This window comes from Macrotis lagotis, chromosome 5 (assembly GCF_037893015.1).
Source record: "Macrotis lagotis isolate mMagLag1 chromosome 5, bilby.v1.9.chrom.fasta, whole genome shotgun sequence".
In the NCBI taxonomy this organism is placed as follows: domain Eukaryota; kingdom Metazoa; phylum Chordata; class Mammalia; order Peramelemorphia; family Peramelidae; genus Macrotis; species Macrotis lagotis.
Window position 1 is genome coordinate 80,811,217 of NC_133662.1, and position 72,089 is coordinate 80,883,305.

The 72,089-nt window shown below is 35.7% G+C and overlaps 1 protein-coding gene across 1 annotated transcript; it reads right to left on the bottom strand.

Moving 5' to 3' along the window:
• Positions 1–26,198: 26,198 nt before the first annotated feature.
• On the bottom strand, positions 26,199–51,923 carry CNR1 (cannabinoid receptor 1). Its single transcript, XM_074187131.1, has 2 exons — positions 51,387–51,923; positions 26,199–32,666 (listed from the first exon to the last, which is right to left on the bottom strand). The coding sequence occupies exon 2, from the start codon at positions 32,602–32,604 to the stop codon at positions 31,186–31,188; it is 1,419 nt and encodes a 472-aa protein (XP_074043232.1). The 5' UTR covers positions 32,605–32,666; positions 51,387–51,923; the 3' UTR covers positions 26,199–31,185.
• Between the last annotated feature and the right edge of the window lie 20,166 nt (positions 51,924–72,089).

Genomic DNA, 72,089 nt, shown 5'->3' on the forward strand with positions numbered 1-72,089 from the left:
ATTGTTTATTTTGTTTTTTCTCTTAGTAGTTCCTTTTTTAAAAATTTCATTTCCTGAGATTTTAAAAATATTTATATCTCTTATTTAATTAATTTGGGCAAATTTCCATTAAATTTTCACTTTTACTTTAGGCTTATCCCAGAAATTTTATATTTTCTCACTTTTAGTGTCCTTTTATATAATTTTAATTGTCTTCATAATTTCTTATTTGATTCTTTAGGATGCAATGATCAATGATCCATTCTGGGTTGCATCTTTTGTTCTTGTTCCTTGTACTGATTAATATTTTAATTGCATTATATCCTATAAAGATTATGTTTGCTATATCTGACCTTATAAATTTATTTCTAATTTTTTTGTTCCCTTGAATAGTCTACATTTTTGTAAAAGAAAAGTGATGTTGAACAACCTGTATACTTTTTAATGCTTTTCTACTAATGATGCCATGGATCATTCATATATAACTTCCCTAGGACTTTGTCCAGATTTTTCTTTTATTTTTGTTCTTTTCATTTGATTTATTCAGTTCTAAAAGAGAAACATTAAATTTTCCTAAAAATATTGGGATGCAATCTTTGTTTTATTGAAAATTAGACAACTTTTCCTTCACAATTAATGCTATGTCACTTATTTATACATGCTTAGTAATGATTATTTCATTGTTTTTTGGCTCCTTTAAATCAGGAGTCATTAACCTCAGATCCTCTAGGAGTCTGTGGATAGATTTCAGTATTTGGAAAGGAAATTTGGATAGAAAAAATTAACAACTTTATTTTCATTACCTTTTTATTTTCTCTGTAATCCCATGAAATTTATTTAAATGGGGTTTTACATACCATAAGAACTTAATAAATGCTTCACTCATACAAAATTGTTTGTTTTGCATTTAATTAATTCATTGATTCTATTTGTATCTCACTTTTCTTATCTATAAAATGTATGCATTAGATTACATGGTCTTTAAAGATTTTTGCCTCACTAGATCTATGATAATCTAATGATTTTCTTCCTCCTTTCATTATACTGTAAATTGTTTGAGGACAGGGATTATTTTATTGGCTTTTATATGCATACCCAATGCTTAGCACAGTTCCTAATACATACTAAATGATTAAATGTTCTCTCTATCAAGGAATTCCATTACAGGTTTACTTACCAGAGGGTCAATAATTGAAAAATGTAGCATGCATATATATCCATAGTAACATTACCAATCATGGCAAAAAGCTAGGAACAAATTTCTGGAAAAGGAAATGGCAAACCACTCCAGTATATTTGCCAAGAAAACTTCAAAGGGGTTCATAAAGAGTTAGACATAATTTCTTAATGACTAGAAAACAAAAGGAACATATTTGGTATGCAGTAATTTGGAAGTAATTTTAACAATTTGTGATATGTTAGCATAATGAAGTATTATTGCATCCTAAGGAACAATGTACACTGAGATGTCAGAAAAACTCAGGAAGACTTTTATGAAGTGTTGCAAAGTGAAGAAAACAAAATGAAAACAACAAGATATATACAATGTTAAAAATATAAGGACTTCACTAAAAGCAACAAAATTCAAGTAAATTACAGTGGTAAAGCTTTCCAGGTCAGAGTCTAGATGGCAGCATGAAGGCAGGATTTCCCAGAGGCTCACTTCCAAGAAACTACAAAGGCCTAGAAATTATGGCTCTAACTAAATTTTGGAGAGGCAGAACCCACAGAAAGATTCAGTGAGACAATTCTCCAGCCCAGGGTAATTTGGAAGATCTATGGGCAGACTCTTTTCCACTAGGGTCCTAGTGCAATCATGATCACACTATTCTGGAGCAAGTGAGCTCCAGCCATCCAGGAACAGCCCTCAGGGCACCTGGGTCCAGGCCTCCCAATTCAGGGGGTCACCAAGCACAACTTGAAAGATCAGTGGAAAACTTCTGCCAGAGTGAGCATGGAGCTCAGGTCAGTGTGGACCTCAGTGCAGACCCAGCCCTGGGAAATGGAAGCAGGCCTCTGGAGTCATACAGCAGGAAGCTGCCTCGCAGTTGCTTCCAGAGTGCTTAGCTCACAGAAGGTAAGAAGTCAGGGGAGACTGTTGAGGTCTTTCCACTATCTCTGGGAAGGACTCTTGTGTTTTGTCCACATTCAGTCTGGTTGAAGTCTGGAGCTCCCTATTGCCATAGCAGAGCAGGGACCCTCCTCACAGTTCCAGGGCAGAGGGGAGTGCTTGTGGTCATCCACAGACTAAAGCACAGGTCAAGAGAGCAGTCAGAGCCTCTCATAAGACATTGAAGGAATTGAGGTCCTTGTAGGGGTATCCCAATAACACTCAAAAGCTTGGGAAGAACCTAAAAACTAGGGCACAGGTTGGGGAAATGAGTAAACAGAAAAAAGAGAACCTGATCATCAAAAACAAATACTCAGAAGATAACAAAGTCCAAGTTTCTGTATCCAAAGCCTCCAAGAAAAATAGGAATTGAGCTCAGGCTATGGCAGAGCACAAAAAAGATTTTGAAAATTAAGTGAGGGAGACAGAAGAAAAATTGGGAAGAGAAATGAGAGGGATGAAGGAAAAATATGAGAACCAAGTAGCAGCTTAGGGAGATACTAAATAATAATGAAGAAAATAACTTGTTAAAACAGTTTAGGTCAAATGGAAAAGGCAGTTCAAAAAGTTAATGAGGAATATAATGCCTTAAAAATAGAATTGGTCAGATGGAAAAGGAGATAAGAAAGCTCTCTGAAGAAAACAAAAGTAATTTCCAAAGCAGTTAAGGAAAGCTTATGACTTTGTGAGGAATCAAGAAGCAATAAAACAAAACCAATGAAAAACTAGAAGAAAATGTGAAATATCTCATTGTAAAAACAACTGACCTGACAAACAGATCCAGAAAAGACAATTTAAAAATTATTGGACAACCTGAAAGTATGATAGGGAAAAGAACCTTGACTTCATTTTTAAAGAATTTCTACAGGAAAATTGCCCTCGGATCTTAGAAGCAGAGGGTCAAATAGAAATTGAGAGAATCCATCAATCTCCTTCTAAAAGGGATCTCCCCCCCAAAAAAAAACTCCCAAGAATATTATAGCCAAATTCCAGGACTCCCAAGTCAAAGATAAAATATTACAATCAGTCAAAAACATGTCATTCAAATATTATGGAGCTATAGTCAAGATTACATTGCATTAAGGGCTTGTAGAACTTGGAATATGGTATTCCAGAAGGCAAAAGAGCTTGGATTACAACTGAGAATCAACTACCCAGTAAAACTGAACATCCTCTTCCAGGGAAAAAATGGACATTCAATGAAACAGAACTTTCAAACTTTCCTGTTGAAGTGACCAGAGCTGAACTGAAGTTTGATCTCCAAGTACAGGACTCAGGCCAAGCATAGAGAAAGGTAGACAAGAAGGGCAAATTATGAAGATTTTAATGAAACTGAATTGCTTGTATTCTTGCTTGGGAAGATGATCCTGCTAATTCATATGAACCATCTAAATTAATAGAGCAGTTAAAAGAGTATATCTAGACAGGACACAGGAAAGAGCTGAATATGATGGTGCGATATAATATAAAGATGGAGTCAATGGGTGAAAAAGGAATGTACTGGGAGAAAAGGAAGGAGAGGTAGAATGGGCTAAGATATTTTGTGTAAAAGAGTCGACAAAAAGCTTTTGCAACAGAGTGGAAGGGGGGAGGTGGGGGGGGAATAAGAAAGCCTTCATTCTCATCGGAAATGACTCAGAGGAAGCAACATAAACATTTAAAAGGTATAGAAATCTAACTTACCCTAGAGGAAAAAGGAGAGGAAGGATATTGGAGAAAGGTAACAGGGGAAGGGGTGGGGAGGTATAGGTGATAGAGATGAGGGAAGACTGGGAGAGGGTAGTAAGTTACAAACACACTTTTTGGTTTTTTGCAAGGTATTAGGATTGGGTGGTCTGACCTGGACCACACAGCTGGATGGTTCTTGGGTATATGGGGCAAGACTTTGGTTTGGGTCCTCTGCACCACTTGGCTGCCCCATAACACACTTTTAAGGAGGGACAAAGTGAAAGGAGAGAGAGAGAATAAAGTGGGGAGGAATGGTTGGAAGGAAACACAATTAATAATGACAACTGTGGGGGAAAAAATGGAAGCAACTTCTCTGAAGGACTTATGATAAGGAATTCAATCTATCTCAGAGACCAGGCTAATGGAATCCAAACCCAGACTGAAGTACATTTTTTTCTCTCACTTTATTTTTTGTGTGGTTTTATTTTAGTCGGGGGAGGATAGATTGTGTTTACTCTTCCAGTATGACTATTTTAGTAATGTGAAAATAAATTAAAAATACAATGGTAAATACTGGTTCCAAATTTTAAAAGTTAAAGTACACAGCTTTTTCTGTTGACAGTAAGCTTTAAAAAGGCAAATAATTCATTATTAGTTGCAATTATTTAATCAATTATTTAATTGTTTTGGTTTTTATGGAAAGATACAATAGGAGCTTTTGGAAGATAAGTGACTGATATGTCAAATAAAATTTATTAATATATTTTTAAATGTTAAATATAAAATTAAAATGATCTATGATTTCATTAGTTTCAACAACAAAGATGAAAATCAATTTATTATTTAATACATAGATCTAAAGGAGCTGCATGGTTTTACAGTTAATGAATGTCAGAGGTATAATTTTAATGCCACTCCCCCTAATCAACCTTTGAAAGTGGTTCAATACCCCCATGGGGCTCAAAAAGACAAAGACTCATCATTAAAGGAGAGAGAATATTTGACATCAGGGAATTACAAATCCATGAGTGAAACAGGTCTCCTGTGCATTATAAGATACTATAATAGAGGCATCCTAGCTGTTCTGAAACATATTATTTTTTCCTCTTTCATAGGAGTGATAATAACCAAATTTATTCATTGTTGGTATTTTTAAAGTGCTTTAAGTGTTGTAAATCACTTTCAATAGAACTCATTTATCCTCAAAATATCCCTGAGCAGGAGGTGTTATTATCATTTCCAGTTTACATTGAGAGACTGAGGCAGATAGATCACTTGCTAGAATCTTGTAACTAGTAAATGTCTGAGACTAATTTTGAACTTAAATGTTCCTGTCTCTAGGTCTTTCCATTGTGTCACTTAGCTGTCTAAAATTTTTTTAATATGCTTTTGTAATAAAAATTTGTTCATGCATCCACATCTTCATATTGGGAGGGAACAACTAGTTTATACAAAGATTGAATTGTATTGACCTTATCAGGATTGTGCTTTTTATATATACTAGAGAGAAGTAGTCACAAAGAGTCCATTATTACTATGTGAATAAAATATCATAAGATGACATCTGCTCTGTTAAAGTCATCAGATTATCCTGTTCTGTTTGAGTAGTAATATGTCTGAATTCAATTCTTCATTTTAGATGATGCTGATTTCAAAAAGTAGCTCACATGGGAGAGCAGAGAATACAGGGTTCTAAAATTAGGAGGAGTTGCAGTATATCTCAAAATCTGCCAGATAGTGTTTCTTTCTTAACTTCAGGGGAGTCCATTCATAGCAACATGTATTTAGGCAGTGCAGTCTAGCTGTCTGTCATCTCTGGGAAAAATGATGAAAACTGAAAAGGGGTTAGCTTTATGTATGAATTCTGGGCACATAAACTGACTGTTACTGAGTCACCTAGAAGACCCTGGGGAGATCTCGGTGGCACTGAAATTGATAAAATAAGACAGAATCATATTTCTCAAAATGAATCTCTACAATAAATCCCAGAAAGCAAGGATTTGCCACTTTTGTTAGCAGAGTTCCACAAACACTATTGAGGAGAAAGGGTTGAGGTGAAAAATTAGCTTAAATAGGGGAGTTAAGCAAAAATTTTGCTTTGGGTGGCTTCAAGATTTTGTCAAAAGAATTACTGCTATAGGGCAGCTAGGTGGCATAGTGGATAAAGCACCAGCCCTGGGGTCAGGAGTACCTGGGTTCAAATCCTGTCTCAGACACTTAATAATTACCTAGCTGTGTGGCCTTGGGCAAGACACTTAACCCCATTTGCCTTGCAAAAAAATCTAAAAAAAGAATTACTGCTGATACCTGTTAAATACTCTACTAAGGCAGCATAGTGAAGTGGAAAGTGTGATGTTTGAAACTTATATAGACTTAGAGAATTGCCTAGAATGCTCAAGGTCACACAGAAAATGTGGCAAAGGTAGAACTTAAAATACATGTCTTCTTCACTCCAGTTCTATTGTACCAGTTTCCATTTCTCTAATGATATCCTTTACATAATTCTTTCATAATTCTTCTTTTGTAATATGTAGAGTCTGATAATACCAACCATGTGCTTCTCCATTGGCCTTTCAGTGATATTTAACTTTAATTCTTTAGAAACCATAAATTTTCATGATACACAATCATACAACATAACTCATCATATGGTTATCTAAGAATCAAATGAAATAATGCATATGAGCTTTGTTTCAAAGTGAGCTAATGATTTTTTTTATTAAATGACCATAACATTAGGGAATGGGACATTTGGGAAATTAAAAGTGGTATAGTATTGGGTAGTACTGAAAGTCATAAATCCTGTATTTGAGTCCTGCCTCTAATATTTACCATCTATGCATTAGTTCCTTAATCTCTCAGGGATTAATTTTCCCCAGCTGTAAAAATGGCTGTAATAGTACTTCTATTAGTTCCATTATAGAGTTACTGTAAAGAATATGTCTTATAAACTTTGGGATGATACAGAAATATGAGATATTATTATGATGTTCTATACACTATAATAATAACAATAATAATAATAATAATAATAATAAAAATTAATAAGCATCCATTATCTTGTAGTTGGAGATTTTAAGCAAAATGCCTTCAGAAGCCTTTGGGAGATACTCTAGAGGCCGTCATAATACTCAAATCTGCTGCCTTTGGATACATACCAAGGCTCACTTTGCTTCCTTGATTCTTTTTTAAATTTTTTTTCTATTCATGATTTATTTTATATTATTAAAATAACTTTGTTATAAAAGTAAACATAACTCCCCCCCAGGAAGATGAGAAACCTCAAGAATAGTGAGAGAGAGAAGAAAAATGTACTTCAGACTATGCTCAGATTCCAATGGCTCTATCTCTGGGGTGAGTTGCTTTCTTTATCTTAAGTCCACCAGAGAAGTTGCTTCAGTATTTTTCCCTCAATTGCTATTGCTAGCTGTATTTCCCTCCATTCTTTTCCTCCTCACTCTCATTGATTCTATTCTCTCCCTCTCTCTCTCCTTTCACCCTGACCCTGTCCAAAAGTGGGCTGTATCTGAGTACTGTCTCCCACAATCTTCCTTCTCTTCCATCTACTATTCCCCACCCTTCCCTGCCCTCATTCCTCCTTATCCCATCCCTTTCTTCTCATTTTTTCCTAGGGTAAGATAGATTTTTATACCCTATTAAGTGTGCATGTTTTTTCCTCTCTGAGCCATTGCTGATGAGAATGAAAGCTCACTAATTTCCCCCTTGCCTTCCCCCTTTCCACTCCATTGAAAAAGCTTTTTCTTGACTCTTATGTGAAATTTCTTAGCTCCTTCTTCATCTCCTTTCCCTTCCTCCCAGTACTTTCCTTTATCACCCATTGACTCCATTTTTTACTATATTATACCATTATATTCTGCTCCTTCCTGTGCCCTGTCTATATATATGCTCCTTCTAACAGCTCTTATAAATGAGAAAGTTCATATGAATTATCAATATCTTCTCCCTATGCAGGACTACAAACAGTTCAATATCATTAAGTTCCTCATAGTTAGTCCTTCTCATCCACCAGCTCTATGGTTCACAAGAGTCCTGTCTTTGGAGATCAAGCTTTCTGTTCAGCTCTGGTTGTTTCAATAGGAAAGTTTGAAAGTCCCCTGTTTCATTGAAAGTCCATCTTTCCCCCTGAAAGAGGATGTTCAGTTTTGCTGGGTAGTTGATTCTTGGTTGTAAACCAAGATCTTTTGCCTTCTGGAATATCTTTTTCCAATCCCTATGAGCCCTTCATGTAAATGATGCCAAATCTGGGCAATCCTGACTATGGACACTAGGTAGTTGAATTGTTTGTTTCTAGCAGCTTTTAGAATTTTCTCTTTGATTTGGGAGTTTTGGAATTTGGCTATAATATTCCTGGAAGTTTTTCTTTGGGGATCTCTTTCAGGAGGTGACTAGTGAATTCCCTCAATTTCTATTTTACCCTCTGCTTTTAGGATCTCAGGGAAAGTTTGCTGTATTATTTCTTGAAAAAAAAAATGAAGCCTAGAATCGTGACTTTCAGGTAGCCCAATAATTTTCAGATTATTTCTTCTGCATCTATTTTTCAAGGTTGACTGTTTTTCCAATGAGATATTTCACATTTTCTTCTAACTTGGGGGTTTTTTTGGAAGAGTTTTATTTCTTCCTGATTTCTTGCAAAGTCATCAGCTTCCTTTAGTTCCATTCTGCATTTGAAGGAGTTATTTTCTTCAGAGAGCTTTTTTAGTCTCCTTTTCCAGCTGTCCAATTCTGCTTTTTAAGGCATTCTTCTTCTCACTTGCCTTTGGTTTTGCTTTTTCCATTAGGCCTAAACTGGTTTTTAACATATTATTTTCTTCAGTAGTTTTTGTATTAATTTCACCAAGCTGTTGATTTGGTTTTCATATTTCTGCATTGCTCTCATTTCTCCTCCCAATTTTTCCTCTACCTCCATTAATTGCTTTTCAAAATCTTTTTTGAGTTCATCCATAATCTGAGCCCATTTTCTATTTCTCTTGGAGGTTTTGAATATGGAATCTTCGATTTTGTCATCATCTGAGTATGTGTTTTGATCTATGGTCAGATTTTTCTTTTTCTGTTGTTTACTCATCTCCTCAACCCAAGACAGCACTTCCAAGGCTTTGGGTTGTTGTTTTTTTTTTGGTGGGGACACCCTAATGGTAACTTTATTTCTCCAACGTCTTATGTTCTTTTGCCTGTGCTTTGATATGTAGACCACATCACTACCCTCTGCCCTGGAACTGTAAGGAGGGGCCCTGCTGGGCTATCTTAGTATGGAAGCCCAAACTGCAATCTGAGTATGGACAAACAGCAGAGTCCTGCCCTCAGGGAGAACAGAGATATTTCTGCCTTCTCCCCTGGCCCCCTTACTTTCTGTGGGCTGTGCTCTGGAGGTGCAGGCTGATTTCTTCTAATTCTTACTGCAGATTCTTCAGCCAATGCTCTTCACACCATACTCATTCTGTTCTAGCCGAATTCTTTCCCAGCCCCTTCAAGCTGTTCTTGGACTGCACTGTGACAGGGAGCTTTTTCAAACTCCCAGTCCTGGTGAAACACACCTTTCCCGCGGAATGTCCAAGTCATCTTGGACCATGAAAATGTATCACTCAGTCTTTCTGTGGGTTCTGCCCCTCTAAATTTTAGCTAGAGTCATAATTTGATCACTTTTGGAGTTCCCTGGGGAAGGAGTTCTCAGGAAATGCTGCCTTCATGCTAACATCTTGGTTCTGCCTGCCTTGATCCTTTAAGAGGTGAATCACCTGTTTGTGGATTAAAGACTTCCTTTGCCTCTTTTCTCCTCTTCTGTTGCCCACTCTTTTTGGTCATTTCACCCTTTGAAAAGGTTATTTCAGCAGAGGAATTAGGATATGCTCAAATACTCTTTAAAAGTGTTAACTTCCAGATGTGGCTAGGTGGCACAGTGGATAAAGCACTGGCCTTGGAGTCAGGAGTACCTGTGTTCAAATCTGGTCTCAGACACTTAATAATTACCTAGCTGTGTGGCCTTGGGCAAGCCACTTAACCCCATTTGCCTTGCAAAAACCTTTAAAAAGGTGTTAACTTACATTCCTTGAGGGTAAGAACTATTTTGTTTGCTTCAATTCATATCACTAGGTCAGAGTTTAGCAAAGTGACTGGCACAAATTAAATAGTAAAAAAAGAAATACTTTTCATTCACTTATTCATCCATTGAGATCAATCCAATTGACCCACTTACTAGTATAAATGACAATGGTAAAATATTTAGTTACCGAAAAAAAAGCTTTACACATTTTAAATGAAGAGATATTGTAGAACTATTTATGAACTTTCTCATTTAAATCTAGCATTCTCATTGGAAAAGGAGTCTGAAAGTACCATAGATAATTTTAAATTATACAGCCAGGCTATTTCCACTTAACCCCACCCTAGGTGGGAGCTTTAGTCAATCAGTATGCTCTGTGTCAAAAGCATCTAGGATTAGAGAGGGAGGCTGTACCCACTTCACCTCTATAATCTCACTTGTTGCAGATCCACAAACTAAGATGCTTTAGCCTATCCAACTTGCCATCTAGCATCAAGCTCCAATTGATTCAAGATGTTATTTTACTGTCTACTAGACTGTTGCTTACATTCACCCATAAGAACAGTAACTCTGATTCAATTAGAGACCCTGGCTCATCCCCAGTTTAGGGGGGAGTTAAGTTCTCAGTTTTGAAATCAAGGGTTTCTATTTCAGAGATAAGCTTATTATCCTCCCAGCAGTCATATCTGACCAACTTGTCACAGATTTATGATTTATCCCCCCAGTTGCCTTTACTTTTGTCTTTCACTAGACTTCAATGACTCTAAAAGAGAGAATAAAGACAATGATGTTATACTTCACTAAAATCCCATTTACATGCAAGTCAAGACTTCACCCCCATGATGTCTTTGGTCTTTAAAAATGAAGAACAAACAACAACAATATGATTCATCTTAGCCACCCATCAGGAAACTAAGGCAGAGCCAATATGGGCATATTGATATGTTTCTCTTTTTATAAGTTTTTCAAGGCAATGGGGTTAAGTGGCTTGCCCAAGGCCACACAGCTAGCTAATTGTTAAGTGTCTGAGGTCAGATTTGAACTCAAGTACACCTGACTCCAGGGCTGGTGCTCTATCCACCGCGCCATCTAGCTTCTCCTGTTTCTTTTTTTTTAAACCCCTTGTCCAGGGAACAGAAATCAAATCAATATCACCATTGATACTAGATAGCGCAATCTTATGACAATATGCTGTCCTATGGTTCTATTCTCAATCCCTGTAACTGCTTAGATCAAAACTCTCTTACCTGGCCAACATACTCCCTCATATGAATGATACTAGATTAATCTTATCTTTGTATCCATTTTGTCTAGTTTAGTGCCTTCTACATTATAAGTACTTAAATATTTGTTGATTGAATGTTTGAAGGATTTATTCTAAAGAACAAAAAAAAAGGAGCTCACTCTGTTAGCAGAGATATTTATTAGAAAGCTCTCTGTGGGGCAACAGTGGATAGAGGGCTGGCCCTGGAGTCAGGAGGACCTGAGTTCAAACCTGGTCTGAGACACTTTTTTAGGGTTTTTTTTTTTTTTGGCAAGGCAATGGGGTTAAGTGACTTGCCCAGGGTCACACAGCTAGGTAATTAGTAAGTGTCTGAGGTTAAATTTGAACTCAGGTCCTTCTGACTCCAGGGCTGGTGCTCTATCCACTGTACCACCTAGCCACCCCTACACTAGTTTAAAGATGGAATTATGTCTTATTTTACACCCTAAAAAATGATAAATTCCCGAATTTCTGAAAAGTTGCATTGAACTGATATTTTTAAAAGTTGAAACTATATTTTAAATTCATTAGAGAACAGGGATGTTCAACCTTTTAGCTTTTCTGATCCACATCCTCCAACAAACACCTGTCAAGGGTCACATACAGAATTCAATACTCATTCATGAATCCAATGCAACCCACACCACCAACAGGCAAAACCACAAATGTGATGTGGGCTGCCTATATGGGCCCCCAGGGCAGCATACTACACCTGTACTATAGAATGTAATTCTGTGAGCTACAATATTCTGTAAGTGTTAAGAATTCTCTCTTCTTTAAAGCAATTAGTCACCTCCTGCTTTGCTTTGTAAATTTGGAATTTTATAAAGCAGGTTTTCTAACATTTAAAAAAAATTTTTTGACTGTCTAGTAGACAATTTAATTAATTGTACAATCAAACTATATGTACTTATTATGTTCCTACCCTGTGCCACTCACTATGCTAAATACTGTGGATTGAAATATGATAGTGAGCCAGTTCCTGAACTCAAAGTGCTAATATTATTTAAGGGGATACAACACATATAGGGTAATAAGGACCAGGGAAGGAGTGATATGACATGTCATAAGGATGGTGAGAGAATCTGTAAGACAGTAGTTTAACTTACCCTTTCTAACAGCAGATGTAGCATTGATCTGAATTCTATTCTTAGAGCAAGAACAAAAAAGGAGGGTGGTTGAAATACATCCACTCCTAAGTCAAAATGGCAGCACTTGCCTGGGATAGACTAGATAGAGTAGATTGAAGTGAGCTTTCATTTACTCTCCAAATCAAGACAGTTCAGGCCAACTGAGTCCCTTACCATCAATGGATTAACTCTGGAGAAAGGTAGGGAAAGTTACGGTTCTGAAGGACTGAGCATCTTCATTTCTTCTTGCCTAAAATTTTAATTTCATTTTACTTTTGTAGACTGTCTCAGTTTTCTAACAAAGTGCCATCAAAAACAAACTAAGCTAAAAACTAGAATAAATCCTTTATATTCCAATTTTTACTCAATGTCAAGTCTAATTTCCATTTTATAAACTCTGAATGCTTTTAAACCTTGGATGTGAACATAGGTACCCATCTCTATGGCTACTTCATAGGGGCCTTAGATTTAGAAAGATGGCATTTGGTGCCAATCCTGTCATTCCTAGAATCTCTTCTTATATCTACAAGATATATTTTTTGCTTAATTGGTGGTCTCACATGCATGCCAGCACATTCCAGAAGATGACCCAGCTATCTTTAGAACCAGTGATCCTAAAAATGTGTCCTTTGTAGAAGTGGGAGGACAATTTCTTTAAAATCTAAAGTGAAAAATTTGAAGTATAAAAGCAGAGTAGCACACTATTATGACAACTTGATTTCTTTCTAATATTGAACACCCAAGGTACTATATTTCCTTTTAAGGAACTTCCTTTTTTATTTCAGTCTTCTCCAGATATCAACTTTTGAAAGGTGGTTAAAGAATTTGCTTTCATAATGTAGTTTTCAAGAATCAACTTGGCTTTTTTTTTCTTATTTCCATTTAATTCATAGCTGCAAAGGAACCCTCTTATCTGGAATGGATTGATATGGTTGCTAGAGAAAAAGTTGCTCATTAACCCGGAAATATTTTTCTCTTTCTTCCTCTCTCCATTTACTTCTCCAATTTTGTTTTCCTGAATGATATAAAAGTGAGGTGAGAAAAGGTATGGTCTCTGGAGGACTAGTCCATGTGCGAAGAGCATCCTCATTTCCCCTTATCTCAATTCTGTTCAATGTGATTAAATAGGAGGAGAGCAGACTGGATGATCCCTAAGAAACTTGCAACACTTTATCCTTGGAACAAAGATTGTCTTTTTAATAAACAAGATTTATCCAGTGGTGTTGTCTATTTTTGAGGCACAAGCCATCTCAGATTGAAGGCCAGGACCCTTCCATAAAATAGAAGTTATAGCATAAACTGACCTATTAGAAGAATGAGTGGCAAGAGCAGAGATTGCATCTCTTGATTATGATTATCCAATTATACAGATTCAAAAGTAATGGAAGCAGCATAAAAGACTGAAGTGAATAGTTAGGGTATCTTTTTTCCTTCTTAATACAAGTAGAGTATTTCATTTGTTGTAGAACTAACAAGAGAGTTTGATGACTCAGTTCATTTGAGCAGGGGATAACCTCTGTTGAATAAACAAAAGTATTTAACCAATATCAAGATTCTGTTGCTGCTGTTTTAACTTGCAAATTAAAAATGATTGTATTTGTATAATTTTGTGAAAATACATGGAATGGAATCTTAAAATGAAATAAAAAAGGTAATCATTTCAGATTTGGGGAAAGGTAAAAGAACCTCAGTTTACATTATGGCTTTATTTCAAATGACAAGCTCAGGCAATTGATTTTTTAACCAAATTTACATTCCTCTTCTTACAAGAAAAATTCACAAGATAGTGTCCCTTAGAAAAAATAAAATTCTCTACCATTCTTAAAATCTGAATTCTAACTGGAAAACAGGACCTAATGTATTAAAATATGAACAAAATAAAAAATGACTGAATTTAGTAAGCCATGGGGATGAGTAAATTTGGGGTGGGGGTTATAATTTAAGATTACACCTAACCTTATTTATTCTGTAAATTGCACAATGATTTCAACGTCCCTCAAGGCTAACCAAGTAGCAGAGGCAACACAATTATTTATGAAGGTGCAAAAGGCCATTCAACTGGATGTCTCCAGTCAGTGGATTTCATTCTGGTGGTTAATCTCTACTCAAGTGATGACTGTTCTATTGTGAAGCTAATTGTTGCCTCTATTCTTCCTTATAAACAGAACTTGATGCACTGTCAGTTGGATATCTCTTCTTGAATGGCAAATAGGCATATGAAATTCATTATTTCTGAAACATAACATTATCTTATGTAGGTTCATTGTTCTTTCAAAGTTCCCTACTTAGCTTGAGAACAATCACTTGGGCTTGTAGATATAGAATTATCCTGATAATTTTTCCTTCACTCCCCATGGCCAATCATTTGCTAATTCTGAGTGATTCTACTTCTACAAAGTCTCTTGAAATTGTTCCCTAACCTTCACCCATACAATTATCATTCTTGTTCAGATCTTCATTATCTTTCTCCTAAACTCCTATGAAAGCCACTAAATGAGTATACCTGATTATAGTTTCTTCCCTTCTTGAATCTATCTTCCACATAGCTAACAAAATAATGATCCTCCTAAGACAAAGTCTTTCCTCTAAGTCACTTCTTTGGACTCAAAACCTTCAGTGGCTCCCCAAGACTCTTAGGATAAAATGTAAACTTCATCTCCATCATTTAGAATTCGTGTCTTTCTATCAACTTCAGCTCAAAAGCAACTTCCTAAATGAAACCTTCTCTGATAAACCCTCTCCCCTCAAATTCTGAGAGTTCAAAGTAAAAATTTCAGAAAGGATTCACTTTTCTAGTATGCATAATCAAATAAGTATAGGACTTGGAGTCAGAAGATTTTAATTCAAATCTCATTTCTGTCTGGGTTTCAGTAATGAAGTTAGATTAGAGAAACTTTAAGGTCCATTCTAGCATGAAACCTATGATTCTATGATTATTTTAAATTATAAAATAACTGTATCTCCCTTACAACCCCAAGACACAAACACAATGAGGACACCATTTGATTGTGTTTGTATCTGTGGAGTCAGCAATTGACAACTTATTCTGACTAGCTTGTTTCTCCATTGAAGTTTGCACTCTCCTTGGGAAAACTATAATCACTATGCACGGAACTCTTTTTAAATCTTTCATATACTTATCAAGTAGTAGTTTGAATTAATTATTTTTTTATGGTTCGTATTCTCCTTCTAGACAAAAGCAACATAAGGACAGAAATCCTTGTTGAATTGAATAAGTAATTAATCCCCAATAAAACAGTACCTGATCCTAAGTCTATGAAGAGTTTCTGAAGGTTGGGAGGGTTTAACCAAAATAGCTATTATAGATAATTGAAAAAAATTAAGGAAACTTAGGGACCCTAAGAACATAAACTGTATTTGAAGTATTAAAACTAAGACAAAGGTTATCCTGATTCTATGACTTCTGGTTAATTTCTTGGGTTCTCATAGTTTGCAATGAAGGCACACTGAATTCAGCTCTGAAAAGTTTACAATATTACTCTTCAGACTAAAACTATTCTGACATTCAAACCTTTGAGACTTTTAAGTCAATTCACCTTGACAGGTTACCTAGGACATCTTAGGAGAGAGGAACAGTGGAATGGAGCAAGGGTTAGGAAATTGGAATTAGGAAAGACTTGGGTTTAGATCTTGTCTCTGAAACTAAATTCCTTAATGATTAAGGCCAGCTTAACCTAACTTTTCTCATTTGTGATAGTACACATATTAGATAGTTTTATTTGTCTAAAACAGCTGTAGTAAGATTTTTTTCCCATGAGAATCACTTAAAATAACATATTTAAAGAACACTGTATACCTTAAAGCAAAGATTCTTAGCCATTTTTGTATCACAGGACTTCTTTGGCAGTCTGGTAAACCCAATGAACTGTTTACAAAATAATTTTTTAAATGTATGAAATATATAGGATTACAATGGGAACAATAGATTGAAGTAATTCTCAAATAGTTAAAATTAAGTTCACTGATTCCCTCAAAAATCTATACATGAATTCCAAAGGAGTCTATGTCCTCAGCTTTAAAATCTCTGTATTTAAAAAGATTGAATTTGGAACTGTGATTTCATTGGTATTAGGAATTTCCAAATGAGAAAAATTGTTCTACCAATCAAGGGTTTCTCTGCAATTTATATTCTCAGAGAGATATCTAGAGTATGGAGAGGTAACTGGGGTCAGGATTATATACATATGCATTATATATATATATATATATGTATATGTATATGTATATGTACACATATATATAATGTATAACTTGAAACTAGATTTTCCTGGGTTCAAGGCTTTCTCTTTCTCCACTATTCCATAGCTTCTTCTCAGCACTTTATACCTCTCTCATATTATTTCAGTAAGTATTCTTTAAAGACTAAATTGCTGAAGAGATGATTTCATAATATGCATTAAAAAGAAAAGGTAAGTACATAGCCATTTACTGGAGGAAAAATGTCTTGCTTCATCCACTAAAAGTTAAAATAGGAAGCAAGTGATTTTAAAACTCTCCCACTTCCCAGGAACATAGTAGAACTAAGGTGGTAAAAGAAGAAACATTTTCACTGTTACAAGAAAAGAGAGATAGACTAAATCAAAAGCCCAAGATACACTCACCCAAACTAATTAATAACTAATCAAGGAAGAAGTAAACAATTTCAATTTTATATATTCCATAATCTATATTCCTCTTAGGGTTTATTAGAGTTCTGAAAAACAGGCTAGGAAAATAACAAAGGTTATAACACTAGAGATAACTATCTTTAATATAATGCCTTTAAAAGCAATCCACACACACATTATCTCATTCTACCTTCACAATAATCCTGCAAAGAAGGAATTATAGTTATAGATAGTATTACCTCCATTTTATAGATAGGAAACTGCATCACAGAGAGATTAAATGATGCTCACTGTTACAAACATACATAAGTCAGTCTTCAAATATTTGAAAAACTATTACACAGGAATGGGACTAAAAGTGCTCTGCTTGATCCTAGAATACAAAAGTAAGAACAATAGATGGAAGTTGCAAAGAAACAAATTTAGTCTTGATATAAGGAAAATATTCTTAATGACTAGAGCTATTCCAAAAGATTTGGAAAAGGCAACCTCAGGAGGTCATGGAGCCCATTTCACTAAAAGTTTTCAAGAAAAAACTAGATTGACATCCAAGAGCTTATTGGGTGGCAATAAGAATTCTTTTTTTAAAAAATATTTTATTCATTTATTTTTCCAACTATTTGCAATGGTAGCTTTTGTCAATTTTTTTTGCAAGGTTTTAAGTTTTACATTTTTCTTTCTCCATCCCTTCCCCCTCAACAGAAAGCAATCTGATATAGGCTCTACACTTATAAACTGAGATCCATATTGATCATATTGTGAGAGAAAAATCAGAACAAAATGGAAGAAAGAAAATATTAGAAAAATGGCATAATACATAAGACAGCTTTTAAAAATTGAAAATAATAAGCTTTGTTCTTCATTTAAACTCCACAGTTCTTTCTATGGATATGGATGGTATTTTTAATCATGTCTTTTTAAATTTTTCTTTGATTATTGTACTGCTGCAATGAACAAGTTCATCATGGTTGATCATCACCCAGTGTTGTTAGTGCTCACTTCACTCAGCATCAAGTCAATGAAATCCCATCCCCCATGAGTTCTTGGTTTTGTTTTGTTTTGAGGATTTTTTTTTACAAGGCAGTGGGGTTAAGTGACTTGCTCAAGGCCACACAGCTAGGTAATTATTATGTGTCTGAGACTAGATTTGAGCTCAGGTTCTCCTGACTCCAGGGCTGATACTCTATCCACTGGGCTACCTAGCTGCCCCCCCCACCAATGATTTCTTAAATAACATTTACCACAATTTGTTCAATCATTCCCCAATTATTGAGCATCCCCTCAATTTCCAATTTTTTGCCACTAAAAAAAAGAGCAGCTATGAATATTTTTGTACATGGAGATTTTTACCCTTTTTCATGATCTCTTCAGGATCCAATACCTGTTGGTATTGCTGGATCAAAGGGTATGTACATTTTTATTGCTCTTTAGGCATAAATAAGAATGCTTTTACAGGGATAGTTTGAACTAGGTGAATGCTAATCTCCTTTTCAACTCTGAAATACTATTATTTTGTTATTTATCAAAGATATAAAGTATATGTCACATAACAAATCATGAATTTTTCTTCCTCTCTCCTTCTTCCTATCTATATTTCATTCTTTCTTCCTTCCTTTCTCCCTCACTCCTTCCATTTCTTCTTCTCTGCTTTCCTCCCTCCTTCCCTTTTATGCTTTCATTGGTATTGAGAACTCTCAATGAGAAATGTCCATTCATCAGTACATGTCAGCACATGCTCTATAATTTGCTGTCTCAGAGAGTTACCTGAGAGGTTAAATTCCTTGTTCTGAGTCACACAAAATGAATCAGTGGACAGTCTTGAACCCCAGGTCTTCTTAATTATATTATCCATTATATTATCCATCCACATTGCCTCTATCACCATTTTACTGATAAAGACATTGTGGTTTACAGATATTATATAAATTGCCCATGTTAGATGAATTCCTAAGATGGCTTTTTTTTGTTCTTCTTTTCCCTAGAACAATGAATTAAAGTTGCAAAGAAGAAAATTAGTCAGTGTAAAGGGAAATTTTTCAATAAATTGAACTATCTAAAAGTTATGGAATAACATCTCATGTGGGGATCAATGGGTTTCCCCCTCAATGGAGGTCTTTAAGCAAAGTCTAATACCTACTTGTTGGGTATAATTCAGTGGGAGTTCTTTTTTCAGAAAGGTTTGAGCTAGATGGCTACTTAAGGTCCTTCTCACTCTGAAATTCTGGGATTCTGTGATATGTGAGAGATCTGATATACACACACACACACACACACACACACACACATATATATATATGCATATATGTTTTACAATATAAATCTTGAATTCAGATGCTATGGAATGACCCCATATTTAATAACACATGGATTTCAGAGACTAAATGTATGAATACTGAAGACTTTGATTTTTTTTTAACACTGACACTAACTAATTTAGCTTTTCTTTTCCACTCACTTGTTTGGTGTTAAAAGATGAATGATAATTATCTCAATTTTATACATAATGCCCCTGGAATTAGGTCAGAAGAAAACAGTAAAGGCAGGGTTTAGTTAGATGAGCCCGAACTCCTCTTGTATGCTAGCAAGCAGACTGTGTACATAGGATCTCATTGAGTTTCATCTCAGTTTAAATGCATGAAAGAAAGAGAATAAGGACTGTGTGAAAGTGAGGGATAACTGATGGAGAGCTCATTAGTATCAACTCTCAGAAAAAAGCAAAGGAAGTTCCTACACAGACTTAGTTCACTTTGTGTGTTGAATTTATGGGGAAAAGATGAGGTCCTTCACAACCTTTGTTGCAGTTCACCTTTTTAACCTTATTATACAAAATTCCCCTTCCTATATTCCTCAGGCCAGCTAAATGATCTTTTTTGCTGTTCCTCACACATGGTATTACATCTCTTGTCTCTGTGCTTAATATATCCTTTTTGTCTAGAATATACTGTGCTTCTTAGAATCTCTAGTTAGCTTCAAAGTTAAAATCAAAGGTTGATTCCCATAAGAAGCCTTTCCTGTTTTTTTATTACTATCCTACTTGCATTATACTTGTTTTTTCTATATGTACACATACTTTTATGTATATATATATATATATATATATATATATATACATATATGTTATTTTCTACTATAAAATGTAATCTCCTTGAGGAGAGGAAAATCTTCAATTATGTTTTCATTCTGCCAAAGTCTAGGAAGATGCTTAACACATGGTCAACACTGAATAAAAATCTGATGGTTGACTGAATGAGTAATTGGCACAGTATGGGAAGGCTTGGATAGGTTACAATCTTCATTATTATAGGGGATAATTATATAGAAGAAATCATATATCTATTTAATTTCTAGATATTTGAAAAATGATCCTACCTAGACCTGCCGTCATTGGCAGGCAAATCCATTGCAATTGAAGGTGGAGGAATGGAAATAATTGATTATTATTTGCTCCATATGTAAATTATTATTGTTATTATTAGTAGTATTAAATATTAGTTTCAGTGAGTGGGGAGCTGTACCTTAGAAAACCATCTAACTGAAGAAGGAACTTGAAGAATGAAACACAATCCTGAGAAGGCAATGAAATGGGATAATGCAGTTGGTCCAGGACAAAATGTAAATTCTTCATCAGTCCCATTTATTATTCTAGCCCTATCAATAAATTGAAAAGCCAGGTATCCCATGAAATAGGAAATTGATGGGAGACCCAAATGGGAAAAGTAGTGAGTCTGAAACTGAAAAGAACATGGGAAGCAAACCGTGAGTCAGTATCTCATGGCCTTCAGAGAAAAAAAAAATTAAGATTCCAGTGCAAAGACATACATGAATAAAGCAACCTCTCCAGCAAGGAAAAAGATAACCAAAACAACTGGTCACTGAATTTCTCTCAGGTTATCCAAGTGGTATAGAAGGGATAAGTCAAGGGCAAAAGGTAGAGTTGCCAGGAATCATAAGTACTTAGTAGTTAGAATAGTGAACATTTCAAAGCAAAGGCATTTTTGGAAACCAGATAGGGAAGAGTCCACCTCCTCCAGGAAGCCAACCAGGAAAAGTAAGGACTTCACTGAGCTAATTTTCATCGAGACCAAAGATTCTTTCAGACCTGAAGCCCATAGGAGAGCCCTTTCATAAATCTGTTTTTCAGAAACCTTTCTGTACCTAGAATTGTTTTGGTGCTTACAGCTGTAGTGACTGGGTTTCAAAGGATCCTTGTATATATCCTGTGCTTTCAACACCCTGCTTGTTCCTTGAAACCTCAGTTAGCAAAAGGGCAGGAAGAAGGCCATGAAGAGCTAAGGATTAGGGAAGCAACCTTGAATCGGGTTGACACATCCAGACCCTTGCCAAAACAAATCTACCTTGACTAAAATCATCAGGTTTGATTTGTCATCCAGGTCAGACAGGAATGAGTCCATTGAATTCAAACAGTGATATCAACAAACATTATTAATAGGTAGACAGTTTTATACAATTTTACATATCATTTGATTCAAAAATGAGAGGAACAGGCAGTTAGGTGGCACAGTGGATAGAGCACTGACCCTGGAGTAAGGAGTTAAGTTCAAGTTTACCCTCAGACACTTAATAGCTATGTGATCCATTGCTTTCAAAAAATATGCAAAGATGAGATAAACAAAGAATTTTGTCAGGCAAAAAGGGGTGTTTTTTTTTGAGGGGGAGGCAGGGAGATGTTAGAAGAAACTTCAGATTAAGGTCTAATATCTTTTGTATGTGAGGCTAGCATGAACTGTTTATACTCCTTTAAACTTGCATCCATTCCCTTTTTCTTTATTGTTTTAACATCTGCATATTTTCTTAAAGCCCTTGGAAATGGGGTTCCTAACAGAGGATCCATGAAGTTAAATATATATATTTTAAGTATATTTTAATTTAATTAGTTTCCTTTGTAATTCTAGGTATTTTATTGTATGCTTTTACAAATATTAGTCTGAAAAGGGATCCATAAACTACATCAGTTTCCCAGAAGGGTCATAGATACACACACAAAAAAGGTTAACACTTAGAAATTTCATAGAAAGGTTGGTTGCTGTTTATATCAAGGGACAAAGTATGAAACAAAGGAAGCAACTGTCTTACATTATTTTTGCTTATTGTTTGTTTTTACAAGGCAATGGGGTTAAGTGACTTGCCCAAGATCACACAGCTAGGTAATTAGAAAGTGTCTGAGGTTGGATTTGAACTCAGGTCCTCCTGAATCCACTGCACCACCTAGCTGCCCCTACATTATTTCTTATTTTTTTAGGTGTTTTTTGCAAGGCAATGGGGTGAAGTGGCATGCTCAAGGTCACACAACTAGATAATTATTAAGTGTCTGAGGCTGGATTTGAACTCAGATACAGGGCCAGTTCTCTATACACTGTGCCACCTAGCTGGCCCCCTACATTATTTCTAATAGAAAAATTCAGGGCAGTTAGCAAGTTAAGATGATGATAATCTCTAAGCAAAATCCTCAGGCCTAATAATGTAAGAAAAGTAGGGGAGATGGGTTGTAGTCGGGGAGATTGGTTGTCACAAGTTAACAGACACAGAAGAGCCAAGAGGCTCTATGGAAATTTTCATTATTCTATTCTCTGGGCACATAGTAAGTACTTAAAATATTGATTGACTGGGTCTGGCAAAAATTGTTTCCATTCAATTTACATAATGCATCAACATATCTTATCTAAGTCTCTCATAAACACTATATAATAAGCAGGACAGATAAATTCTTGCTTCATATGTGAGAAAAATGATTATTTTTTATTATATTAATAGCCACTTTTTTATATGAGACCCAAAGATCCTCTTCTTCATTATTAAAAACCAATTAGTAGGGTTCTTTTGCTTTGTATTTCCTCATTTGAAGTCTAGCCTTAGGAAAGTATAAGCCTACAAAGAGATATTCTCCTCAATCTTGGGGGAACCCCATGGAATTGCAAGAACTTATTTCTGATTAAAGATTAAAGAGAATTTCATCTGTATAAATTCCAGTCAATTGTTCAACTATTTAAGTGGTCTGGCTGGAGATGATTCCTTTGTCCAGATTGCAGAGGTGGCAGTGGTTTGACTTGAGATGAGTATTGTCTGAGAGCACTAACAGAATCAGAGTCACCATCCTCAGATCCTCATTAGAATAGGCCCACCTCTAATTATATTTATTCTTTCATTAATTGTTAACCAATAAGAGGTAATTTCCACCTATCAGGGACAATCACTTTTCCAAAAGAATCTAAGCATTCAAGTAGCTTCCAAATGTGGTCTTTGGTTTCTGAGAGAACCACTGCCATCAATTTACTGATTATAAACTAGGTTAATTAATAAATTGATTATTAATTACTCAGAAACTATTTCTCTCAGATTTTTCATTCATTTCATATTTCATTCATTTCAATTGAGGTTTAAAGAGATTAAATGGAGTGTTCATAGTCACAAGGAAATGACTAACAGGTAGAATCCATTTCTTTTGGCTTGTATACTTTCAATCTTTTCATATACTGTCTATGCTAGAAAAAAACTGGTTAATTTTGATATTCACATTGATTCTGATTTTAGAAAAAAGGCTAAATTTGCTTTTTTATAAAAAATGTTGTGGGCTGTTTTACAAATGAAGAAAATCATATAATGACTTAAAATATGCCTTATGACTTTTCAAAAGGAAAAATCAAAAGAATAATTTTGTTTTATCTTTTATGTTTTGATCCTGAAAGAGAAATAATTCATTTATTCATTCAATGAGTATTGAGTACTTCCTTTTGGAAAGATCCTAGGATAAGTATTGTAAAAGAAAGTGTTGTGGCTCTATAATCATAGTGAAGGAGTCATAGTATTTAAATATTACTAGAATTCTAACATCAGCATTTCCTTTCATTAAGTCTTTCCCCAAATTCTAATTAGAGTTGGCTGATTGAGTTTTGTCTCAAAGCACCAAACTTAGATTTGGAGAGAGCATGCTTCCCTTCCCACAAAATCATTTGGTCCACCTTCAGTATGACTGGCTATTCTCCACTGGATATACCTACATCTGCATCCTTGATTCTCCCAAGGTACTACTGACTGACAGCTCTCACTTAGGGCCTTACTCCCCTATAACCTGTCTATTGCCTACCTTCACCCCTGACTCTAGAGCTTGATGAAGTGGGTACACTCAGGTGAATGAACTTCTCCATCTTGATCTCAGTTTCTCTTCTTTCATCTGAACTTGCAAAACTTCTTAGTTATATCTGTTTTCCCTATAATTCTCTCTGCTTATTGACTTAGTTTAAAATAAACCATTCATCCTGCTACTTTTTCAATTCTTCTCCAGGGAATTTTTTATACCATGCCTCCTCATCACTGGTTCTTGAGGCAATGACTAAATGCCTCAGAAGCCTAGCAAGAGTGACTTAAGCAATGTCTTGCTATTCCATCCTAGCCTTGTCATATTTGTAGGATATATGCATTAAATCAGAAGACCATGATTCAAAAACTTAAGTCTGCAGCAACTGTGTGACCTAGGGAAAGTTATTTTCCCTCATTGGACTTTAGGTTTTTCTTCTGTAAAATGAAGGGAGTTGAACCAGATATACTTAAGAAAAGTCCCTTCTAGTTCTAAATCCAAAAGATAATAAGAAGAATAATATTACTTACATACTACCTTAATAATAATACTGTCACACAGTGCTTATTTGCAAAGAATTTCATGTATTTTGGCACATTCAATGCTATATGTTAGCAACATATTGCTCAGGAGTGATATTAGATTGGACCTGAGAGTATCAAGACAGGGCTAAAAGATATTTCAAGTTAGAAAGGGAGAGTTGAACCAAAGCAGTAATGGACAATCATCGATGATGATTGGGTCTCATCTGTGAAAATTAGGGAGACTAGATGCCTCCAAGGTCCCTTTAAGATTTGTCTATGAGTCTATAAATTATAGATACTACATATATTTAATGAATTGTTTCCATGAAATATTCTCTCTCTCTCTCTCTCTCTCTCTCTCTCTCTCTCTCTCTCTCACACACACACACACACACACACACACACACACACACACACACACAGTGTTCACTGATAAATAGGCACTGAAATTTTCACCTGTTCTGTTTCTGAGTTGGTTTGGTTCCTTCTTTAAGGAGCCCCATCTTCCCCCCCACCAATATCCTGGGAGCTCACCATATTAATGTTGACTTATATAGATTCCTGATGGACTTTAGCTCTAATGCAGCTTAGAACTCTTCAATTCAAACAATCCACCAACCTCAGCTTCAGGAACAGGAGCAGGGACTACAGGCATGTACCATCTTATGGGTTTTCACCTAATTCCAAATGCACTTATTGCATTTATTGCAGGTCTTGGGTTTTGAATTTAAGAAGATGGGATACTGTTGTGTTCCTACTGAGAATGATGTCTGCACAGAGAATGAATTCAAAGATTTGATCAATGTGTGAAATTTCTGAATTACAGTTTAGCTTGATTTTTAAAGATTCATCACCACCAACTAATCTGATAAGAGAGAAAGCTATGAATTTAGTGATATTCCATCAACAATCACTAGTTCAGACACTGGCTATTAAAGATGTTTCTAACTTAATTGAATGTTGAGTTATCTTCTACTAGAAAAGTATAATTGATAAACCATGTTGTGGTTAGTTTGTGCTTTTAAATAGCAATATTTTATTGTTAGATTAGTTTATCAGAAAAGACCCTGGATTTGGAAGCAAGGGACTTTTTTATGTTTGAATCCTAGATCTAGCACTTATAGCTTGTATTGTTGTTTAGTCACTTTGGTTATATTGAATTATTCTGGAGTTTTCTTGTCAAAGATACTGTAGTGTTTGCCATTTCCTTTTCCAGTTCATTTTTTTAGATATGAAAACTGAAGCAAACAGGGTTAAATGACTTGCACAGGGTCACACAGATATTGAACTCAGGACTTCTTGATACCAAGATTGGAACCACCTAATTGCCCTTACAACTTATGTGACCTTAACAAATTCACTTTACTTCTATCAATTCCATATTCTTCATCAGTAAAATGGGGGAGGGGGAGTAAGAAGGTAAATTAGATGACATCAAAAATTCTTTTCAGTTTTTAAACCACTTGAATTATTTAAATAAAAGTCTGAAAGTAGTTTTAACTACCATGCTCTATTTAGCTAGATTTAGCAATGAATAAATTCAAACTATTTAGATTTTACTGAGTCCATTCACACTATAAATATTAAATTCATTGTACTTTATTAGACTATTCTCTGAAGTCTAAGTGAATAAATGTTCTTTGATGACTATATATTTTTCTTTACTGTTGATCAACAGATACATGTGTATGTGTATAGGAACACATACACCATTGCTCAATTAAATTTCATAGACTCCTTTGCCCATTTCCCCAAGAAATATGTGTGTCATTTTGGACAATGCTAATTTTTCTATAAATACAAAAGAGATGAATATGAATGTCTTATTCTTTTAATGTTATCACATGAAATGAGAAAGTAGCTTCCAAGGTTGCTTTGGATCCTACATGATAATCTATGGTTCTATTTGATTGCAGTTGGGTTTTGAATTTGAGATGTTGGGTCACTATTTGTGTCCCTACTGAGATGATGTCTAGGCAAACAGTGAATTCAAGGACTTGATCAACATGTGAAATTCCTGAATCACAGATTTGCTTGGTTTTTAAAGATTCATCACTATCAACTATATCTGATAACAGAGAAAGCAATGAATTCAGTGATATTTAAATAGGAGCTTTTAAAGTCACATACACTTTGAAAATTATGGGTATGATTAAGCATTTCCTCTTTGTGTATGCTTAATTCCATAATAAAAATGAAATATAGCCTAGATATAGTCATACTAGAGAAATACTATTCTGCCATAGGTAGTTGAATGGTTGAAGCTACTTTTAATGACAATTTTACCAGAACTTGTGTACAAAGTTTCATACAGATTACTAACAAGGTATTGCAGTGGGTTGCAGGGATGTTACCAGATCAACAAACATCTAACAATACAATATTCTTCTAAGAGAAAGCAATAATGTTAGATTTACAGACAATAAAGAGTTGTGTTCTTCACTTTGAAACATTATAAATAAAATTTCAAATAATCCAGCATCTTGGCTACTTATTATTACAAGAAAAGGTTTCCCTTCTTGGGGAACCACATATCCCCAGCACCCAAAACATGGAATCCATCTGAAGATAGCTTTTAGGTGACCATTGCAACTTAAACGCACTGCCCTATCTGAAAAGCACTGATTTTAGGCCACTGCTTATATATCTGGCTTTTTTTTAAAAACTTATTTACATACATTCAGCCCAAATCAGAAGATAAAATGTCTTGTCTATGTTACAATAGGTAACATTAACATTTCATCAAAGGGCCAGTGCAAGGAAAAAAAAAACATTTTAGCCATAGCACAGTATTTAGGAGATCTTAAAATATCATACAAATATACAATTAGATCATGAGAAGTCTAATTTTGCACATGAAATAGGTGGTCTCTTTTACAGATATGAAACACCTGAAATGGACAAATAGAATGATAACTACAGTGCTATTCAAGCAGGGTCAAATTCCTGCAGTGGATGGTGTTGCTTATTTCTTGCAGAAGTGATCTGAAGCACCTGATTCTCATTGGCTTCTGATGGTACCATCACACAGCTTTATGGGGTCCTGGCAATTAGCTGGTGTTTAGATATGCAATCTCTATGATTTAGCCCATCATAAACCTCAAGTTTCTTCTGCATTATGCATATGAACATATAATGGAAGAAATTTGAGCTTGGTGACCAGTTACTGGATTGTTTGCAGCTGTGAAGACCAGACCAAAAGAACTCTGTGCTTGGATCAGCAACTGTAAAGAAATAGAGTCAACTGGGAGTATGGCCATTGATGAACTATGATCCACAGTGGTGAAGTGCTTAGGACTAAGACTCGTGAGTTGTTTTGATAATTTTTAATCACCAATGGAAAGCTGATGACGGTGAAGCAGGATTGCCTAAAGCATACTCACACATAAACCACATTAAATAAACTAGCTTTGTTTAAGAAACTGATTTATTAACTATTTGTCATTCTAGTAACTATATTCAGCAGGGAGTATGTTTTAGTCACTTGAGTTAGCAAGTGATTAAAAAAGGCAAAGGGTGCAGAACTAGTTTAGAATGTATGTATGTAAAGTATTGTAGCAGATACATGATAGTATCTCACAAGATGCTATTTCTTAATACATAGATAAGCACCGAGTTTAGTGCTGACAGCCCCGTTGTCCCTTGATTTATTACATACAATTTAGATCTTGAAAGCACAACAAATTTACAAAATCTGCATTGAATTCACAGGAACACAGTTTCAAAAAAAGGCTCTTAGATTTATTTTTTTAAATGGTGGCCTTCCTCCAACTCCTCCTCCCACTCACTTTAACTGAGGTCAGAGTTTCATAACAGAGTGGAGAGTTGGTAGCTACCTGGTGAATTCTGAACTGTGCAGATAACCTTTTTTGGATAATTCAGGGCAAAGAAATGGTTATTTTTTTTAAAAAAGGGTTATTAGACCCTAGTGGAATTTATTCATTAATCAGCCTTCTTTTCTTCTGCAGTAAATCATTACTACTATAGTACCCTAAGGTCTCATCTGCATAGACCAGAGATACACAGGCTTAGAGATTTTGAGGCAAATTTGAATTATGAAGACAGCCAATTCCAGTTTTGCCCACAGAGCAGTTTGATCAGAGATCACACTTGTGGGGTGGGAGAATAGGATAAGGGAGATAAGAATAATAGAGGAACTTTTTTCCACTGAATTTTGCAAACTTTCCATTTCACCTTATGCTTGCACAAACCTAGCCTTGGAGTGCTTCAGGAGTAATGATTTGTCTCCTAAAGGAGAGAAAATTGTTTATAAAAATATCCATCCGGGTTTATCAGCCTCTTAAGAAATCTCTTTCTAGGGGCAGCTAGGTGGCACAGTGGATAGAGCACCGGCCTTAGAGTCAGGAGTACCTGGGTTCAAATCCAGCCTCAGACACTTAATAAAAATAATTGCTTAGCTGTGTAGCCTTGGGCAAGCCGCTTAACCCCATTTGCCTTAGAAAAACCTAAAAATAAAAATCCCATTCTTTATTGAAAGAATACTCATTTTTGGTTCCATATGAAAGTGTGAAGGAATAAAAGGTTGGACCCTAAAAAAACCAACAGCCTCATTTTGACCAATCTTTACTTGTCAATAAATCTCACTCAACTGCCATAATTAAGACAGCAGTCTCCTAAAAGCAGGGCTTGCAGAGGAAAAATAAGTCAAAGAGGTCTGGGTAAAAGAGAGGAGTGATCTTGCTAGTTTGGGTTCCCAAATTGAGTCAGCCTCCAATAATCAAGACTGCATCTCTTCAGAATCTAAATAAGCTGCCCAGCTCACTATCTTCTTGTGACATGTAGGTTGTGACAAGCAGACATGCCTCATTAGTGGTGAATTTGAGAAACATCTGAGATCTCTTTAGTGCTATTAAATCTAGGATTCACAAGGACTAGATGAACCTATTACCTTTTTTAAAAAATGGTTTCAGGTTTAGTGAGGCACATTCATCCTTTTATAATGAGGTCTGCCTCCTTAGAGATAGATGGGGATGGAAATATCAAATGAGGAAATTCCCTTTACCAAAAAGGTAGGCAGCTAGTCTGCAGTTTTATTAAATTTCACATTTTCCAAGAGCAATCAGAGCTTCTTCCAGGGTAATATAGCCAGTTTGTGTCAGAGAAGACCCTTGAAAATCCATGTCTCCCTAACATTCCTTTATCCCTTCATTCTGTCTCCTTATATTTAATGTTCTGTACCCCAAGTTGGGAAATTAGTATTATTTTCTTTAGCATTGAAAATGCAGGATTTTTCATTGAATATATTTAATCAATTGCTCCTTGAGAAGTGTTGTTCTTGAGTAACACTAAAGGATACTTTTTCATGCTTGATAAACTTTCTCAAGTGGATGAAAATTTTCTAATTTTTTTTTTTGCAGTCTATAGTTTCATTAACCAAGATGTTCAAAAGAACTCAATTTTAGAAACTGAATTCATGTGCAAAGAGCGCAACAAGTAATACAATTTACACCTAGTCACAGTATTCTAACTTTATAATATCACTGTGACACAAACACATTTACAACCTACACACACACACACACACACACACACACACACACACACATACAAACATATGGAAATTCACACTCACATAGTATAATTCAGACAATACTTCTTTTCAATTAAAATAAATGAAGACACTTGTTTGGCCTCCCAGGCAGAGAATCTACCTAAACCTGGAATATAAGAATGCAATACTTTTCAAGTATACATCAATGGCACAGTGATAACACCTTACATTAATATTGACACATGCTGTCTTAAGAGATCTGGGGATAGCTAAAGACTTGAGGGGGAAAAAAAATCAGGTGTTGGATAGAGAAACCACTCTAATCCTTTTCTCTTTAGGTCTTGGAGTCAGATTACACAACCAGTCAGCAATAGTCCAGAAGACCCTAATTAAATGTTCTTATAAGAAAATGCTAACTGAATTATTTTAGAACTCAAAATTGCAACTTAAAGTTGCAAAGTTGGGGTTGATAAATATTGTTCATTATGGAGAATGGGTATACTGTTATTCTTAAGTTGTGTTAACAAAAAAATTAAGGGTTGGGGGTATTAAAATGTCAAAAAAACGACTGAAAATATTGGAGACAATAAAGTAGAATATTTCTAAAATCACTGAATGGATGATTGACAAATAAGCGTTTTCACTGGAACTTATCCATTGTATACTGTTTCCATAGAAATCTATATCTTTCTATATTGGTCAACCAGACAAATATAAATAACATGTAATAAACATCAGTACACAATTCAAAGGACAATACAATTTTACAAAATAGTTCTAATTCTGTACTGCAGCTTTTAGGGGAAAAAACAGAAACCTCTGTTACTTATAGACTTAAATACACTTTACATTAGCATGAAAGTTATGGTTACAAAGGTTTTACTCATTTGATGGAATTTTTAAAACAGTTGCTTAAGGTTTAGGTCATGTTCCCCCAAAGTTTTTTCATTTATTTCAGTGGAGTTTTTTCCTTCATGTAGTCAAAAATGGGTGACTCAGGTAACATGCTTTAAAAAAACCAATTTTTTTTAAAATTGTAAAACCTTTGAAGAGTTATATTTTAATTTCTCATTGTTTAAAATGACTAATGATCATCGTGACAATTACTTTTTAACTGAATATGGTAAACTTAAAAATGTGAGAGGATAAACTCCTTTAAACAAACAAACAAAAAAAAGCCTCATTTCTATTCTCCCAATGTGGTTCAGAAGTCTTCAGCTCACAACGCCTCAGCCGTGGTATCCGTAGACACAGACATGGTTACTTTGGCAATCTTAACTGTACTCTTGATGCAACTTTCAGCAGCCCTGTGAACATTGCCTGCACTATTTGCATGTTTGTGCAAGCAGTCGGATTCCCCCATACTGTTGTCGAGGGGCTGTGCTGTGCCTTCACAAGTAGGGAACATGCTCCGGAAAGCATGCCTCAAGTCCTTGCTCCTCAGAGCGTATATAATAGGGTTCACGGTAGAATTCAGTAAGCAGAGCATACTGCAGAAAGCAAACACTGTCTTAATGAGTTTGTTCATTTTCCCAAAGACATCATAGACCATGATGGCAAGCAGTGGACCCCAGCATATGATCAGGACTACCAGAATAAGGACAAGGGTTTTGGCTAACCTAATGTCCATGCGGGTTTGGTCAGGTCTAGTGACCTGGACTTTGCCATCCTCTGATGTGTGAATAATGATGCTCTTTTGAGTGCCTCGTTGGATCATTCTGACTGCATGACTATGTGCTTTCCATAATATATAAACATAAGCATACACAATAAACAGAAGAAGAATACTAGTGACTCCAATCCAGAACATCAAGTAGGTTTCATCAATAAGAGGAAAGATGTCTGAACAAACTGATTGGAGCTTCTTGCAATTCCATCCTAGCAGAGGGAGCACAGCAATCACAATGGCAATGGTCCACATAACACAAAATGCTACCACAGCCTTTGGTCTGGTGACGATCCTCTTATAAGCAAGTGGCCTATGAATGGATATGTATCTGTCAATGGCCGTGAGAAAGAGGCTGCCAACTGAGGCTGTGAAGGAAGCTGTCACTCCACCCAATTTGAACAAAAATACATTTGGGCTATCTTTCCGGTGGAACACATGAAAGTCAACAAAACTGTAGACAAAAATGACACTGCCCAACAGGTCTGCCACTGCCAGGCTGCCAATAAAGTGATAGGATGGTCGACAGCGGAGGCTACGGGAGTGAAGGATGACACACAGCACCAACAGGTTCTCCAAAACTGTGAAGGTGCCCAATGTGAGGGACAATACCGCAATGGCCAGTTGCTGACTAGGATTTAGAATCATGAAACATTCCATGTCCATGAAGTTCTCTCCACACTGGATATTATCCTCATCCTTGTATGAGGATAAAGATTTGTTGTTATAAAACTCTGTGATATTTATCTGGTCTGATGGGATTAATTGGGGATTATCTCCCACAGTCATTTTTTCTTGGAATGGACTACCCCTAAAAGAAGTTAAAGGGAACTTCTGTGGGAAGTATCCTAGTTTGGATGCCATGTTGCTTTTGATATCTTCGTACTGAATATCGTTAGAACCTGCGTAGAGGAGGTCTGTTGTGATGGTCCGGAAGGTGGTGTCCGCGAGGCCATCTAGGTTGGACTTCATAACCCCTGTTTTCAATTATGCAAATTTTGAAAGGATCCAGAAGAAACACAGAGTAGGAAATCCTAGTAGGAGAAAAAATATAAGAAACAGTCAAGGAAGATAAAACCAGGAAGACACAAAATAATATTATAAGCAACGAGTTTCAAAGTTTGGCAGCTAAGAGGTTCATGAATAAGAGGCTAGATCTCTAGTCAGGAAAACCCAATTTTAAATCTCACCTCAAACACTCACTAGTTGTCTGATCTTGGGGATATCAGTTAATCTCTGTTTGCCTCAGTTTTCTCAATTATAAAGTGGGGATAATAAAAGCTCCTATCTTCCAAAGTTGTTATGAGGATAATAACTGAAAATCACTTAGCACAGTGCCTGGCACATAAAGATAAGGGATACCATATAAACACTAGATATCATTGAGTGGTATTTTATTACACAACATATAGAAACACATAGGAAACTTGATCTCATTTAACATGAATCTGTTGAAAAAGCATCAGACCTTAACCAGGAAGGATCCAAGTTTGAATCTTGCTACTGATACAGTCTGATTACAGATCAAGCTGTTCTCAAAACCATTCAAATTCATCATTGATTTGTGAGAAAGCCATAAAAAGATGTGATACCACTAAGCACTAGAGCTTTTTACCTCAAATCTATCCTCCATAGGTCACAGTTCTGTCTACTCATGATCTGACAGATTTTTTGTTCTTTATACCCTTAACTCCTATTTATTACTGAGATCTTAAGGGGTTTTTAGGCCCAGAGCTAGAAGGGACCTCTAAGTCATGTAGTTCAATCTGCTCATATTAAACAATAGAAAATTGAGTTCCTGAAAGATTGTGATTTGCCCAAGGTCATACAAATAGACTCTCATTCTGACTTTTGAGATTTTCCATAATCTGCTCCCATCTTACTTTGTTTCTATCTACTCTCTCAAATATAGTCTCTGCTTTGGTCAGATCAGTCTCTCCACTGACCATGAACATACATGTGAAAGTTGGTGAGCAGAAGACTAATGTGATGAAAGGAGAATTTAAACTAGTAAATGTTGGAGACTAGTTTCAAATCCAGATCTCTGATTCTAATAACTTTTTTAAAAAAATCATTATGCTAATGCTAATTGTTATAGGGGGGAAATAAAATAAATGGAATTTCCTCATTTACAATAGACCTACAATCTAATTGAGGAGACAATTCAAAATAATAAACATTTATTAAAAACTTTATTGGAGCTTTTTGCAATTCCATCCTAGCAGAGAGAACACAGCAATCACAATGGCAATGGTCCACATAACACAAAATGCTAGCACAGTCTTTAGTCTGGTGACGATCCTCTTATAAGCAAGTGGCCCATGAATGGATATGTATCTGTCAATGGCCATGAGATCAAAATCCCTAAGTCAAAATGGCACACTAGCCTGAAAGATATGGCCGTGAGATTTGGATCTGGCACTGATTTAAGCATTAGTAATACAAAGACAAAAATGAAACTGTCCCTATTCAAGGGACTTTTCCCTTATGATTCTAAGTTTTTCACACTCCTTTCTTTTGTAAACTCTCTACTACATTTTGAATTGTTTATTCAAAATGCAATATGATAGAGCAGAAGGAATGCTGGCCTTAGAATTACTCAGCAACTGAGTTCAATGCCCATATTGAACTTTTATTAGCTATGTGACCATGGACAAACAACTTATCCTCTCTAAGGTTCAGTTTCCTTACCCAAAAAATTGGAATTCCAACACTTGTATTGGACCTACCTCATACGGTTATTGAGATCAAATGTTTTGAAAACTAATAGTTTTATAAACTTACAAAGCTATTATTATTTATATGTCATTCTCTTCTCCTCCCAAACCTGTCTTATGCTTCCTCACCTTTTGCCTTTGTCCTCCTCCCTAAAAATTCATTTCTATTTTCTGTACCTACTTCTTACCCATCCTTCAAGGTCCAGTTCAAACATCACCTTTCTAGTAAATATCTCTCTAACCACAACTGGTGCCATTTTCCTCCTCTAAATTTCAATAGCACTTCTTGTGCATGTACTTTTCATAATTTACTTTACATTTTCAATTTTCTCCATGTATATTCATTTTTCTTCCTAATTAGTTCAAAAAGCTTCTACAGAATAGAAGCCAGCTTTTATATCTCTTTGTATATCCTCACAGCACCATGATGCATGCAGTAGGTTGACAAGTATTATGGTGTACCCAAAGATCTATAACAAAGATCATTTGGCCATCATATCTTTCAGGTAAGTCTTCTAATTGCATGGAGAGAGATATTTTACCAACACTTTAAAGAGTGTCATCTACTCAAATAACATTTCCATCTGTAACCAGAGGAATCTATTCTTTAGCTCATGCAACCCATTAAGGGTAAGACATCAGATATGGGTTGGATGGAACAAGCATGTAATACCTGTCTCTTGGGATAAATGAGGCTAGTGGACCACTTTGGCTTAGGGATTTTGAGTTTAATAGGATTTTTGGTAGAATACCAGGATGATAAACTCCTGGGTATGTTGACGCATCAGACTATCTAAGGTGGAATGAACTTGCCCAGCTTAGAAATTAAGCTTCTGAATTGAACAACAGGGGGATTAGACCACTCTGCTCTTTCAGTCTGGGCAAGTAGGAAGACCTACCCCCAAAAAGTACAATTACGGGAGTACAAATTTTAGATGAAGAAGTTCTACAACTTTAAAGATGTTTAAGCAAAAAAAAAAGAATATGAGACCAAAATTCTCTGATGCCAAAGGATTTTATCCCTGGTTGTTGCACATGTGACCAAAATTCTAATTTAAATGCAACTCACAATAAAGCCAATTTTATAATCTTTTAGTTTTGGCCTCCTTTACAACTCATCATCATCCAATATAAGATATAGTTAGGTGTTGGAAATAAAATCATATGATTTTTCATGCTATTTGAGTATTCTAGTAATTTAAAAATGCCACTGTTCATATGCTGTAGTAACAACAAAGTTAATGGGATCATGACAGACAAATCCTTCTCTGAATTTCAATAATTCTTCCTTCTATTTCTACATTTGGATTATTACAGTAATTTCCATCTTATTGTTTTTGCATTGAGAGTTTTCTTTGAGAGTACTTGGGAGTTCATTAGTAATATAGTTTAGGCTTTGGGGGACGTGGCTGACATTAATTTTGTTTGTGTTTGCTACTGGGAAAATCATAATTGGAAATCTCTGGCAAAATGTGTGTCTGCACCTATTAAATTGGAAGTTGATTTTTATTAAAGTTGCAGTAAAACAATGACTCAACAACATCTAAATGGGTTTTACTAGAATTTTGCTTGTTTTAATGTAGACAGTACATTGAATCTATTTAAGTTATACATGGTACCTACAATGCCACCCACATATTGTCTATTGGATTGTATTAGAAAAATGCTTGAATTTCTGGATAATTGCCTTTCCACACACCCCCAGCATAGTACTGTCAAAGGCATTTCAAGATTGTATTACCATTTTTAATTGAATTTCTATCCATAATTTCTATCAATTTTTCACAGTATTTAAAATCATAATTTAGATAGCTAGGCAATAGTAGGCATTAAATAAAAATACTTTAATTGGGGCCATGTTATTTTGCTTTAGTTTTCTTTTTGCTATTATAATTGAATGGCAAATGATTTGTTTTGGTTTCCTATTCTCATGCTAGAGAGGAATTTACTCATACCCAGCTAAATCTTCACCCAACTCAAATATTTCATTGTGGTAGCTGCTTTGAGAACTACATTAAAAATATTTTTTTCTTCTAAAAATATGTTTAGTTGGTAACTGTTAAATTTTGTTAGCTGCTATTGTGTCAGATAGAAAGCTGAAAGATGGAATGATGGGATTCTTTATAGAAGTGTTTAGCCTTGGGTCCACAACCCCAAGGAACCCATGGATAAATTTCAGAGAGTCCTTTAACTTGTATGTGAAAATAATTTCACTAATCTCTAAAATTTCATATATTTTTTTAGGTTTTTTTTGCAGGGCAAATGGGGTAAGTGGCTTGCCCAAGGCCACACAGCTAGGTAATTATTAAGTGTCTGAGACTGGATTTGAACCCAGGTACTCCTGACTCCAAGGCCGGTGCTTTATCCACTACACCACCTAGCTGCCCCATCATATTTCTTTTACTCATGAGTTTAAAAAAAATTATTCTTGTAAGGGGTCTATAGGCCTCAACACATGTCAATGAGGTTCATAGCAGAAAAGGTAAAGAACTCTCTGTAAGTAATGCTGTCCAAACTGATATTGATGTTTTGGAATTTATTTTAATTCAATATAGTACCATTTATTAATAAGGAATAAACAACATGTGGAAGTTCTATTTTAAAATCTGAGTCTTACCAAAACAAAATGGGATTGGAATTGATGGGATGGAAATCATGGGAACCTTGGGAGGAAGTTTCCATTCAATCTTACCGTGTGTTATGGAGTGGAGAAAAGTTTTACCTGAGCCCCTAATTGTAGTAAAGCAAATTTCAAAACATCAAAAAAGGATAAATATGATATCATGGATTAAAATTCTATTGGAAAATTTTTCCCAAGAAAATTCTTAAGAATGAAATTCTAAAAACACAAAGAGAATCAGTTTCTATGGGGAGTTGGGGGGGGGGTGTGGAGAAAGGCTGTTAAAGCAATAATACTTGCACAGTGAATTCAAAACCCAACTTTCTTTAAAAAGAAAAAAAAGATATTTACTAAGCTTTGTAGTAAAGATGGAAGCTAGGTCAGATAACTTGTGCTAAATACAGAAGTGTGACACAGTACTGTAATAACAGTTTCAGAAGTGCTAAAGTTCAAAATGATTTTCCAGCAAGGAAAATGAAGTTTAATTTTTAAAGGAAATGTTTCTTAAGCTATATTGGGGTAAAGAAGATAAAAAATGAGAAAGGTCTTTCATTGGTATGGGATGGGACTGATGACAGTGTTGTACCAATACACTCCTCTTTGACTTTTCATGAATTTTTGGCCTGAAAAAGGTAACACAAAAATGGCACATAGGGAGTTGATGTTCAATAACAGAATAGTAAGAAAGTAGCTCATTGCCTTGATGATTTCAAGCAATCTGGCCCAGATGTACTACTTCATAGAATACTGAAAATAGGTGATTGTTTAGCCATTGCCAGTGATCTTTGAAAAGCTATGAAGAATAGGAAAAGTACTATAGATTTAGGAAAAAGAAAAATGTCCCAATTTTCAAAAAAGAAAATAGAATGAATATAATTTTAATCCCTATAAAAATTCTAGAGCAAGGGTTCTTATAGCCTTTTTTGTGTCATAGATAACTTGGCCTCTCTGATTGAATCCTAAGACCCTATTCTTAAAATAATGGTCTTAAATCCATAAAATAAAATTCATAGGGTTATCAGAGTAATCAATTATGTTTGGATAAAGCTACCAAAATATTTTAAAATAAATTTATAATTTTATATTAAAGCCTCTATTGTAGAAGTCATTATTAAAGGAATTATAATGAAAACTGAAAAAATGAATTAAAAATATTCTGCATGTCTTCATGAAGAATAGGTCTTGCCAGATTAATATCAACTTCTTTATTTAAAAAAGGAATATTCTACTTGTTTCAAAGGAAGGCTGTAGATGGTTTACCTACATTTTAGCAAAATATATAATAACATCTCAATTTATTCTTATAATGTTGACTAGGAGACAGCATAATTAGATGGATTTAGAGTAAGTCAAATGGTGGGATCCAAATAGTAGTTAATGACATGGTGTCAACTGTGATCTATCCATCTCTGCTTTGCTCTATGTCATTTAATATTTTTTAACAATGATAAAGATATAGAGAAAAGCAGTATGATACAGCAGGAAAAGGGCTCTGGATTTGAAATCATTAAATCCTGAGTCTAAATCCCATTTCTGTCACTTACTACCCTGAAACATTTTACCTGGTTTTGCCCATTTCCTCATTTGTTAAATGAAGTGTTTGAATTAATATCTAATGTCTCTAATACACTTTCCAGACTAATATCTTATGTTTCTATTATACTTTTCAGTTTGTTAAATTCCATGACTATTAAATTTTCAGGCTGGACATGCTGGATAAGACATTCTAAAAAGGCCTTGAAAGGCAAGAAAGTTTGAGTGAAATTGGATAAGATGAATTTTCATAGGGGTTAATATAAAATCTTACTCAGGCTTAAAGGATCACTTTACAACCATTAGAGGGGGGTGGGATTGCTTAATAGCATTTTTCTTCGTAAAAGTCATGGAGATTTTAATGATCTATAAGTTCAAAGCTTATGTAATCTTTGCCAGAATTGAGAGGCATCATGTCTAGGACTAGAGAGGTGATAGAACCATTAGAACCAGTATTTTGCCTAGGTCAGATGAAACCCTGAGAACTGCATGTTCAGTTCTGAGTACAACATTATAGTAAAGACATTGATTAACTGAAGAATGCTCAGAGATGTGGGCATCTAAGATGGTGTTTACTCATGTTTATGCTACATAAGAATCAACTGGAAGAAATGGATATAATTGTCCTGCAAAAGAGATTGGACTAGATATAATTGTTTTTGAAAGAATGTCCCCAGGGGCGGCTAGGTGGCTAGTGGATAAAGCACTGGCCTTGGAGTCAGGAGTACCTGGGTTCAAATCTGGTCTCAGACACTTAATAATTACCTAGTTGTGTGGCCCTGGGCAAGCCACTTAACCCCGTTTGCCTTGCAAAAATCTAAAAAAAAAATGTCCCACAAAAGAAGAATGTGTTTTCTGTGTGTTTTCTGTTTCATTTTGTTTTAACATAAGAGTATAATTAGAAGCTATAGGTAGATGTCAAAAAGAGGTTCATTTAGGTTTAGATATTAGGAAAAACTTCCCCCCAAAAAATAGAGCTATCCAAAAAGTGGAATAGTGAGTTCCCTCTCAATGGAAGTCTTCAAAAAGTATGGTTAATCACTTCTCAGGGATGTTGTAAAGAAAGTTCTTATTTAGAAATTGAATAGATTCCAATTTCCATTGGGCCTGTGAAGTCCATTCTAACTTAAAAACTGCAATTCTTGATTCACCTTCCAATAAACTTTGTGAGTTTAGAAACACTGGGGAAATGTTTTTCATCTGACCTAAATTGAGAAATCAAATAATTACTGAACTTTGAAATTAAGAGACTTGAGATAAACACCTATTTTGACTGCCAACTATGTGACCTTAGGAAAGAGATTGGATAAGATGACCATTAAGGTCCCTTTTTTCTTTAACTTTTGAGATTCTATAAGTACCAGAATAGAAAAGATTCTAGTCCTATGCTAAACTTATTTTTGCTTGCTCAATGTTTTTATATTGTTTTTGATAGACTTATAAAAGGCTTAAGAGATATCTAATGGATATACTTATTAAATGAATTAGGTCCTTAATTTCAGAGTTCAAATTCCTTCTAATTCAATATTATAAAATCTCTTGCAGGGGAACCCCCCAACTCCCACCCCCAAGTGCTGCCCCCCCCATTAATAAGGAACATTTTAGTAAATTATATGCTTTCAGTATGATAGTAGACCTTTTTTCTCCCTTGAGCAAAATTCATAATATCAAGGAAATATATTCATTACTGTTGGGACAGTACAACAGTCACCAAGTAAAATTTGTTTCAGAATTATTCTCATTCAATGTGGTTTAATATTTTCATGTAATAATTAATCAAGTAAATTGACTAGTTTGTTTCCTTTTCCTCCAGAGCCAAATTAAAATAGAAAATTGAGTTAATTATTCAGATATTTCAGATAAAGTATGCTATCACTTAATTTGAAACATTACTAATGTATTTTCCAATATTAAAAAGAAGTCTATTATGCTGGATGTTGACTACTGACTTCCAAGCCTTTAGCTCTCCATAAACATTTCAATGGTAGAAAAGAAAGTGAGAACAATATCTTCTAGAAACAACATAAAACCAAATATTAGAGATTCTTCAAGGAAATGTGGAAGTCACTAATACAGATACATTTACAAATACATGTATATATATTTTTATATATCTTAAGACACATAGATATATATTTTACTAAAGATAAAACTCAATCCTTTAAGACAAATTAAGGCTCCCCAAAACTATTTTTTCACTTTAACCTTGTTTTGAAGATATTTCCATCCACTTTGTACTTACTGCTGTCCACATAAACTCGTGAAACTCAATACATAAAAATATTTTCTTTCAAACTCTTGGGCAAATATTCCAATATAGAAAATTACACTAAAAACCCCCTAGATGTTTAACACAATTAAAGTGACAGTGAATCATTCTTATAAATTGCACAAAAACATCCTTTCCAATGCCTAGTTTTTACTTATTTCTGTCTTTACATTTAATATTTCATATATCTTAGTATATTAATATATTAATAATATAAAGATATATTCCCTCTAAATTCTTCACAAGGAAAAGTATTCAAGTGTTTCTGATATGACATTTTAAAACAAAAGAAAATAGAGTTTCAACTTAATAGAAACAATGGCTCACAAACAAATATATTCATAGATATTGGACTTCTTAAAATGAGATTTGATTATTAAAAATAAAGGTAATCAATTTTTTTTCTAATAGCTGAAACACACAAGTACATTCTCTTACTATAGTTTTGATTTCTTAGCATTCAGAAGTAGAAACTCAAAGTAAGAAGTTTTAAATGTGCTACATGCCCTCCCACTTGTCAAGGACATTTTTATTTCCTTTCTCTTTGATCAACTAGCAAAAAGGTACACTGAGGTCATAGTTCTTAAAGACCAGTTTTTAGGAATGTCTTGTTGCTTAGTATTCAGAGAATAATCTTGGAGCATGATTTTGTGATACAGATCATGAATTAAAAAGAGAATTTCTCTTTCCTGAATTCTCTCACTAAGCATCATTCTTTGTCACTACCAACAAATCACCTAGTGGAGGGCTAAGGAATCATTTCCATAAGATATCCAGCTTTGCAATTCTGGGTAAGAGGCAGAATTGGATGGGGGAGATCAGAGCACTTGAGACTTCTTTCCTTTTATTCCCCCACCCCATAAATTGGTCCTCACAGAATACTGGGTGAGCATGCACCAAGAAAATTGTGCTTGCTTATCTATCTATCTATCTATCTATCTATCTATCTATCTATCTCTCTATTATATATATATATATATTATAATAGACTCAGAATCATAGAAAACTTCATAAGTTGGAAGCTTTAACTCTAGATTACCAACTGATTTAGTATAGAACCATTCTCCTACAAGCTTTCCACTTTGTTGCCTTGCCCATCGACAGCCAAAACTAATTAAACTTGACCATTTCATCAAGAGATTATAATAAGAAAGGAAAATGGAAGGAAGGCACAGTTTCTTACATTGTGAAAATTATGATTTGGTGGCTTGTTTTAGTGACATCTTTGAAAAATCTCAACAAAACAAAACTAGGGATAACTTAAATAGGGACAATTTCCTGTAGCATTTGCCTTTTTTGACCTAGAAGTCTTCTCAAGGTAAGGGATTAATAGGATTATAGGTAGCACATAGAAAACTTAAAAGAGACTTCTAAAAATTAAGAAATTCAATTTAGTTTAAAATAAATGTTAGCTTCACTCTACTAGAAAAGGTACTAGTCATCAATGAGTCAAGGGGAAAGAAAAGTTTTTCCTTCGATTCTTTCCTGAAATTAGACTACAATCTAGAATAAGCTTCCAGCATCTTGCCATCATCATCACTGAATTCATGACTATGAAAAATATACTATGAATATTCATTTATTATAGTAATGTGACCACTAGTTATGGTCCTTAGTATATTCCAGAACTTTTACATATTATGAGGCCTAATAGAGATATTTGTATGGTAGTATCACCTCCCTTGTAAGACAAGAAAGTAGAACCTTTCCCTACTTAAGTATAGTTTCATTGCTTGGATTGAGCAAGCAGACAGTTATTAAAATATTTGACAATAGAAAGATCTATAATAATGAAATAATAATGGGTTGTCTATAACTAAAGATGGTGCCTCTTATCAGTCTATCCATGGAGGTTATAAAGACAATAGCTGGCACTGATATAAGGGCTCCTGTTATCTAAGACATACTTATAATCTTAATTATATATTCCTGGATGTTAAGTTCCAAGTTAATTCAAGTCAAATCAATTCTTTCCTTACAAAAATGCCTGTTAGTCTTTATTAATCATTCTCAAATTAGTTTCTGTACATGAGCGAAACTTTTCACAACTACCATAGAAGTTGTATAAAATGCTAGCCACTAGATGGAGTGGCTTATACAAACCCACTGTGGCCAATTACTTTTTGTTCAGTGGCTATGGGTTTTGTTCTATGTGAATGAGCAATCTATCTTTCTACTACAATGCTTTATGCAATTTAAAAATGAATTAATTGAAAGCTAAATGAGAAAATGTTAGTTGGAGGAAAATAGTCAATTGTTACTCTTGCCTATAAAATAATAAATTTAATTCCCTTTTCTTAGGCAGAATGGTATGTGGAAATTCTAATATACTAAAAAATAAAATTACATGTGAGAATTTGGAACTTGGCATCAAGAAAATAAATTAAAGTAAGGAAAAATGTTTTTTCTCCAGAAAGTCAATGATATCCCTATGCAGAAAATAATAACAGAAGGGAAAGAATGTCTCAGAGGCCAAAGTCAATTGTAAGAATAATTACATCATTCTTTCTAGAAGACACATAAGTTTCCATTCTTTAGAATTTGGAAAAATCATGAAAGTCACAGCATAGGTAATCTTTATTTCTTCATTCTGTTAAGTTTATAATTAAACTGTAATAGTTTTAAAAATTACATAGAATTCTCAGTCAATATACTGCTAATTAAGCTTGTGATGGTAAAACTGACCACTGAAACTTCAAAATATGTTCAGATTTGCCCATTTTTGGATTAGTTTTAATAATCCTTGATTTACTGCAAAATATTTGTTCTTATCAGTATCATTTCAAAAATTAAATCTATTTGTTTCTTCTACCCTGGTAACAAGTGTTGAAGGGAAGAACTTCCCAACATCTATGGGAGGGGGGGGAGAGAGAGAGAGAGAGAGAGAGAGAGAGAGAGAGAGAGAGAGAGAGAGAGAGAGAGAGAGAGAGAGAGAAGAGAAGAGAAGAGAAGAGAAGAGAAGAGAAGAGAAGAGAAGAGAAGAGAAGAGAAGAGAAGAGATAGCAATTGACCACATCAATTGTACAGAGGAAAGAGATGCACTCAATGTGCTTCAGTTTTATAATGTTGGATTTAAAAAGTGAGCATGAAACACAAGATCCTCCATTTACTTCTGGCACATAACTTAAAGATTATTTATCCTTAACTCCTGATTTTTCGAAATGATCATACAATTATAGATTTAGAATGGGAAAGGACCATCGAGTCAAGCCCCTTCATTATGGATGAGAAACTGAGGCTCAGGGCATTTCAGTGACTTGTTTGAGGTTAACCAAGTACTAAGTACACAACTCCTGACTCCAGTTTTATTGTTCTTTCTATTATAATATGCTGCTATTACGTAAATAAAAATTATGTCTTAATCAAGCTAGGAGGCATTCTTCTTATAACACTGCTTTATACAACTTAGATTCTAAAATGAAGTGTGCTTTGGAAACTTCTGAAAGGGCTCAAAAGAGAGTCTTGATGAAGGATATTTTCAAAATACAATGATCATTAGATAGTTAAAATGACTGATATTACTCAATCTTAGGTAAGGAATGGTTGAAAAATAACAATAATAGTCTTCATAAGCATAAAAGGTGCTACTATACAGATGGTGACTGACTGTAAAAAAGCAGAAGAAAAGAGATAACGCTGTAAGAAGACTGTAAGTCAGAATTAAAGGAAGACTTCCCTGGTAATGTGGGCTTTTGCAACATTGGAATGGGTTGCTAAGAGAATCTGCTTATTTTAGAATGGCCTTTCCTAGAGATCTTTTTTTTTTTTTTAACTAGAAAGCTTCTTAATTGAAATAGTATTGGGGTAGCCTTGTCTAGGGGTAAGAATAAAGAGTCCATGTTCTCTGAAGATTCTTCTAGTCTTTGATCCCGTTGTGTTTCTAGACTTATCCAGGAAGAACCTATCATATATTTAGTTCAGAAAATAAAAGTAGCTTTGAGCACTAGGGTGTATATTTAGTTACAAAATACATATAAACAATTAAGAACCCTCCACAACAAAGTTTACTTAATTCTATTTGCAAAAATCTGTCCTGTATGAGTGTGTGTACCAAATATCTGCCAAAATATCGATTTTGATCAGTAATTTTGCTTAAGAGTCCATGCTTACCTATTTTAAAAAATCAAGGATGATAAAAAAATAAAAGAAATTACAATTTATCCTTTCATATTTTAAAATACTTAATTTTCAAAACTCTAGCTAAATGCTGCAGTGCAGGATGTAGAACTAGGGCTGTACAGTCAAAGTGAAATAGAGGACTTTGTGATTACCTGAGTAATTCAGGCCAGCAGCCAATGGTTTTGCTTGAATTACCAAGTTAATTAGGCAACTCTTAGTACTCTATAAAGAGAGCTGGATCATTTAAATAAAAAAAAAATCAACCCTAATAGTTATAACTATATAAGAGTAGAGTCTCAGAGTTTAGGCAATGTGACTCCTTCAGAAAGAATCCATTAAATAGATCAGATAATTTAGGCAATCTTTAATGTGTTTATTACTGATTTAAGATATAGCTACCCTATGCATATATTAGATAATAAACTGATCTAAATAAAGAGGATTCAAGTAAAATAATATGTCTATGTAATGTTTCTATATTGTTAACCTATATGAAGTGAAAAAGTCTTTTTTCAAAAATGACCAAATCCTTTTTTTCCCATAACTAAATTCCTTTGTTTGCAAAAATACTATTTGAAAAATATTTGTCTACATAAACTGGATAATAAAAATAATATTGCTTCATTTTGTTTTATTTTCCCCACATTACATTCATTCTTTCTTTACCTTAACTGATATTAATTCTCAAGGCAAAAATTTTCCAGTACCTAAAGAGATAGAATTGATAGTATTTTGAAATTTTGGTTCAACTCATATTGGAGTTCACAAAACACCTAAGAGCCTAGTAAGGAGCAAATCAAGCTAACTTTTAAGACTTTTTGTTTTTGGCCACACAACTAGGTAATTTTTAAGTGTCTGAGGCCAGATTTGAACTCAGGTACTCCTGACTCCAGGGCTGGTGCTCTATCCTCTGTGCCACCTAGTCACCCCTAGACTGTATAAACTTTTTAAAAATTAAAAAAACAGTGTGACAAAAGTTTGAGTTCATAGTGATACTGACTTTCCATACATTGGATATTTCCTTTTTGTTTGTCTTATTCCCTATAGAAGTTTAGCTCAGAGCAACACTTAATGTATTATCTGGAGTCAAGTGGTTTAGTCAAAGTACTGAAATATACCACTGACTCAAATGAACCTCCCTCCCTTTTGGCACTCAGCAGCAATAAAACTTCTTTAATTACACTTTCATTTTAGTAAATAGTCTAAAAATGGGAAAGAACCAAAAAAGATGGAGAGGTAATAGTGAAGGCTTCCATATGAATTTCTTGGTTGTAAAGCATGGAAGAAAACTAATTTCCTCATTATGTTAGTATTTTAATGCCATTTAAATACTCTGCTAACATACATAAACAACTTGTTAAAAGTATTTGCCAGTATATTAAGCCACCATACCAGATTGCCTGGCAAGGGTACACATTTTGAAATATGCCTCTGCCTTTCTTTAGGATAGAATAGAAATTTTTTAGTAAGAATGGTAAGAAAAAAACAAAAACAAAAACAAACCTATAATGTATGACTGGTTTAAGAACCCATGCTGCACTCTATCTACTGCCATAAAATACATAATATAATTCAAAGTTATGCTAATGAATAGTTAACTAAGCTGAAAGATCACCAATATTCTTTTATCCAACCAAGACAAACTCCTAGTTCTAACTGAATAATATGCAAATCTGGGATGGGGGGAGAATTGAAAAGAAAATTGAAAATAAGAAAATAGGAGTATTGGCTTCAGAAAAGTCACTTACCACCTATTCTTCAGAAAGGGAAAGTGGGGGAACAAACCAACTAAAAACTTATTTGTTTCCCCTTTTTTGTATTTATAACACTCCAGTTCCATTTTATGAACTAACTTAATCATGGATCCAAAAACTACTCACTGCACTAGTGCCTTCTAAGAGAAGAAAGTTAGCTATAAATGACAACTATTTATATCAGTCACATCTCACATATTTAAAAAAAGAAAAACAAAAAATAAAACAAAACACCCCTCCCCAACCATCTTTGGGAACTTCCTAAAGTGCAGGTGTGAAAATTACTCCAGCTGGGGCTGAAATAGAATTCATAGTATTTCCTAAACAACTTGCTAAAGCTCAACATTGAACATTTACTCAAGTTGGGTGAGTAAACAATGCTTTCCCCACATTTTTTGAAGTCTGAACCACAATAAGATGGATTATAATTAAACAAAATTCAATATCTTTAGAGTTGTCTGACATAAAACTAAATAAATGGCATCAGGTGACAATGTATCATTAAGTAATTTGGATGTGAAATGCACCAGATGGATGCTTCTACATGAAAGAAATTAATATGAACATTTGTATTAAGGGTATGTTTGCATATCCACGTTGTCCTTGGAATTTTAATGTATTAGAATAAGATATATTTAAATGTGATGCGTGCCTGTTTGAGATGCAAAGTTCACTTTCTTTAAGGCTTATAGAAGAGTCTTTAGATTAAAAATGGAATAATCATTTTATGGGAGTGCCTCTGACCTAGCAATACTGAAACAAGATCTAGAATCTAGAAAGAACTTTTTCTATTACAGGATTATAGATATCAAAATATTAGTCAGAGGCTATGAGGAAATGCTGAAAATTTTCTTTTTTATGAATTTTTTACAGTAATAATTTGCTCATTATCACAACAACATAATTCTATGAAGTATATCAAGCTATATATTATCTTTTTTTGTGCAATAACTATCTTCGATGTCTCTTCAGATCAGGAAAATACTAGCTTCTAAGTAAATAAAAATGACAGACAGACCTAAAAAAAATAGGACTGCTAATGTTAAAGCATTTAACATTAAATTTACAATAGAATGCCATTACTGTTTATCTGGAATATTAGTAAGAATGTTCTTGGACAAAGGAAGTTTAGGATTTCTATTTAATATAAACAGCTTTATCATTCAAGGTGGACGTTGTCCTTTAAACCTTGCAGGTTTATATGCACAGCTGCTTTAAAATTGGCCAAAACCTAGTATATGCAGAATATATTTTAAATCAGTCCTTAATTTTTAAACCACCTCTCTAATTTTAAGAGCTGGCAAGTTGTTTTTTTTATATTTTGATCATGACATTCATTTATAGAAGATGTATATGCATGTGGTGGTACAAAAAAAGGCTGTAAAAATTTATATCCTTTACAGTCTGAGTAACCTTTATGATTTCTGTCAACTGAGGCTATTTTAAAGAAATCTATACAAATGTTCCATTTCATAAGGATAAAAGTAGTCTCACTTATGAATATCATGTATGTATGTATGCATACATGTCTGAGTTAGGCAGAGGCTGAAAACATTATACTGCCACAGAAAGTACAAAGAACTGGATTTTCTTAAATTAAACTGCTTTATTTTCTATGAGAATTTGATGAGAAAGAACCATAAATCAAGCAAAAGACATGAAGTTAAATTTGCCAATATAAAATATTCAGATTAGTTTATATTTTTCCCCTTGCTTTTTAAACTTCTTTATTAATATTTAATCAATCAGGACTAAGTCAACAGAGGAGGTAGTCTGAAAGAAGATAGATATTTGATACTTAAACCTTGTCTTTAATCATAGTTTTCAAGCAATTTTTGATCCATGTAGCATCTGAGTCAAAAGAATGGAGTTAGAATAAAAAGCTGTCTCAGTTTCTAATATTGTTTGTTTGATTGGGAAAAAAACATGCATATAAATAACAAAAGAGGCAGACTTACATTGGTTGAGACATGGCATTCTTTTAGTAGAAAGAGAATGCTCTCTTTCTTTCTGCAACTGGGCTAACATAATTACCCTCAAGAATAACAGGCACCAACCCAAAGAACAGGCTTCATCTTACTAACCAAATTCAAGGAGCCATAACCCAATCCTGCCTTCCGTAATCACATGTTGTGAGCTATTTTCAAATTCAATTTATTACTTTTCTTCTGTAGCGTTCCTGAATAGCTAATGGAAAACAATTAATTTCTTCATTTACCAACTTGTTTTCCAGGCAAGAAACATACCAGAGGCTTTGTGGAAAATATGTTGCAACCATTAATTCCATTTTCAAATTATTAATCTTATATAGCCAGAATCTAATTCCATATGCTAATCTGCAAAAATACTGAGAGTATGTCTAAATTTTCTCACAATATGATATGAGCAGTTTTCAAATGACAAATTTATGTCATTACAAAGTTTTCTAGGCTTTGTTTCAGTAATTAATAAACTAATACATCATACTCAATAGTTATCAATCTAATCCTTGTGGTTTTTCTTAAGAAAAGAAAAATGAATATGTCCTCAAAATAGTTCCTTGTAAGTAGGCTATCACATAATAAATAATTATTATCCTGGAAGATTTAATTTCCAACAGTTTCATCTTGGTAACATTTAATAATTTCATTATTTTAACAGTTTGAAATGCCAAAAGAACATACTGATCCTGCAACTAAGCTTGTTAGAGAAGGACAGCCTCACAAGCAAGACAGAGAAGAACATATTCCACTGGGAAAAGGATAAAAAAATAGAAATAACAGCTGGACAAAGCAACATACTTTCACATTTGTTTTCATTTTAATAACTAGAACTTTAGAATTCCAAACTAGATGCATTATTTTTTAAAAGCTATATAACTATTCAAAAGAGACTATGTATGCATGTATGTATATATGTGTGTGTCTGTATGCATATACGTTTATATATACTGATATCAAACATTTGGCATATGCATATGCAATCTCTCTTCTGGTACTAGATATGCATAATAGTATATATATATATATATATATTTTTACTTAAATGGCACAAAACTATGGACTTTCATCTTCTAGCACCATCTCACCCATACTGTATCTAAGGAAAACAGTGAGGTTTCTTTCCCATGATATATTTGATACATACCTTGGCATAGAGGACTTCCCAAGTTGAATAAGGAGATATCTTTGAAACAAAAAGAGGTCTTTTGTAGTAAATCTCATTAATATCTTATTTAAAATTAACAGGTTTGTTAAGACTAATTAATATAGGACAAAGTTTAAATTTCTTGCTCAACTACAATACTATTGTATTTCCAAACAATCTTCAAGCATGTATGTGTATGTATGTATGTATTTATATATGTAAATGTATATATTATAGAATGGTTAGGGTCATCTTCATATCACTATTTAATCTAAAAGTAATTTGTGTGACTGAAATATAAATGACATTTTGATAAAATTGCTCATAAATGAGTTTTGGGAAAGAGAAAAAGAGGTACCAAGAAAAAAACACAGAGAGAAAAATCAATGAGAATGTCTTTCATTGTAAATTACCAGTAGGATGGGATTAGAAAAGCAACACTTTAAATCAGATAAAGTCCTTTGGGAACCTAAGGGGCTAGTTGCTATGAGCTTCTCAATATACAGGGAAATAGATTAATATTAGTGGTGACATCATTGATCCTCAATGTGTACTGAGTTTCCTCTAAGAAATTGGCTTTCCCCCCTATTGTTCAAAGATATTAATTTAGGTGGTGATAAAAAATGAGGAGCAGTCACAGAGCCAATAAAACTCCTATAACATATTGAGGACCATAAAAACCTGTCCTAATCCCTCATTACATTAAATGCCTGAAGTATCTTGATATGCCAACATAGGAGCAAAAGCAACACTATTTGAAGAGAAAAAATACAAAGTGTATATGCATGATCAGGAAATTTATATATTTTATTCCCCCTTCCCAATTATATCTCAATTTAAAAGCTTTTTAAGATTAGAATTCATATATGCTTAAAACTCTCAAATGATCATGTTTCCTTACTTTTCCCATGTAGACATATCTATTTAGTTTGCAATCATTCTTGAAAAGTAAAAAACAAAACAATTAAGGCTAACAGCACAAAGGAAGAACTTTTAAAAAGAATTAAATATACTTGGTTATGAATTAGCCAAATTAGCCCCACTTTTTACTATTCAGGTTTTAGTTCAATGTTTAGCATTTGTTGTCTTGCTATCCTTATTGGCATTTTGCTATATGGGATGTTTATTGTTTCCTATATATTGCTTTTATAAGGCAGTTAAGGTTCCCCTTCATCTGTGTTCTAGATTTGGTGCAGAGGTAAGTTTGAATTAAAAAGACATGCTTGGAAAAAAAAGACATGCTTGTTGATGTTCATAGATCTTCAATAATAAACCAAGAACCCAATTGGCAAACGTTTCCTTATTATCCTTTTTCCTACAACCATATACAGATAAATACAGATAGATATTCGTCAGTGCACATTTAATAAAGAAATGAGAAGAATGTAAGAAACCTTAGGGAGAAAAAAGCAGGGGGCCCACTGAAAGGAACATGAAAGCAAACTGACAGCTAGATAGTTAAATAACCATACGGATGCATAATCTGTACGTATATATACACGCATACACTGAACAAGAAAAGCACGCACCAGCCGCTTCGGGGCTCATCACCCTGGTCAGCACCACAGGGGCGGGAGGAAGAAAAGTATTGCCAGTGGAACTCTTCCAATGCTTACCCTAATCATCCCCTGCTCGTCCTCCGGGGATTCAGTGCCCTCAGACCCTCTGGGGTTCTTGACAAACGTAGAGTCTGGAGGCTTCTCGGCTAGAATGAAAGATCCCACACTTATTCTATAGACCCTCCCCAGGGCAGGGAACACTGAAGGCGCCCCGCCCCAGGCCAGGGCCAGGGAGCCGGGCACTAGGGGAGTGAAGAGACGAGTGAGCCCAACAGGAGAGAAGAGGTGGAGAAGAAGGCAGAGAAGAGAGGCGGTGCTTGTAGGCGTGGGGAAGAGAGGGAGAGGAGGGGTAGGGTGGGCTACGCTAGGGTGGAGTGGGGTGTGTCCGTCAGTCTGTCCGCCTGGCAGTCGGATCTCCAGCCTGCACTCTTCTCTCACTGATCTAACCCCCTACTCGAAGAAACTACTCTTGTCTCAAGCTTTTTTTTTTTTTTTTGCGGGGAAATGGGCAGAGAAGCTGAGCCCTGCTGTCGCCCCCTTCTCTTGCTCTCTTTGACCCTCCCAAGACTTGTCAGCCCTTGTGCTTTCCCTTTCCCTTGCAGCTCAGCTGGGGCACGCCTGCCCCCTCCTCTGTCCGGGTGCCCCCCAGCCAGCCCGGGCCAGCGCGCCTGGCTCGCGCTGCTCCCGGATCCCTCTCCCGGCTCTCTGGCTGGTCTGCCTCTGCCTTGCCTTGCCTTCCCTCCTTCTCCTCCTGCTGCCTCTCCGTGTCTGTCTCTTGCGCGCTCTCTCTCCAGTCCCATTTATGAAGCTCGGGTCCCATCACGTGTTAATGAGCCTTTGTCCTGTCCCTGGCAGCGGCCGCCCAGACACTGCCGCCGCCACGGGAGCTACGAGGGGAGGGACAGGGGAGTGGGGGGGGGGGGGGGCAGAGAGCAGAGGGGAGGACGCACGGGAGGCGGCTGCGGACCCTCCAAACTTCGCTCTGTCAGCAGCCGCCGCCGCCTCCAGATGCCTCCGGGAGACCTGCTGCACCGGCCCTGAGGCTCCCCATCCTGCAGCCCGACCTCCTCCCCAGTCAGCCCGAGGGCTCCCCGGGTCTTTGACCCCTGTCTGCTGTGCCACTCCCGAGGGGCGCTGGGCTTGCCCCTGCACTTGCCCGGCCCCCCGGAACCATCCCTGCTCGCCACTTCGCAGACACATCAGTATCACCTTGCTGCGGAGCAGTGGCGCGGTTTACCTCCGGGACCAGACTTACTGGGTGGGCTGGGGAGGCGGAGTGAGAGAAGGAGAAAGGGAAGAAGGACGAGCTTCGCGGAACCTGGACCGCTTCTCCCTGCTCAGCGCAGGCCAGCAGCACAGGAGAAGGCACCCAATGTCTTCGGGGCTCCCCGGGAGGGCCTCGAGGTGCTACCTGGGCTGCTGCTTCGCCACCTGTCCTTCTTCCTCGAGGCGCCAAGCCTCCCCACTTCCATCCCTCTCCTCCCCCCCCCCCCCGGGTCCCTGGGTCTCACCTCCAGCCCTTCCCTCTCTCCATGCCTTCTCACTCCCATACCTCCCTCCCGGCTCCCCCCACCCCTTCTCCTCGGGGCCCAAGGTCTAGACTAAAGCAAATTAAAATGACTTACAGAATGCCCACTTCCGATTTGCATCCGCCAGGTGCAGTCGCCTACATTTTCTTCTGCCACTCCCAGCCACCTCCCTGCGCCCCACCCCAAGGACTGCGCCCTGTCTGCCCCTCTGCCCTGGCCGGAGGGGGGGGGGGCTCCTCTGGATCCACTGTGTATTCTGGGGCCGGGGCTGCCACCGAAGACGCCCAGAGATGCGGGTTGCTCTCCGAGGTGGCGGAAAGCATTAGGGGGCATGCTCGTTAATTGGTTACAATATCAAGCGCCGTCTGCCTCCCATGTGCACGGATCAAACCTTAATTGGTCTTTGCGTTTATCGTGGTGTGTGTGAACCTCCAGCCTCCCCCCATATCCCCTTCCTTAGTTTATGTCTCAACTCTAGCGGCGGCAGCTGAGGAGAAAAACCTCCCGGAGGACTATGCCGGCTGGATTCGGTTTGTTGTTGTTGTTATTTAGACATCTTTATTTCTAGTGCGGTGGCTTGAGGGGGAGGCTCAGTCTCCTTCCACCTGATGCGAGTTCCCAGTCGCTCCAAATTAGTGTACCGCGGGGAAAGCGCTGTAAACCCAACCAGCCTGCCTGCCGCCTCTACGTCTCCTGGTGAGGGGGGGTTAGCACCAAGCAAAGGGCCCGAAGTTCACCCTTCTCTCCCTTTTACCATTCTCACTCCTTCCTCCGGCACCAAAACCAACAAGCGTTCATACACGGTCTGGGAGCCTGCTTCATGGACCTCATTTTAGGGCCGTTCCATATCTGAGGGTCCCAGGAAAACATGGGATGTGTCCTGGAAAGTATGCAGCAGCAAGATATCGAAGAAGGGCTAAGATTCGTGAGAAGCCGCCTGATGCGGTCGTCCACAGTCAGCTAGCTATGCCTTTATATTAGAAAAACTTCGAGTCATTTTCCCCCCCTCTCAATGGTAAATTGAGATAAAGACGCATCATTAATATCTAACCCAAAGTTAGCAATTGAAATATATGGAAACACTGCAAAAGAGGAATTTGCCCCACATCCAAATGACCATAGAACGGCTTACTTCTCTGATGTCGAAGGCAATCCTACAGCAACAGACGACTGCCGGCATCTTCCAAAGGTCACAGACGGCTTAGACTTCCCTACTCTGAACTCTACCCTCTCTCATCTCCTCCTTTCATTGTCACAACCCAGTGTCAACAGGGGATACTGCCAAGCTTTTGCCCTCCCTGTAACCTCGTTCAGACATTCCCTTCCAGAGTAATTAGTCTCCCAGTCTCTCTAAGGGGAGAGATGGCCTGAACATCATGTTCAAAATATCTAGACTGCCTGGTGCCATAAAGTTCAAATGGCAGCAAATGAAAGGAAAAGAATGGCCAGAAAAGATGTCCTTCTAACAAGGAGTGTCATCTAACAAGATGACACTGTAAAAGACTTGTGAGTTATGCTTAGAGAGAACCTTTAGGTAAGAGCATTTTGCCCAGCAAGTGCTCTGCTTCCAATGCTACCATCCTCTATAGAAGGGACCATTACTATATGTGGAATAATACATCGAGAAGGGACAAAATCTACTCCATTTTGGTGAAGTAGGGGACACTTACAAATACTGGTGGCACTCATTCTATTTAGTGCAGTGTTGCCTCAGCCACCCTTCTACTACAGAGTTGTTAAAGCCTAATGTGTTATGGAGGGCAATTTACAGTCTGTGATGCTCCATGGGGATTTCCTATCTAAATTATGAGAGAATGTCTGCCATCTCAGCCTTCAATTTTCTTCAGAAGGGCAGTCTAATTCCCTCAGTTTTTTTTCTAATCCATTCCAAATCTGTTTGGATAACCTCCTAGAATTTACTCCTGGAATTCCCTGAATCCCGTGGCTCTAAATTTAAAATGACCTGTTTTTCAGAATCGACTTAAGAATGAAGAAAGGATGTTTGTTGAGTGCCTAGTTGAGGAACCTTGGACATTAAACTACCATTAGGGTTGGGACCAAACTTCTAACTCTCAGCCCTTTATTCTGCTGCCATAGGGGTGGGGGTGGGAGCAGAGGCAATCTGAAAGATGGCAGCTGGTGAATAGAACTGCCTTTCCATTTTAGAGCTCAAGAAAACAAAATGTGACTTCTGACCTAGTGTTTCATCAGGGTAAGTAAATGTTTAAGTTGAAAATAGAGGAATTGCTATGCTGTTTTATGACCATATATGTATATCTTTACAATTTTAAAAATACTCAGGGCTTTTCAAGGATGCTAAATTGACAGATGATATGATTCTTCCCCTCCTTGCCAGCAGTTGCCAGTAATATTAAAGAAAGACTCTCCCTAGCACCTCAATGCATGTTTTATAGAGAACAGCTCTCACAAGTAAAAAATGGTTCAGGATGCATGTCTAGTAGATCATTCACCTCACTACTGAGGGAGTTAGCAAAAATGACAAATGTAATCTGTCCATATACCTATTAAGAACATTCTGTTGGAGCAACATGTTAATTTAACACTAGGCATTGAAATAGTCTTTGGCTACTACTAACTTGAACTGAATTTGAACCATTGACCTTCTAGGAAAGGACCTTGATGGCCCATTAATAGTAAGCATGATGCCATTCAGATCTCCACACTAGCCTTTTTGGTTTCTTTTTTTTTTTCCTTTATCCTTTTAAAATTAGATCTGGGTGATGATGAGCCAATTTAACTGCTGTTCTGTGTAATTTAGGTTATTCACTCAGTGAAATTAAGAGGATGAGAGCACAGTTATGACTGCATATTTCAACTTCAAAGAAAGATCTCATTTATTTCTGACAGAAGTACTAACAGTTACACTGGACATAGAGTATTTGGAAAGAATCTTCTACCTTGGCAAGATCTTTGTCGATCTGAAAGGTGCTGTATTTTAAGTTTCTTCTTTACAGTATCATAATCTTTTTCCTTCTAATTTTGCAACATGGTAATGAAGGAAGGCAAGTTGCTACAATGGAAAGTGCTGAATTTGTAGTCAGAAGACTCAGAATAACTTATTTTACCTTTTTTTCATCTCAGTTCTTCATAAGTAAAATGAAGACATTGACTTAGATGACTTTTTAAGGTCCCTTCCATCCTCAAATCTATTTTTTTCTTTCCTTTAGTCTTTCAAATCAATAGTGAATGAAAGACAGATTGGAAAAAATATTCACTAAATCTAAATTTAAATGACCTGGTTTCAAATCCCAGATCTGCCTCTAAAAATGGGTGCTTCCATTCTGGGCCTCAATTTCCCTTCTGTAAAATAAGGGGATTGATCAAGATGACCTCAAAGGTCCTTTCCATTTCTAGGTGATGAGATCTCTGAGAATGATGATCAATGTCTTTGACTGGTCAATAACTTAAAAGACAAAAGCACAATTATACAGACATACATATTTATGTATTCAAACATATGATTGATGTTCAAGTCTCAGTTCTGGCTAATTGCAAAGAGACACTTTGTTCAGATGGGTATGGCAGCATAATTTTATTCTAATTTGGAGTGCCTCATTCATTCAACAAACACTTATGAAATACTGCTATATGCCAGATATCATGTAAGATCCTGGTACTATAGAGATGATTTAAAAAAATTTCCCTGTCCTCAAAGAGCTTACACTCCTCTGAAGGAAAGGTGAACAGTAAGGACATTAATAAGCAAATTAAAGCTGTATAAAAAAGTAAATATGACATATGTGTTATAGTTTCATCAAATCTCATTGATTCTCCTTTGAAGCTTGAATGAATTTGAGTTTTCAGTGTCCCCAATGTTGCTGGATGGCAATGTATTTCACTTCCAGAGCAAGGGACAAATGCTGGCAATCTCAAGACCTAGAATTCAAAAGAAGTATTCCCATTATCTGGAGTTGAAGGAAGTCAATGCTTATCTCAGTGGAACCTAAGAGTTTGAGAATGACTTCATTTACAATCCATCCTATTTGAAGAATCCCATGCAGTACTTCTACATATTCCATGGGAACCAAAAACTCGGGAGGGAAATTAGTTTTCTTTTTGATTCAACCATCAGACATTAAACTTCATGAAAAACAGCTCAAGGTAGAAATGCTGGTTGCCAGGGAGGGGAATGAAGGAGTGAGGAAGGATGGGTCTCTCTGACCTTGGGGAATACTGCTTTAACATTCTCCAGGCACAAAGGAAATCATGCCAGCTCCTAAGTGATCTTTCAGTACAACGAAACACCCTCATTAGGGTGGTTTTTTTCTTCACCTTCTCACCTTCTTTCATTAAACCCCTACTCTCTCCAGTCCCAGCTGAGCAACAGCAGGGAGCATTAAGAACTGACAGGAAGGCATTTTCCTTTGTTCCCATGTTTTGTTTTGTTTTGTTTTTATCACTGAACAGTGGATCAGTAATGAGGAAATAGATCATCTTTTCATTTCAAATCATATGAAAAGTGCCTTCTAAAAGATCATAAACAAGTATATAGCACAAATAAAGGGAGTGAGGGAAAAACAGGTTGACAAAGCTTGTTTCCCTCAATAATCTATAAATTAGCAAAGTCTGATCTATAAGTATTATATTAGAAATAACTAAAAACAACTTATTCCTTTTAAAAGCCCCATTTGCTAAAACCAAACAGTAGAACTGTATATAAAATTCGAGGACAGAAATATTGTGAAAGAATAGAAATTTTTTTTAATAATTAGAAAGAGAATCCAAAAATAGATTTGTTTCTGGAATGTCACTAATTTTTTTTTGCCTTTATTCATTTTTTCTCTGTTAATCTTTTATAGTTCCCCTCATATATTAAAATTAAACAGCTACCTTGATTGAAAACTTTTCTTTAAACATGGAAAAGGCTGCATCTATATCATAGCATAATGCTATAAACTTAATTTTAATCACATGAAAGTCCTATTCATATGCACGAAGTCCAATCTGAGTATTTATTGACTTTGACAATGACTTCTTAACCTTATCCATTCTTAAATTTGAAACAGTCTTCTACCATATTGATATTGATCCTGAGGTGCACCCATTACTTATTTTCTTCATTGCACTATAATTCTTTGAGCTTTTCCTTAGAATGGAACAGAAATGAGAATTGGCAAATCAATGGGGATTTGTGACCTTCCAGTAGTCTGCCTATATAACTGGAGTGTCCAAAGCACGTTAAAGATATAAATAGAATTTTTAAGTCATTTAAGTACTTTGAAGAAATTTAGAGGATAGTTAAGTTCTCACAATAGAATAAATGAATTGTCTGGTTAGATTTGATTCAGCATAAAAAAGTTGGGGACTAAGAGAAGAACTGAGATATCCTGATTCTGATACAATTTTTTTTGTTCCATTAAATATTGATAATATGCATTATCTCTGAGAAAAAATAAATTAGATATAGTATCTATAATTTCATTACAATGGATTTTCTATCCAATAAAATACCAAGCATAATTTCCTCAGTAACTTAGTAAGCAGTTATTGAAAATTCCTGGAAAAAGTAGATATTACCTCCATATCTTTATGAGGTAGAATGAATCATTGACTCTTCTTTAGAATAGTATATGAAAGTATTATGATTGCTTCATGAATTCCTAAGGATACAAATTGCAAACATTAGTCCTTGGTGCTCAAATGGCAATTCATTTTCTACTAAAAACATAAATAAGAGTAAATATGCTAATAACTGAATAGACATGTCATAAACAAAGGTATTTTCTGTTTGTGCAACTCTTTGTAATGTATACTAAAGGGGCTTTCTATTGATAGTAAAATAATATTTCTCTGTAGGCTGATAAAGGGATTGACAGCTGAGATTACTCCATCTACGAGCCACAAATATTATTGCCCACTGGAGGTTATATTTTCAACTTAAGGAGAGATAGCTTTCATATGCATATGAAGACCCAGCATACATGTTTTATTTGTACTTTAATATGACTTTCCTTGTGAATGAGATATAGCATTGTGGATAGCTAGTCAGTCTTGGAACTAGGAAAAACTGGGTTTATGTCCTGTGTCTAACATATACTGAATGCTTTTCCTTGTCATTTAACATTTTAGTACTCTAGGCAAATCTCTAAGACAGTAAGTTGCAGAGAAGGTGCATCAACTTGTTTTGGTATAGGAAGGTGCTTCACCTGGGAGTTCCCTGCATTGATGAAATAACAGGTCAATTTTCCTTTCCAGACAATCTCTCCCCCCCAAAATATGTTGCTTTTTTTTACTTGCTGTTTGCTTTTAATTTTTCATTCATAATGATCATCTTGAACAACTGCAAAAGTTTAACAAACTGCAATAAGTTCTTTCTTGCTTAGTACATGGGATGTAGAAATTTAATGGTTAGCATGGCTCTTCTGATAGTAAGGTGATAGAAAAATGTCAAAGGGGCATTGACTGGAGCCCAATAATATGCTTATGAAAATAAATATAAAAGTGATCTAACTTTTGGAGCTTTGATATCCATAAAGGACACTTAGAAAATCATATATATATATATATATATATATATATATATATATATATACGTATCAATGGAGCTAAAACAAGGAAATTTTGCACTGGAATAAGAGGCAGGTGCCTCACCTCATTTGGCGAAAGGAATCAGAGAACTCAGGACATGAGTATAAGGTACAGGTCAAGGAGGAGCTCATTCCTGGAAATCATCTGGTAGTTTCTAAATCAGCTCAATACAATGAAATCTAACCAGTATTTATGTAATGTTTTCAGTGCATTTATTTAGTACAGAATATTGTACTAGAAGGGCAACTAAGTGGTAAATGGGAGAGCATTTGGGCCTGGAGTCAGAAAGATGCATGTTCTTGAGTTCAAATTCATTCTCAGACACCTCCTAGCTGTTTGACCCTAGGCAAGTCACTTAACCTTATTTGCCTCAGTTCTTCATGCCTAAAATGAGCTAGAGGAGGAGATGGCAACCCACTCCCATATCTTTTGTCAAGAAAACCCCAAATGGGGGTCACAAAAATTCAGACATGCTGAATATTGACTGAGAAACAGCAATGGTTTGAGAGATTCAAAGTCAAAATAGAAAATATCTCCTCTCTTCAAGGACTTTATTTTCTACTCAGGGAAAAATCATATGTAAATAGATAAGCATATATTTTGGGAAAAACATCTTCTCTGGGAATTCCCTATCCCCTTTTATCTCTCAGCTCTGAGCCCAGGTTCAGCTGTCTGGAACAACTACACAGTAGCAAGAGTCATAACCATTTGGAAAACCCTATCCAACTCGCTTTCCCTATTTCTTCTGGTATGTGGGTTAGCCCAGAATCCAGCTTCATTGGGCAGGTAAGAAGGAGATATCTATATCTATCTATATCTATATCTATATCTATATCTATATCTATATCTATATCTATATCTATATCTATATCTATATCTATATCTATATCTATATCTATATCTATATCTATATCTATATCTATATCTATATCTATAATCTATGTATATATCCCTATCTTCTCCCTTATTTGATCAGTTAACTGTTCACAGGATTGGAATAAAATTCCATTTTTCTTGAAATGGAAGATGACTAAGCCTCACTGCTTACCATGAGATTGTCTCTAAGATCCTCTGGAACCTAGGCTCTCTGCCCTGTCTCTACTTCTTGCAATCCTCCAACAGTGTCATCTTAACTTCTTCAGTAAATTAAAGACCTCTGAACTTTGCAATCCACTGTAGCACTTAGGACTTCTAAAACTTTCCAAGGACAGCTAGGTGGCACAGTGGATAGAGCACTGGCTTGGTGGGAGATCAAATCCAGCCTCATATAACACTTACTGAATGGAATGACCTTGGACAAATTACTTAAACCTGATTGCTTCACATCCAGGGCCATCTCCAGTCATCCTAATTTGTATCTGGACACTGGAGTAGCTCTTGAGGAACCCCAATTTAGCCCCCCAATTCAAAAGCTTGTCATAGTATCATCTCCCTGATGTTGTGATCTTCTTCAAGAATGAAGGATAAGCATTATTATTATTTTTTTTTAGCTTTTTGCAAGGCAAATGGGGTTAAGTGGCTTGCCCAAGGCCACACAGCTAGGAAATTATTAAGTGTCTGAGACCGGATTTGAACTCAGGTACTCCTGACTCCAGGGCCGGTGCTTTATTCACTGTGCCACCTAGCTGCCCCATAAGCATTATTATTAAAACTTTCCAACTGCCTTGCCGCTGAACTTAGTTTTATGATTTGTCTTCCTCAGTTATAATAGGAATTCCTTGAGAACTGGAACTGTATACCTTTTTCTAGCAGGAGGGAAAGAAAGGAAAAAAATAAGGAGAGAAGAAAAAAGGAACAAAAAAGAAAGAAAGAAAGAAAGGAAGAAAGAAAGAAAGAAAGAAAGAAAGAAAGAAAGAAAGAAAGAAAGAAAGAAAGAAAGAAAAGAAAGATGGAAAAGAACAACAAAAAAGGAAATGTGGCACATAAACTGAATCTTGAAGGGAGGGATTCTAAAGGTCTTGCTGCTAGGATTTGGGGTAACTAGATAACCATAGGAATTTGGGGGACACTGAAAGATGAAAGAATTTGCATGCTCTCTGAAATTTTAAAACTGCTCAGGATTTTAGAATAAAATATAGCAAAGTAAACTGGTTAAAAAATCTTTTCCTCCAGAAGGGTCAACAATTACTTTAGGACAGGGTGAATGACAAAAGGCTAGGCCAGGTGGTTGCTTGGTAAACAGAGACTGAGACAGAGGGAGAGAGATAAGGAGAGGTAGGGATAAAGACAGTCAGAGACTGGGCCAGAGAGAGAGAGAGAGGACCAAGTGGAGGTCCAGTCCAGGTTTTGTAGCCTTACCCTTTGGTCTGGGCACTGAGGACAAAAGGGGAAATCCTTCTTCCCCTTACATGACCAAAACCAGGTAGAGGGTTGAAGACTGGGGGTTGGAAATGAGGAGACTGGACACAAATTTTACTTTAAACAATGAAACAATAGGAGGCAATTTACATATCAAGAGCAAAGAGCCTTCCACACCCCTCAACAACATTCCCAGATTTTAACAGCATTAAAAGATTACAGAATTTGTTTCTGATTATAATTTTTCTACATTCATAATTCTCTACATCAAAGGGAGGGAAGATGAGAAAGGCAGGCATTTTACACATGGAGGATAGCCTGTACAAAGGCAAAGAGATGGGAAAAGAGATAAGAAATTTAGGCATTAGTAAATGGAGCTATTGTATTAGAATGTAGAAGATGTGAAAGTGGTGAAGACCAAGATAAGGATGAGATCAGAGTCTGGCCTTTTCTTCTAGGAGGTTGTCTGTGATAGGGACAAAGTTTATAAGACAATAGCTTTCTATTTATTCTTTATAATTAGATACTAATTATGGCCTAGGATGGCCGGATCAGGGGGAGGTTGTGAGGTCTTTATCCACCCACTCATCCTTCCTACCCACCATTCACCTGATTATGTTTTTATTACAGGTCTTTCTACATTTTGTTAGTGGGTGAGGCCTTACCTAAGCAAAGAAATAGTAGTGAGGTGAGGCTTGAAAGTAAGGAGATGAATAATTTATCTGCCATTCAATCTGAGATGTTTCTTTTTTTTCTTTTAATTTATTAATCTATTTAATTTTCAATTGCATTAAATTGACAAGAACATCATTAATAATTATGAGTTCCACATTTTTTCCTCCCTTCCCTCCCCCTTCCCCAAGACAGCAAGTAATCTGATATATGCTATACATATAAACATGTTAAACATATTTTCATCTTATTCATGTTGTAAAAAGAGAATCAGAACAAAAAGAAAAAAATGAGAAAGAAAAAACAAAAAAAAATTTAACAGGTAAAAATAGTATGTTTTGGTCTGCATTCAGCCTCCGTAGTTCGTTCTTTGGATGTAGATGGAATTTTCCAACATAAGACTTGGAAATGTCTTGGATTATTATATTGCTGAGAAGAGTTAAATCTAATATAGTTGATCATCACACAATGTGGCTGTTAATAATGCAATTTGTTCTCTTAGTTCTGCTCACTTCACTCAGCATCAGGCCATATAAGTCTTCCCTAGTTTTTTCACCCCCTCACCTTTTTTAGAAAAGGAATAGGATTAAAGAAGGGACAGGTAGGTGCAGAAGAGGGCAGTTCATATGAGATCACACATGAAATCCCCCATATCCATGTATGACCTGGGCATCCATTTTTTTCTCCTATTCTCAGAGAGATGTAGTCACATGGTAAAGGACCAGGAACCTCCAAAGGGGGAGGAGGTAGGAGCTTATGAATGAATGAATGAACGAATGAATGAATGAATGAAAATCCATTCATAACTTAGCCCCTTCCTATATTTCCACTCATTTTACACCTTACTCTCTGATGATACTCTTTTTCCACAAATAAGACACTATCTCTCATCTCTGTGCATTTTCTCTGCCTGTCCCCCACCCCCTACCTGGAACATTCTCCCTCCTCTACTCCAATTACTTACCTCCTTGGATTTCTTTAAGTCCCAACTAAAATCCCACCTTCTAGGAAGATTTTTTCCCAACCTCTTTTAAATCCAGTACCTTGCCTCTTTTATTCCTATTAATCTTCCATATAGCTTGCTTTGTGTATATTTGTGTATTGTATATTATATATAGTATATATATAGTGTATATTTCTTTGTATCCATCTCATTAGAAGTAAGTTTCTTGAAGGCAGGGACTACTTTTTGACTCTTTCCCTAGAGTTTAACACAGTTCCAGGCCCTTAATAAATGTAGATTGATAGTTAAATACTAAACTAAATGTTAGATATACAATTTAAAAGTGATTAGTCATTGCTCTCAAGGAACTTAAATTCTTGTAAAGAAGACAAATTGGTACACAGGAAAGAGGATTTAATAGGGCAGAGCTCCAGGTTTGGAGTCAGGAAGACTCATCTTTGTGAGTTTAAATGTGTGACTCTAGCCAAATATGCCTCAGTTTCCTCATTTGTAAAATAATCTGGAGAAAGAAACCACTCCATATCCTTGCCAAGAAAACCCTAAGTGGATCATCAAGAATTGAATGTGACTGAAACTGAACAGTAACAACAACAATTTGGTTTGAAAAGTTATGCAAATGTTGAGCAAAGGCACAGTGTAGTAAATGGACACATTCTTTGGGTAAGCATTGATAATATTGGTTTTATTACAGTTTGAAAACTGGAAAGCACAGTGTGGGAGAGAGATGAAAGTAAAGAGACATATAATAAAGTCTGGCTAGGGCCTGTCTAAAACAATGGGCCAGATAAGAAACACTAATCAGAATGGGGATGGGCAGGATGGAAATTTCAGAACCAAAAGGGTTGAGACTTCCAAAGCTCAACCTCTGGTTCTAGTGGCAAGGTTCCTGGTAAGATGATAGCTATAACTACATATTTGCAATCATAAGGCACTGAGTTTCCATTATACGTAGGTAATCCAAACTTTCCTACAAGATGAGATTCTGGCCTGATCAGTCCATCAGTGTGATAAGCAGATCCCATTCTTCAGCCTGACTTTTGGTGGTGATGTAACAGCAAACATCACACCACTACCCTTCATCAGCACCCAGTGCCCCACAAGTCCTTTTCATGAAGTTTTCCTTCAACAATTTAAAGTGGTTTGGCCTCTTTCATCTTTTCTCTTAAAACTGAAAGCCTGAATCACCTGAAAAATGCTGAAGATTATAGTGTCCCAAAGTGTACTCCCAAAGACTGGAACTCTCTTGCCAACTCCACTATGTCCTTCAGGGAATTCAGCTCCACCAACAAGGAGAGATTTCTATGTCAATGGGCCTGGAAATGAATTAAAGAGAGAAGAATTAGGGACATGACTACTGTCTTCAAAGTATTTGAAGAATTATATGAAAACAGTTTCAGATTTATTTTATGGGCCCCAAAAGACAGAATTAAGTGGAAGAGGTTGAAATTGGGGAGGACAATCTAAACTTAGTGTTTAGAAAAAATTCCTAAAAGAACTATTTCAATTCTCCTTTCTGAGGTACTGAGTTCATCATATCTTCAAGTGGATGCTTTTTGAATATTAGTGATGTTGAACTGCCCGATCACTTTTAGATATTATGCTAAATAACTTCTGAAGTCCCTTCCAGTTCTAAGATTCTACAATTCCATGAAATTTTAAAATATAAACACATATTATTTGACAAAGGTACATCATTGATCACAAAAGGAAATGGGAACTTGTTAATAGAATTAATATGAAACAGGGCAAATTAATTGCTATTATTGTGGATGAAAAAGCAATTTAAAGTTCATGCCAGATTGATCATGGATCAGCAGTGATGCATAAAAACACACATACATATATTATATATATATATGTTCTATATCTGTATATATATATACATATATAAGTATACCCATATACATAAATATTTATTTAAAGATAGAACCATTTTATAATTTAAGCTTAAAACTTCATGATCATATCCCAAACTATTGGATAATAACTTGAATTCAAGGACTATAGAGAAACTTCTTGCTTTATTTTTATTGGAGGGAGGGGGGTAAGCAATTTTTCATTGAAGAAAACATTACCATTTCTTGAAATTCTCCAGTACCACCAAGTATGGCACTTCCTTATCTGAAAGGAAGATAGTTATCTATTTTAGCTCCATGATAAACAGCAATTTTGTTCAGGTTTTGTGTTTATCTGTGGATGCTGGAAAATACTTGCTGATTTTTATTTGTTCTTCTGCATTTCTCTTTTTCTCTGAAGATTTTCTTCAAAATACTTGAATTTCAGTGCTGGAAATTTCAGGTCAGAGTCTTTTCAAAGTCTGTGGTTGTTATTCCATTGTTTCAATCATGTCTGACTCTTTGGGACCCCATTTGGGATTTTTCTTGGCATATATACTGGAATGGTCATTTCTTCTTCCGGTTCATTTTATAGATGAGGAAACTGAGACCAAGAGAGTTCATTGATCAGGGTCACACAGCTAGTAAGTGTCTAAGTTTGGATTTGAACTCAGATCTTACTGACTCCAGAACCATCGCTCTATCCATTTCACCATCTAGCTGTTCTATCTCTATCAGAATACAGACTCCTGGCTTACAACTCAAACATTTTTCTTCAATCTCCATTCAAAGACTTCCAGTGATGTCAACTTCTACCCATTACTTCTATTTATGTACTCTAAGAAGCTAAGGAAAGTTCTTCACTTGATGGAAATTCTCAAGTCTCCATCTATCAACCTTGTCTGTTCTAGGCTTATCATTTTAATTTCTCTCCATCACCCTGTTATAATTTCTTAAAGTTCTCCCACCATGCTAGAACAAAGGCACTGAGAGATATGCAATCATTCAGGGTAGCTAGGTGGCATAGTGGATAGAGCACTGGCACTGCAATCAGGAGGGACCTGAGTTCAATCCAGCCTCAGACACTTAATAATTGCCTAGCTGTGTGACCTTGAGCAAGGCATTTAACCCCATTGCCTTAAATTAAAAAGAAAAAATATGCAATCATTCTATGTAGAAAAATCTTTCTTTGGATGCTTTACCTCTTTTTGAGAGAGATATGATCAGTCTTAATAGATTATTATATAATGGATCAGCTTGAGGTATCAAAAGTGTTGATGGGTCCAAAGTACAGTAGAGTAACCTCTTTTGAAATTCCATTTCTCAGCATGTTCTGCTTTTTCATATCAAAATATTAAATATTTTGGAATATTGTTACTGATGATTCTTAGGAATAGTTTCTTAAATGGAGTTATACATGGTTTTTCATTATAAGTAGGTGTCAGAACAGTAACTATATATTCCCTGTTAGTTCATTTGCATTGCTAATTTTGTTCATTATTTTTTTCTTTGGAAAGAAAAAATTACTCTCCTTGTTTTTTAGTCAATTCACTTCATTGGGTCTCAGTTTCCAAAAGTGAAGTAGATTATCTTGAGATGTCATCGGATGAAAGATTTCCAGTTGAAAGGACCTTAGAAACCATATATTCCAATCCTTTCATTCTTTTACAGATGAGGAAATTGGAGAGTTCTCTCTTCTTAGAAGTTTTTAAGCAGAGTTTGTGAATGGGAGATAATTTTCAATACTCAATTTCTGTGACTTTTCATGTGACCTTTGTGTCTGAGGTAACTATGACACTAAAGACACAAGGGGGAAATGAATCTTGGGCAAAGAATAGGGGTAAACATAGACAGCAATCTCATTTCTTTTGATTTGAGTCCCTACCCAGGAGAAAAATATTTTAACTGGACAGAACTACATAGTGACTTTCTAGGGTCCTGGCTAATGCAATATTTTCAAGCAGGAAATACTATTATATCAAAGGGAAGTTTAATTAAGAGGGAAAGAAGAATCAACATCTCTGATAAAGAAGTCATCCTTCCCCATGACAAAGTGGTACTCTTGATCCTATTCATTCCTTTATTGTCTAGAAATTATCCCCTCTATCATCTCTTCTTTTTCTTATTCTTAAAATATCTCCATCTTTCTGCCCACAAATTTGCTCAAATTTTCCCCATCCTTAAAAAAGCTCCATTCAATCACTAAATCCTACCATCACTACTATCATACTATAATTCCGTTTCTTCTCAGTTTAGCCCCTTTATATAGCTGTGTACATTTAGTGATCCCACTTACTCTGCTTTTACTAAATTCTTTGCAATTTTCCCTTTAGCTGAAACTGCTCTCTCCAAAGTAACCAGTGATCACTTAAATGATAAATCTAAAGCCTTTTTCCTTTCTTGATTTCTCTACAGCATTTAACACAGTTAACTGGCCTCTCTCTATTCTTGGTTAATCTCTCATCTCTGGATTTTTATGACACTATTCTCTTGATTCTCCTTCTGCTTTGACTTCTACTCAAGTCTCCTTTGCTGGATCTTCATTCATGAAACATTCAGTAATTGTGGGTTAACTCTGGGTAACCTTCAAAGCTCTGTCCTGGGCCTCCATCTCTCTTCTCACTATATTATCTTACTTGTTGAATTCATCAGTTCTTATGGCTTCAATTTTTACCTTTTTATCTCTATGAAGATGATTTCCAGTTCTATATATATATGTTCAGTTCCTAGTGTCTCACCTCAACTCCAAATTTTGTTGTTCAGTTGTTTCAGTGATGTCTATCTCTGCACGACCCTATTTCAGGTTGTCTCATCCAAGATATTCTTCAACTCATTTTACAGATGAAGAAACTGAGGCTAAAATAGTTAAGTGAATTGGCCAGGGTCACACAGCTAGAAAGAGCCTAAATTTGCATTGAATTCACAAAGATGAATCTTCCTGACTTCAGGCCCTTCACTCTATCCACTGCATCACCCAGCTGTCCCACCTTATCAATTATTTATTGGATATTCCCAAATGTATGTTTCCATTGTTTCCATATATATCTCAAATTTATATATATATATATATATATATATATATATATATATATATATATATATATATATATATATAATAGAACTCATCTATTCCCCAAATCCAATCCTGTCCCCTACCCTGAATTTCCCTGTTATTTTTTTTAGGTATTTTTTTTTTTGGCAAGGAAATGGAGTTAAGTGACTTGCCCAGGGTCACACAGCTAGGTAATTGTTAAATGTCTGAAACTGCATTTGAACTCAGGTCCTCCTGACTCCAGGGCCAGTGCTCTATTCACTGCACCACCTAAGTTGCTCTTACTGTTACTTTTGAGAAATGACTTTCTTTTTAATCACAACTTCAGTGTTATACTTGACTCCCCTCATTCACCCTACATATTAAATCAGTTTTTCCATTCAGATAGCATATTTTCCTTAATTCTTCTCTCCATCTCCACAGCTAATATATTGGTTTAGGGCTTCATTACCCTTTTCTGTAATATCATAAAAGTCTCTTAACTGGTCTTCCTGCCTCAAAACTCTCCCCACTGCAATCCATCTTCTAAACACCTACCAAAGTGTTATTCTTAAAGCATAGGTCTGACAAAATCACCCTGCCTCTCAGTAAACTTTTTTGACTCCCTATTACTTCTAACATCAAATATAAATCCCTCTATTTGGCATTTTTAAGTTCTTCACAACTTGGCCTCAACTCATGTTTCCAAGACATTTTGTATTATTTCCTTTTGTATCTTTTGATGCGGTCAAACTAACCTTCTTCCTACTATTTACATAGGGCAGCTAGATTTCAAATCAAGAAGACTCATCATTGTGAGTTCAAATTCAGTCTCAGACACTTACCGACCCTAACCAAGTGTAAAAGGCAAGTGTGCCTTATGTATAGAATGAGCTGGAACAGGGAATGGCAAACAATGCCAAGAAAACCACAAATAGGGTCACTGAGTCAGACATGAGTGAAATGATACAACAACAAATTATTAACATAGACTAATATACCTTTTGCCTTTGTACCTTGGTGCTATCCCATGCCTAATATATATAATCCTTCTTCATCATCACCTCTCAAGAGCCATAGTTTTCCTGAAGACTCAGTTCAAATGTCATTTTCCAAATAAAGCCATTTCAATTTCCACTCCCACTCAATTTTTCATGCCTTCCTCCTCAGGGTCACTTTGCATGTGCTTTGTAAATACCTATTTATCTTCATGTTGTCTCACAAGTTAGAATGTAGACTCCTCAAGACCTAGGACTTTGATTTTTGTCTTTGTAGTTCTGACACATGGATCAGTTCCAGCACATAATAGGTTCTTAATGAATGTCTACTGATTGATTGATTGATTGATTGATTGATGAAGACACAGAAGGCATACTTATACAGTTTTTCAATGACACAAAGAAGGGAAGAAAGGTTTATATCCTACCCTGAAAAATCAGAATTTAGAAAGCTCTCACAGAATCACAAAATCTCAGAGGTAGAATAAATCTCAGAGGCAATCTAATCCAACCCATACCTAAGGATTTTTTTTAAGATTTTATTTATTTTGAGTTTTACAATTTTCCCCCATTCTTGCTTCCGTACCTCCACCCCCACATAAGGCATTCTGTTAGTCTATACATTGTTTCCATGGTATATCTTGATCTCAATTGAATGTGATGAGAGAGAAATCATATCCTTAAGTAAGAAAAATAAAGTATGAGATAGCAAAATTACATAATAAGAAAATGATTTTTTTTTTTCTAATTTGAAGATAATAGCGTTTGGTCTTTGTTCGAGGTCCACAATTCTTTCTCTGGATACAGATGGTATTCTCCATCGCAGATAGCCCAAAATTGTCCCTGGTTGTTGCACTGATGGAATGAACAAATTCATCAAGGTTGATCATCACCCCCATTTTGCTTTTAGGATATACAAAGCTTTTCTGATTCTACTCATCTCTCTCAGCATCAGTTCATGCAAATCCTTCCAGACTTCCCTGAATTCCCATCCCTCCTGGTTTCTTTCTTTGTTTGTTTCTTTGTTTCTTTGTTTCTTTGTTTCTTTGTTTCTTTGTTTCTTTGTTTCTTTCTTTCTTTCTTTCTTTCTTTCTTTCTTTCTTTCTTTCTTTCTTTCTTTCTTTCTTTCTTTCTTTCTTATTTAGTATTTTTTGCAAGGCAGTGGGGTTAAGTGGCTTGCCCAAGGCCACACAGCTAGGTAATTATTAAGTATCTGAGGCTGGATTTGAACTCAGGTACTCCTGACTCCAGGGCCTGTGATCTATTCACTGTGCCACCTAGCTGCTCCCCTCCTGGTTTCGAATAGAACAATGGTGTTTCATGACATACATATACCACAGTTTGTTAAAGCTATTCCCCAATTGAAGGACATTCATTTAATTTCCAATTCTTTGCCACCACAAACAGGGTTGCTTTGAATATTTCTGTACAAGTGATGTTTTTACTCTTTGTCATAATCTCTTCAGGATATAGACCCATTAAGTGATACTGCTGGATCAAAGGGTATGCACATTTTTGTGGCCCTTTGGGCATAATTCCAAATTCCTCTCCAGAAAGATTAGATGAGTTCACAGCTTCAACAACAATGTATTAGTGTCCCAGATTTCCCACATCGCTTCCAACATTAATCATTGTATTTTCTGATCATATTGACCAGTCTGAGAGGTGTGAGATGGTATCTAAGAGATGCTTTAATTTGAATTTCTCTAATTAGTAATAGTTTGGAGCAATTTTTCATATGACTATGAATTGCTTTGATTTCCTCAGCTGTAAATTGCCTTTGCATATCCTATGACCATTTGTCAATTGGGGAATGGCTTGTTTTTTTGAAAATTGGACTCAGTTCTCTGTATATTTTAGAAATGCATCCTTTGTCAGAAATACTAGTTGCAAAAATTTTTTCCCAATTTACTACATTTCTTTTGATCTTGGGTACTGTGGTTTTGTCTCTGCAAAAGCTTTTTAATTTAATGTAATCAAAATCATCTAGTTTGTTTTTAATGATGTTCTCCATCTCTTCCTTGGTCATAAACTGTTTCCCTTTCCATAGATCTGACAGGTAAACTACCCCTTGATTTTTCTAGTTTGCTTATAATATTGTTTTTTGTCTAAATCCTGTATCCATTTGGATCTTATCTTGGTATAGGGTGTGAGGTGTTGGTCTAATCTAAGATTCTTTCATACTAACTTCTAATTTTCCCAACAGTGTTTTATCAAAGATAGAATTTTTATCCCAATAGCTGGACTCTTTGGGTTTATCAAACAGCAGATTACTATAATCCTGCTATCTATTCCACCGATTCACCACTCTAGTTCTTAGCCAATACCAGAGAGGTTTTTTTTTAGTTTTTTGCAAGGTAAACAGGGTTAAGTGGCTTGCCCAAGGCCACACAGCTATGTAATTATTAAGTGTCTGAGACCTGCTTTGAACCCAGGTACTTCTGACTCCAAGGCCAGTGCTTTATCCACTAGCCGCCCCAATACCAGACAGTTTTGATGACTGATGCTTTATAATATAATTTTAGATCTGGTAAGGCTAAGCCTCCTTCTTTTGCACTTTTTTTCATTGAATCCCTAGAAATTCTTGCCTTTTTATTTCTCCATATAAATTTGTTTACAACTTTTTCTAACTCATTAAAGTAATTTTTTGGAATTTTAATTGGTATGGCACTAAACAAGTGGTTTAGTTTTGATAGAACTGTCATTTTTATTATATTAGCTCTACCTATCCATGAGCAGTTGATGTTTGCCCAGGTATTTAAATATGATTTTATTTGTGTGAGAAGTGTTTTGTAATAGTTTTCAAAAAGTTTTTGAGTCTGCCTTGGCAGGTAGACTCCCACGTATTTTACATTGTCTGAGGTTACTGTGAATGGGATTTCTC

Coding starts and splice junctions, on each gene's coding strand:
- CNR1 (XM_074187131.1), bottom strand. CDS start 32,604: ATGAAGTCCAACCTAGATGGCCTCGCGGACACCACCTTCCGGACCATC.